The 60,948-nt window shown below is 35.7% G+C and overlaps 2 protein-coding genes across 8 annotated transcripts; both read left to right on the forward strand.

Annotated features, from left to right (window-relative positions):
• The first annotated feature begins 25,506 nt into the window (after nt 1-25,506).
• On the forward strand, nt 25,507-48,151 carry LOC110660277 (amidase 1). Of its 6 annotated transcripts, none has more exons than XM_058153856.1 (10): nt 25,507-25,659; nt 25,920-26,072; nt 26,725-26,849; nt 26,943-27,068; nt 27,521-27,703; nt 28,005-28,152; nt 28,292-28,460; nt 28,971-29,105; nt 29,193-29,380; nt 47,920-48,151. In XM_058153856.1, exons 1-9 carry the CDS (start codon nt 25,550-25,552, stop codon nt 29,331-29,333), a joined length of 1,290 nt encoding a protein of 429 aa, XP_058009839.1. In that variant the 5' UTR covers nt 25,507-25,549; the 3' UTR covers nt 29,334-29,380; nt 47,920-48,151. The 6 variants fall into 6 exon arrangements, with proteins under 6 accessions (XP_058009839.1, XP_058009838.1, XP_058009837.1 ...); XM_058153855.1 differs by lacking the exon at nt 47,920-48,151 and adding an exon at nt 32,326-32,545; XM_058153858.1 differs by lacking the exon at nt 47,920-48,151 and having other exon boundaries at nt 25,523-25,594; nt 25,631-25,659; nt 25,889-26,072; nt 29,193-29,508.
• On the forward strand, nt 41,002-48,151 carry LOC110643069 (amidase 1). Of its 2 annotated transcripts, XM_058153860.1 has the most exons (10): nt 41,002-41,206; nt 41,467-41,619; nt 42,276-42,400; nt 42,494-42,619; nt 43,072-43,254; nt 43,556-43,703; nt 43,843-44,011; nt 44,526-44,660; nt 44,744-44,931; nt 47,920-48,151. In XM_058153860.1, the coding sequence occupies exons 1-9, from the start codon at nt 41,097-41,099 to the stop codon at nt 44,882-44,884; spliced, it is 1,290 nt and encodes a 429-aa protein (XP_058009843.1). In that variant the 5' UTR covers nt 41,002-41,096; the 3' UTR covers nt 44,885-44,931; nt 47,920-48,151. The 2 variants fall into 2 exon arrangements, with proteins under 2 accessions (XP_058009843.1, XP_058009844.1); XM_058153861.1 differs by lacking the exon at nt 47,920-48,151 and having other exon boundaries at nt 41,005-41,206; nt 44,744-45,058.
• Nucleotides 48,152-60,948: the final 12,797 nt, after the last annotated feature.

A 60,948-nucleotide genomic window follows, 5' to 3' on the forward strand; every position in this document is an offset into this window, starting at 1 on the left:
CCAAATGAATGAAAATGAGCAATGTAGAAGAAATAAAGGAATGAATATACAAATACATGACAAACAAAACATGCACATGCAATACATATTTATATCTGCTATTTTCTTTTATTTTATTATTGCACCACTAAGCATTATTGCTTAGCGCGTTGCTTTGCCACGCGTAGTACTGGAGATCCCGATCGCGAGCCAGTAGACCACGCATCGGGTGAGTCCATCGCGATTCTGCTCAGTGTCCGTGTCTCCTCTTCACCTTCAGTGCATTGGTAGGACACTAGATGTTATTTTTTCATTTTGTAATTAAATTTTTATTTCTCATATGTATTTGGGATTTATGTAATGTATTTTGAGCTTATTGTAAATAATAAAGATTTATGGTCATGTATGGTATTAATTTGAGTATTTAATGGTTGATTATATATGAGAACCCTGAGAAAGGGATGTTTTGAGCAATGAAAAGGTTGTTGAGACCTGAAATTGAAAAATTGTTGATATCTTGATATTGAGTTTTGTAATGATATTGGAGTTGAGAATGAATGAAATTGTATATTAGAAGTGTTTTTAACAGTTCAGAAGAGCAGTTTTCTCCATTTTTAGCGGTACTCATGGATTTTCTTTAAAATTTTGGAACCTTTAATGAATGATACTTTTGATGAATGGTTTAAATAAATTGTATTTCATAAATTATATGCAAAAGCATTGTCTAAATTAATTGAGGAATATTAGAGTGTGCCTTGGTACACGGTGGCATTACTTACTGGGTATCTTGTACACGGGTAAGGGTGTCACATTTAGTGGTATCGAGCACGGTTTAGGCGTTCTGGGCCTAGATTGAGTCCATACCATGCATTGCATTTGTAAGAGTCGAGGTGACACTACGCAGATCTATTTATCTTTCTTATTACGAATAGGATATGGACCGTCATCTCGGAGCCGTCGAGGAGGAAGTGGAGAGTCATGCTCCACTGCGGCGGTGAGGCCCGGGGGCATGAGAGAATCTGCTCACTTGACTCAAGCGAGAACACCTTTCGGCCTCCACGAGCCATGTTTCAACAAATGGCCGATTTCTTTAGACAAATGGCGAGTAATGCCGGCACCACCACCACCACCACCGGCTCCACAGTAAATCACACTTGGAGAGGTTAAGAAAATTTGGGGCGGTGGATTTTTATGGCAAGAGAGAAGATGACTGCATTGCGGTAGGAATTGGTTGAGCAGGCAGGCGAGTCTTAAAACAACTCCACTGCACCCAGGCGAGAACTTAGAAAGCCTATATCCTTGTTACAAGGCGATGCCTACGGATGGTGGGACAACGTGTCGATGAAGTGCGGCCGAAGGCGTAACTAGGACTTCTTCCTCTCTGAGTTCAAGAAGAAATATGTAGATCTTGTATACCGGAAGAGAGAAGAAGGGAATTCATTAACTTGAGGCGACGGTTGTCGGTGGTAGAGTATGAGAAGGAGTTTGTTCGGTTAAGCCGCTATGGAAGGAAATAGTCCCTAACGAAGGTGAAAGGTGCAAGAGATTTGAAGAGGGACTGAATGACAATATCAAGATACTGACTCAACTGCCTTGGGAATCACGAGAATTTAGCAAGCTAGTGGAAGGCTGCAATAAGAGTTGAAAAAGTGAGAATTAGTGAGTGGACTAGAAGAGAGAGACGAGAAGAGGACCGGGTCGGTCGAGTTCGACTCTGGATCGGGGAAGAAGTTCAAGGGTCCTCCTGCACGAGTTCGGCTCGACCACGGGGCGAGTCGATCTCGGGGCCCGGGCCACGATTCACCCTAGGAGAGGTCGGTCCACACCATCGGTGGGCGGCTCTCCGAGGATGGGGTTCGAGGACCAGCCCCAACATCTTACGCATGTCCACCTTGTCAAAGATGGCATAAGAAGTGTTGGAGAGTGGCGGTGCTGCTTGAGGTGTGGGTCAGCGAGCATTAGTTGAGGAACCGCCCCTGCAGAACTACTACAAGTGCTCAGACACAAGTAGACGGACACTGCTCTGCACCACCAAGGGGTAGAAGGTGCAGTAAATCAGCTGTGGGACCATCTCGGAGGCCTACATGCGAGCGGCGAGAGGCCAGATAACAGACCACCTGCCAGAAATAATGCCTTGAGAGCTCAGGAGGAACAAGATGCCCGGGCGTCATCGAGTGCGTTCTCCTCTACAATACTCCTGTGCATGCATTGGTGGATCCGGGATCCACTCATTCTTACATTTGCATCAACCTACCCGTAGAAAGGGGATATTGGTAGGGAGAGTGACCAAGACATTACGATCACTAATCCATTGGGCCACGGTGTGGTAGTGAACAAAGTATACAAGGGTTGCGTTGAGGATTGAGGTATGAATTCTTGGCGGACCTAATTGAGTTGCCCTTCCATGAGTTTGGCGTGATATTGGGAATGGACTGGTTGTCACGTCATCGGGCAATAGTTGATTGCAAATTGAAGAGAATTTCTCTAAAAACTTGAGAGGGTAATGAGATCACGATTGTGGGGAAAGGGCGATTTCTTGTCAATGTCATCTCGACCACGATTGCAAGAAGAATGATGAGAAAAATGTGAAGCCTACCTAGCACATGTGGTGGATACTAGGCGAGCTAAGCTAAACACGAGTGACATACCCACAATAAGAGACTTCCCAGGTATTTCTGAAGAATTGCACAGTTTGCCACGAGAAAGGAAGTTGAATTTGCTATTGAGACAACTGGGTACAACACCCATTTCCATTGCTCCTTATAGGATGGCACCATTGAATTGAAGGAGTTGAAAACTTCGGTTGCAAGTTGCTTGATAAAGGGTTCATACGCCTGATGTGTCACCATGGGGAGCTCGGTCTTTGTTCGTGAAAAAGAAGGATGGGACTTTGAGACTTTGTATTGATTCTGGCGATTGAATAAAGTGGTATGAAGAACAAATATCCGTTGCCTAGAATTGATGATCTGTTTGATCGGTTGAAGGAAGCGGAGTATTTTCTAAGATTGATCTCGGATCGAGGTATCATCGGTGAGGTGAAGGATGTAGATGTGCCCAAGGCGCATTCGGGACCGGTATGGGCATTATGAGTTTCGGTGATGCCCTTTGGCTTAACAAATGCACCAGTATTCATGGACCTTATGAACCGTATCTTCCATCCATACCTAGATCGGTTCGTAGTGGTCTTTATTGATGATATTTTGGTGTATTCCAAGACTAGGGAAGAACATGATGAGCATTTGAGGATTATTCTGCAAACCCTGAGAGAAAAGAAGCTGTATGCTAAGTTGTCCAAGTGTGACTTTTGGCTGGATGAGATTGCATTCCTTGGACACATAGTGTCAGGTGATGGGATTAGGGTGGATCCCAAGAAAATAGAAGCAGTGATGGAATGGAAGCCTCCCAGGAATACAAGCGAGGTCGAGAAGCTTCTTGGGGCTAGCTGGGTATTACAGAAGATTTGTGAAGGGATTTTCCCTAATAGCTGCTCCAATGACTAAGTTGTTACACAAGAATGTCAGATTTGACTGGAATGACAAGTGTCAAACCAGTTTTAAGAAGTTGAAGGCTATGTTAACAGAGGCACCAGTGTTAACACGGCCAGTGTCAGGGAAGGACTTTGTGGTCTACAGTGATGCCTCACATAATGGGCTGGGGTGTGTATTGATGCAAGAGGGGAAGGTGGTCGCCTATGCTTCCGAGCGATTAAGGCCACATGAGCAGAACTACCCTACCCAAGATCTAGAGCTTGCGGCAATTATCTTTGCCCAAGATATGGAGGCACTACTTGTATGGGGAAAAGTGCTACATTTACACAGACCACAAAAGCACGAAATATTTGCCAACCCGGAAGGAGCTCAACCTTAGAGCGAGGCGATGGATTGAGTTCTGAAGGATATATTTGTGTAATTGATTACCATCACAGGAAGGCAAATGTAGTTGTTGATGCTTTGAGCAGAAAATCCATGACGACTCTGAGATCTTTGAATGCCCGTCTATCCTTGGTTCGAGATGGAGCTATTTTGGTGAGTTGCAAGTGAGGCCAAACACACTCTGGCAGAGATACTAGATGGGCAAAAGACAGATGAAAAGTTAATGGCTATTATGAGCAAGATCTCGAGAGGAAAAGCAAGCGACTATGGGGTGAAAGCGGATGGGTGTTTGTATTACAAAGGAAGGCGTGTGTACGGATGATGGGGAATTGAAGGCGATATTCTAAAAGAGGCACACACGGTGTATATGCTATGCACCCGGGAAGTACAAAGATGTATCATGACACGAAGCTTGATATTGGTGGCACAGTATGAAGAAAGACATAGTGACTATGTGACTAAATGCTTGACATGTCGACAAGTCAAGCGAGAACATCAAGTTCCATCGGGTTTGCTACTGACCTATCGCATACGAATGGAAATGGGATCGGGTCACCATGGATTTTGTAAGTGGTCTACCTCTCACCCGGAAGAAACATGATGCGGCATGGGTGATAGTTGATAGATTGACAAAGTCGACACACTTTACGCCGATTAGGGTGACTACTCACTTTGGAGAAGTTAAGCGGAATTGTATATCGGTGAGATAGTTAGGCGCATGGAATCCCACTTTCCATCATATCGATCGAGACCCAAGGTTTACATCGAGATTACGGAAGAAGTTGCATGAATCCTTGGGTACACAACTCCATTTTAGCACACTTTCCATCCTCGACGGATGGGCAATCGAAAGAGTAATCGGGTAAACAATTGAAACCCATGAAATTGATACAAATATTGAATTGAAATGATAACAATAACGTGAAATACTTGTCAGTCCTTGAGGATATCTTTGAGAGTTGTGTCATTGAGTTTGAGGAAAGTGGGATAGATACCTCCCAGCGGAATTTGCATACAACAATAGCTACCAAGCTAGTATTCAAATGGCCGTATGAAGCAACGTATGGGAGAAAATGTAGAACTCGGTGTCTTTGGACTGAATTAGGCGAAGACAAAGGGTAGGGCGGACACAGTGAAAGCAGTGAGGAGAAGGTGAAATCAATCAAAGCCAACTTGAAGGTTGCCTCGCATGCAGAGAAATCTTATGCCGACCAAGAGAAAAGAAATAGAATATGTGGTTGGCGACAAAGTGTTCCTCAAGGTGTCACCGTGGAAGAAAGTGTTGAGGTTTGGAAGAAAAGGTAAGTTGAGCCCTAGGTTTATTGGCCCATATGAAGTTATTGAACGTGTGGGACCAGTAGCCTCTGAGCTAGCTTTACCACAGTGGACAAGATCCATAATGTGTTCCACGTGTCCATGCTCAGAAGATACCGCTCAGATCCTTCACATGTCATCTCCAGGGAAGAAATTGAAATACAACCGGATTTGACATATGAAGAAGAACCTCTACGAATCCTGGCTCGGGAAGTAAAAGAGTTGAGGAACAAGCAAATTCCATTGGTGAAAGTGCTTTGGAGGCACCACAACACCGAGGAGGCAACTTGGGAAAGTGAAGAGACGATGAGGCAACAGTTCCCTCAACTGTTTGCATCAGGTAAATTTCGAGGATGAAATTTAAATTAGAGGGGAAGAGTTGTAACACCCTCCCGGTAACCACTCTGTACATCCTACTGTTCCGGTGACCGGTGTCGGTCCGGACAGCTAGAATGTCCGGAAAAATATTCAAACTAAAGTCAGGAACCATAATTAACTCAAATATTAACAAGAAAAATTTAGTAAAAATTTTAGAAATAAAATACAATCAAGTTAAGCAGTAGTGCCTAGCGATGGGTAGCAGGAGGGAAGTTGCGTTCTACAACGAGGAGCCCTAGACCCGGGGGAAAAATTATAAAATAATTTTTGGGACTCCAGAGAAGGGTAATTGAGGTTCCCATGGCATTAGAATGCCAAGAAAATACCTAGAAAAATTTTTCAATCGGTACAGACAATTTTGACCCGTTAAGCCAAACGGAGGGCATTTTGGTCATTTCGCCTTCCGAGGTGATTTTTGGCCGACTTGCCCAGTTGAGTAAATAATTAATATGACATAAAATATGAAGAAATATTGCTAGAAATTGAATTGAAAATGAGTAGTGGAGGAAAGAAAAGAAATTGAGGAAAAATGGCTATTAATGACATCATTTAAAATTTTCCAACCAATCAAATTTAAGCAAGTCCATAAAAAGGAAATAAAAGTGGGTAATGAGGCAGAATTTTAAAAACCCAAAACCAGCTCCCTCTCCTCTTCTTCACGTCACTCACTCACCCTTATCCATTCCACCATTAACAACCTTTCATCCTTCATTTTTCTTAGTTTTCTTCCACTAAAAACCCTAACTACCAACACAAAAATTCATTCTATCATCTTAGTGATTATTGTGGGAGCAAAAAGAAAAGGAAACCAAGACTTTGAGGAAGGGAAAAAATCTGCCCTAAGTGAGGTTAGTGCTACAATCTCATTTTCCTTCTTTTAAATTCTAGTTAGAACATTTTTGAGCTAAGAAATCTTAAGGAATTGAAGTAAATTACATGTGTTAAGGGTACCTTCAATTTTCAGCAGCCCTATGGAAGATTGAGTTTGATTGTTTAACAAACTTAGAGTGGTTGGAAATCATGGTTAAGGCATTAAAATGCATGAAGATTGAACTAAGTATGTTAGACAAGGTTTATGAGTAAATTTAGTTGAACATTAGGGTTTGGGAAGGTGAAATGGTGACTTAGCTTTGGAAATGGTTAGAGGACTTTTTAATGGTCAATTAGTGACCATTTTAGGTAGGTTGACCCTAACTAGAACTGAAAAATGGGATGGTAAAGTGAAAGTATAAACTGCCCTATGGACATGACATAGGACTGAAATTTCAGTCCCTTTGCACTGCCATAACTTGGGCTGTGCTTGTCCAATTGATGTTTGGCCAATTGGACATGAAACTAGGCTTATAATGGCACATTTTTGCTGAAGAAACCATGCCCAAAAGACCAAAGCAAAAGGGTCAAAACTCAGCCACAATCCGGAACCCTGAAACTGCCTCTGCAGAATTTGACCAAATGAACAGTAACTGTTCATTTGGCCATAAGTCACTGTAGATTTGGTCAATTGGTCTGAAATTTTTACAGCAACAAGTTAAGACATAGACAAACAACTTTCATGAAGGAACCTACCCCAAATTATGGCCAGAACCCATTCAACCAAGTGACTCAAGTCACTGTTCATGCACTGTAGATATGGTAAATTTCTGCAAACTGCATATCCGGACAGCTTGGGTTTTTGAGCCATATCTGGAGCTACAAAACTCCAAATGGAGTTATTCAAAAAAGGAAATTCAACTAGACAAAATAAGGAACAACTTTCATGTTTTACATTTCTTCAAATTCCAACAGTAACAGTGTCCAATGGAACAGTGAATTTATGGTACAAAATCTGAAAAAATCTGCTCCTTTGGTTTAATGCTTAGAAATGGTAAAAACACTTAATGCCAACAAGTTTTAAACACCAAATGTGGTATGTTGGGAGTGCAAAAGTCAATGTACACCTTTTTATTCTAAAAGTCAACATTTTTGTTGACCAATGATGAATAGTGACACCAAAAAAGTTGAAATTCACAAATTGACAAATTTAAGAGTTTCGAATGCCCTAGTATACCTAACAAGATTGGTTTGGATAGTTTGGCATGCCAATAGGGTTCAGTTAGCAGTACTGCACATGGCAAAAATGCCATTCTGTGATTTCATGGCTTTTAGCCATTCTGACTTTGCATTGAGACTTGGCCTTGTGCACGATATTATTCTGACTTGTTAGCTGCTGCACACCGGGAGATGCATATGTGACCGATGGTGTGACGGCCCGAGGTACTAGGTACCCAGTGCCAGTTTACCCGTTATCCAGTCCAGTCGTCTAGTGTAGGTTACTTGGGCAACCAAATGAATGAAAATGAGCAATGTAGAAGAAATAAAGGAATGAATATACAAATACATGACAAACAAAACATGCACATGCAATACATATTTATATCTGCTATTTTCTTTTATTTTATTATTGCACCACTAAGCATTATTGCTTAGCGCGTTGCTTTGCCACGCGTAGGTACCGGAGATCCCGATCGCGAGCCCAGAGACCACATCGGGTGAGTCCATCCGGCAGTTCTGCTCAGTGTCCGTGTCACCTCGTCACCTGCAGTGCATTGGTAGGACACTAGATGTCATTTTGTCATTTTGTAATTAAATTTTTATTTCTCATATGTATTTGGGATTTATGTAATGTATTTTGAGCTTATTGTAAATAATAAAGATTTATGGTCATGTATGGTATTAATTTGAGTATTTAATGGTTGTTTATATATGAGAACCCTGAGAAAGGGATGTTTTGAGCAATGAAAAGGTTGTTGAGACCTGAAATTGAAAAATTGTTGATATCTTGATATTGAGTTTTGTAATGATATTGGAGTTGAGAATGAATGAAATTGTATATTGGAAATGTTTTTAACAGGTTCCGAAGAACGGTTTTCTCCATTTTTAGCCAGATTCACTCGGATTTTCTTTAAAATTTTCGGAACCTTAAATGAATGATACTTTTGATGAATGGTTTAAATAAATTGTATTTCATAAATTATATGCAAAAGCATTGTCTAAATTAATTGAGGAATATTAGAGTGTGCCGGTACACCAGGTGGCATTACTTACTCGGGTATACTGTACACGGGTAAGGGGTGTCACAACTGTTATGGGTGAAAGGACAGATTTCCTATCCAATGTTACATCAGAATTTCTCTGAATTGATCTCACAGGCCTTGGAATTGGAAAGGATAGAATCATAAGGGGCAGGGAAGAAGGGTACACAAGAGAAAGAGAATACTGAAAAGACTATTGGACAAGCACCTGAAAGTAGTTCTGGGAAGAGAAACAGTCTGGGGGATCTAGCTCTCGTAGATCTGGCAGAGGCAGATTCTCTGGCCAAAGACCACCCCGGTCTGGTCAGCAGACCCAGCAAGCACCCCGAGGAGCTCTATCAGTACGGCAGTGTAAAACTTGTGGTAGAACACATGGTGGGGTTTGTTTCAAGGCCACCGGTGCATGTTTTAACTGTGAAGGGAGCGGACATTTCTCTAAGGATTGTACTAGTCCGTGCTGGTCTAGACTTTCTGCTACATTTGAAGGATCAGCCCAAGTCTCTGCACCTAGAGGATCACAGCCAGCTGGTAGAGATAGAGGCAGAGGTAGGGGTCCTGGTAACACTCCTAGAAGTCAAAGCACTGTTAACTAGCCAGTATCAAGTGGCGCACCAGTCAGAGTGTATACCATGCGTCAGAGGGAGGAGGCTGAAACATCAGACGTAGTAGCTGGTATTTTCTCCATCCTTGACCAAGATTTACATGTGTTATTTGATCCTGGCTCCACACATTCGTATGTTAGTGCTAGTGTGATGTGTTCTACTGCTATTCAGTATGTACCAATGGACTATGATGTGCTAGTAACTAGTCCATTAGGCCAGGAGGTCAGGGTAAATAAGGTATATAGGGACTAGCCTTTGGTGATCCAAGGACACACTTTTTTGTCTGATTTGATTGAAATGCCCTTTAGAGATTATGACATTATCTTGGGCATGGATTGGTTAGCTAGGCATCATGCGATGATTGACTGTAGATTGAAGACGGTCACTTTTGGTCTCCCTTTGTACAGTGATGTGGTAATACATGGGGAGAGACAGTTATTGCCTTCAAACATCATTTCAGCTGCACTGGCCAGAAGGATGATCAGAAAGGGGTGTGAAGCATATTTGGCACATGTGATAGATACCCAAGTGGGGAGTCCAGCACTAAGGGACATCCCTACGGTATGTGACTTTCCGGATGTGTTTCCTGATGAATTGTCAGGATTACTTCCAGAAAGAGAAGTGCAGTTTGAAATTGATGTTATGCTTGGTGTGGACCCAATCTCCATAATACCATACAGAATGGCACCCGCAGAACTAAAAGAGTTGAAAGTGCAGTTGCAAGAACTGCTTGACAAGGGCTTTATCCGCCCCAGTGTGTCACCTTGGGGAGCGCCAGTGTTATTTGTAAAGAAGAAGGATGGCACTCTCCGCTTGTGTATTGATTATCGGCAGTTGAATAAGGTGACAATAAAGAATAGATTCCCATTGCCCCGCATTGATGACTTATTTGATCAGTTGAGGGGTGCAACTATGTTCTCCAAAATTGACTTGAGATCAGGTTATTATCAGCTGAAAGTATAAGAGCAGAGTATTTCTAAAACTGCCTTCAGAACCCGCTATGGCCATTATGAGTTCTTGGTTATGCCATTCGGGTTAACTAATGCTCCGGTTGCTTTTATGGATCTGATGAACACTATCTTCAGACCATACCTCGGCCAGTTTGTTGTGGTATTCATAGATGATATATTGGTCTATTCGAGGAATGCAGAAGAGCATGATAGACATCTGCGGATTGTACTGCAGACTTTGAGGGAGAAACAGCTATATGCCAAATTGTCGAAGTGTGAATTTTGGCAGAAGGAAATATCTTTCTTAGGTCATGTAGTATCAGAAGAGGGCATCAAGGTAGATCCAAGTAAGATTGAAGCTGTCCTTAATTGGAGGCCACCCAGAAATGTCACAGAGATTCGCAGTTTTCTGAGTTTAGCTGGATACCACCGTCGATTTGTGAAGGGATTCTCCATGTTGGCATCTCCATTGACTAAGCTGCTTAGAAAAGATGTGAAATTTCAGTGGACGGATAAATGCCAACAGAGTTTTGATGAATTGAAGAGATGTTTGATTGAGGCTCCAGTCCTGACTTTACCTACACCGGGTAAAGAATATACAGTTTACAGCGATGCTTCTCACAATGGGTTAGGTTGTGTGTTGATGCAAGATCAGAATGTCATTGCCTATGTATCACGCCAGCTGAAACCGCATGAGAGGAATTATCCGACACATGATTTGGAGCTTGTAGCTATTGTGTTTGCTCTTAAGATCCGGAGACACTATTTGTATGGGGAGAAATGTTACATCTACACAGATCATAAGAGTTTGAAGTATTTGGGCACTCAGAAAGAGTTGAATTTGAGACAGAGAAGATGGTTAGAATTGATAAAAGACTATAATTGTCTGATAGACTATCAGCCAGGCAAAGCTAATATTGTGGCTGACGCCTTAAGTCGCAAGACTATGGCAAGTCTACGGGTTACTCCTTTGTCTTTGGTGCATGAGTTAAGATCATTGCATGCCAGCTTAGAGATTAATGATGATGGGCAGACAGCAGTTGCATGGCATGTACAGCCAGTGTTGATTGATCAGATCAGAATGGCTGCTCAGAATGATGAAAGGTATCAGAAGTTATTAGAAGAAGTTTGGCAGGGCAAGAAACCAGAATTCTCAATTAGAGATGACGGTCTATTGCTACACCAGGGCAGAATATGTGTTCCTAATGATGTTAATTTGAGGCAGATCATTTTGAAGGAAGCACATGAGTCTCCTTTTGCCATGCACCCTGGTGGTACAAAAATGTATAGAGGGCTAAAGGAGCATTACTAGTGGATGGGTATGAAAAGAGATGTGGCAGAGTTTGTTTCCAAATGCCTAACTTGTCAGCAAGTGAAGGCAGAATACCAAGTACCAACTGTGTTATTACATCCACTACCAGTGCCAGAATGGAAATGGGAGAGAATAACTATGGATTTTGTGATGGGACTTCCGAGGACACAGAAGAGTCATGATGCAGTATGGGTCATTGTTGACAGACTGACCAAGTCTGCTCATTTTCTGCCAGTCCGGATGGACTACAGTTTAGAAAGATTTGCCAAGTTGTACATTGATGAGATTATGAGACTGCATGGAGTGCCAGTATCCATTGTATCAGACAGAGATCCTAGGTTCACTTCTAGATTCTGGGGTAGTCTTCAGAGAGCCCTAGGAACTAGATTGAACTTCAGTACTGCATTCCACCCACAGACAGATGGCCAGTTTGAGAGGGTAATTCAGATCTTGGAGGACATGCTATGGGCTTGTGTGATTGAATTTGAGAGCAGTTGGGACACACACTTGCCTTTGATTGAGTTTGCTTACAACAACAGCTACCAATCAAGCATTGGGATGCCTCCATATGAAGCTTTGTATGGCAGAAAATGTAGAACCCCATTGTGTTGGGATGACATGGGTGAAAGAAAAATGATTGGACCCGAAATTGTTCAGCAAACTGAGGAGAAAATCAGGGTGATCAGAGATTGACTTAAGACTACATCAGACCGTCAGAAGTCCTATGTTGATCTGAAGAGAAGGGATATTGAATATGCAGTGGGTGACAAAGTATTCCTCAAGGTTTCCCCTTAGAAGAGAATTATGAGATTCGGCAGGAAGGGGAAACTGAGTCCTTGTTTCATTGGGCCATATGAGGTTCTGGAAAGAGTGGGTCCTTTGGCATATCGGTTGGCACTACCTCCAGAGTTGGAAAAGATACATAATGTCTTCCATGTGTCCATGTTGAGGAGGTATTGATCAGACCCATCTCATGTACTACAAGTGGAAGAAATTGAAGTGAATCCAGACCTCACATATGAGGAAGAACCCATAGAGATTCTGGCTTATGAGGTGAAGTAGCTACGGAACAAGCAAATACCGTTAGTGAAAGTGCTGTGGAACCATTATTCGGGCCAAGAAGCTACTTGGGAATGAGAGGAGGACATGAGGAGACAGCACCCATAGCTGTTCAGAGATTGATACCAGGTAAAATTTCGAGACGAAATTTATTTTAAGGGGGGGAGAATTGTAACACCCCTATTTACATAGCCTGGTATATTTCACTATTCCGGTGACCGGAGTCGGTCCGGATAATTAAGGGGATTAGAACCACACTTAAGACTACTAGATAAGCCATAAACACAAATAATTAGTAATTGTCAATTAGTTGAGTATAAATAAGAAAAACAGAACATATGAAGTTAAACGAGCCGAGAGTCACAGCGATGGGTGACCTTCTCGGGAAGGACTGCGAAGTCGATTTAAACTCAAATTTTGAACCGTAAAATGTGACGCCGCGGTCCTTAGGACTATTACGAACACAGTGGAAAAGAGAAAATCATGAAAAAGAACTGTTAAGCCAGTCAAATAATTAGGTCAGGAAGTCGGAAGAAATATTGAATTATTTGCAAACCGGGTTGAACCGGCGAGGGGCAATTTGGTCAATTGACCCCGAGAGCTGACTCTTGACCTAACTGTCAAATAAAATCGGAGAAAGGAAAATTTCAGAATTGAAAATTAAATTAAAGAACTAATAAAAAAAATAAAAAAAAGAAGAAAATGAAAAAGGTGTAGGAAGATGACATCATGCATGACATCATGCATGATGCCATAAAGAATATAATTAATATATTTAATTATTTAGATATTTTGGTCTTCCATAAGACAAAATACATAAAAAGAAAAGAAAAGAAAAAAAAAATTATTGGTCTTCTTCCTTTCTCCTTTGCCGCCCTCACTCTCCCTCTCATCTCCATGAATTTTCCTCCATTAAAGCTTGCACTCAAGCTTTGAAATCCTTACTAAACCTCAACTTCTCCCATAATTGCTTCATAAGAACTTGTTCTAGTCACTTGAAAAGGAGATTGATCATCAAAGAAAGAAGAAAAGAAGAGAGAAATTAGAGAATTCAAATTCAAGTGAGGTAAGTACACCAATTTGAAAATTTGAGATTTATTAGTTGTGTTTGTAGCTTAAAGTAACTTAGAAGTTAAAGAAATGAAATGAAATTAATTGTTAGCGGACCAAACTTAAATTTCGGCCAGCATGGTGGGGAGTGTGATTTGCATGGTTTGATTGATTTGGATGGGAATATGAACATCTAGGAGTTAAGTGATTATAGTTAAAGGCTTTGAATTAGTTAAATGCAAAGAAATTGTGAACTAGGGTTTGGACACTTAGGGTTTAGAGACAAAAATGTGAAAAATTGATGAATGATGTCTTTGATCTAGTTTGAAGTGAGAAATGGTCAATTGTAACCAAATGAAGTGTGTTAGAAGTGTTTGAACCAAAAGCAAATTCGGATTCAATGTGGTCATGTTGCTGGCAGCAGGACCAAGGTCCCTTTGAGGGACCAAAATTGAAAATTTATAAGTCCAATTGGTATGAGACCAATTGGGAATGAAAATAGACACTAAATGACACAATTTTCATTTCGGAACCATGCCCAAAAAGTGACCAAAACCTAGTGAATAAATTGACCAAATCTGGAAAATCTCAGTCTGCTCTGTACAAAATGACCAAATGAACAGTGTGTTTGTTCGTTTGGCCATAACTTGAGCTAGGCAGGTCTAAATGACCTGAAATTTTACCAGTGGACAGATGAGATATAGACCTAAAACTTTCATGAGGAACACAAACCCAAATTATGTCATTAACCAAGACATTTGGCCACCCAAAGTTGGTGACCTAAAACTGCCAAAACCAAAATTTGCTCAGAAATCTGGGTTAAGTCCAATCCGGCAGCCATGGTTCAAATGGCTATAACTTGAGCTACAAAACTCTAATTGGAGTGATTCAAAAAGGAGAATAAACTTAAGACATTAGGGAACATTTTCTATGAAGGAAGTTTTGCCAAATTCTAACAGAAAAACGACCAATAGAACAGTGCAACCTAAGACACTAAAACTGAAAATTGGCAATTTTGCCTAAAAGACTTAAGTTTTGAGAAAATGACCAAAACCAACAAGTTTAGTAACCAAAATGTGGTATGTGGGTGAAGTTGGAGTTCCCATACCTATTAAGCCTTAGAAAGTCAACAAATTGATTTGAATAGTGTAGTGAATAGTAACTCCGAAACACAAATTTTAAAAAAAACGTCAAGTTTAGCAGATATAAGCTAGATAAAAGTGAATTTGAATTTATTTTTGGATTTATGCTAAGTTATGGTACTGAAACACTGTGAAACTGTGTGTTTCAGCTGAAAAAGACTTGGAAGGTCTGAGAGACTGAGTCAAGGCCTAGAGGCGACTTATGTCAGGTTTGTGCACAATAAACCTTACTTGAACATTTTGTCGTTGAAAAAAAATTGATTTGGTATGATTTATGAAAATTTGGTGTTAATTATGAATCGTGTTGCCACTTTGTGTATGAAACTATGACTTTAGAAATCTATCAGATTTCTCATGAATTATTTGAATAAAATGTTTGAAATAGATTTTTTATTCACACTTAGCATGACAGTGCCTTATTATTCCTCCTCCATTCATGGGGTGAGATCGATTATTTTTCCTCCCTCTCTGGTTTACCACTTGAGGTTGTAGATCGGATGAGTACTCATTAGCTAGCTAGCCACCTCCCTCATTGATTTCGATTAGTGGGGTTGTAGATTGCTTTGTCGTGGTGTACAACACGGCATTGATCAGAAATTTTATGTCATGGCTTAAGTTGTGTATGAATTGGCAACACTGTGTTTATTAATTTATTTGAACCAAACAAAAAATTTTGCTATAATGAGCTTTGATAAATTGTGAAATTTAATTGTGCAACATTTAAATTGTGTTTTGTCAATGAATGATTTATGTATTGTATTTCAAATTTTTATTGTGCACCACTGAGTATTTTTATAGTCAGCGATAGCTTATTTTCTTTATCATGAGATAAGAGCAAGGAGAAAGCGTGAGTGAGTACTCACGATATTGAGGACTACATCGATATTTTTATGCACGGGTATTATTTTATACCCTTGTAGTTATTTTGATGTAAATATTGCAATGTTTTATGTATCAATGTAAAGTTGAGCAGTTGTATAATAAATTGTAATAATATTATTTTTGAAACTTCTTTTTGTAAATTAAGATTTGTATTTGTGAATTTCATACTTTATGCACTGTGAATGAAGTTATGAAAAATTTTGAGATGATAAACTTTGATTGGATTGTGGAATTATTTTGAAGTGGATTGAATTGAGTTGACTTGAGATTATTTGGAGGTTGGGAGTTGTGAAAATTTTATTGGAAGTGTTTTTCTCAGGTATTTGAAGAACTATTTTCTCAAAATACAAACGGAATTCTGTCAAAATTTTTATAAAATTTGTGGCAAAATTAAAATGGATAAAAATTTTTACTAATATTTAAGCTTTGAATAAATAATTTTAATTCTTACTAAAATGCTCACCACTTCTAAAATGTAAGAAAATTATTTTAAAATCCCTAGTAGGGTACTTAATGAGTTATCGGTAGGTGAAGTTCGGTAGTTCATTAGGTAGTCTACGGGATCATGTTATGCCTTACAGAGGGGTAAGGTGTGACAACAATCAAGTTAAATGAGCCGGTGCCCTAGCGATGGGTAACCTAGTGAGAAGTTGCGGTTCTAGCAACTAGGAGCCCTAAACCCGGGGAAAAAATTATAAAATAATTATTGGGACTCCAGAGAAGGGTTATGGAGGTTCTTATGGCATTAGAATGCTAAGAAAATACTTAAAAAAATTTTTCAATCGGTACAGACAATTTTGGCCCGTTAAGCCAAACGGAGGGCATTTTGGTTATTTCGTCTTCAGAGATAATTTTTGGCCAACTTGTCCAGTTAAATAAATAATTTATATAACATAAAATATGACTAAATGTTGTTAAAAATTTAATTGAAATTAATTAGACAAGAAATGGAGAAGAAATGAAAGAAAATAGTATTATGACATTAAAATGAGGTCATTAAAGTTCTCCCACCCAATCTAACATTGACACATGACATAAACTTGTTTAAAAGAGACCAAATGGGCTGGAAAATAAAAGAAAATCAGAATTCTTCTTCCTCACTTCTTCCTTCCCGTAAACCTATCCACCATTGCTAACCATAGCAAGCTTTTTCAAAGCTTGATTTTCTTAGCTCTCACACCACTAAACCCTATACTCCCAACACAAAAAAGTGTCCTTACCCCTTGGTGATTCTTTTGGGAGCAAAAAAAAGAAGAAAACAAGAGTTTTAGCAAGTGAAAAAAATCTCACTCTATAGAGGTTAGTGACTTAAACTTGAATTTCACTTTAAATTCATGTTTAATAATTATGAATGAGTGCAAATGACAAGGAAATTAATGGAATACCATTTGTATATAAACCCTAAGTTTTGACAACCATTTGTGTTGAGTTTAATAAAGTTAAAAGGCTATTATGGCTGCCCACAATATGTATCTACTAAGTGGATTGATGAAATGAAGTACAAATGTATGTGTGGTAATTTTTGAGTTAGGGTTTGGGGTGGAGAAATGGGACTTTGACCATGTGATGATGAAAATAGGCATTAATGGTCAATTAGTGACCATTTAGTTCTATTTAAATAAAAAATGAAGTGAGTTGAGTGATGGGATTTGGGTTTGGTGTGGCTGCCCTAGATGACCTGCAGAATTGGACATGAGTCCAGCACATTTGGACAGCCATAACTTGAATTGTAGAGGTTCAATTGGTGCAAGGCCAATTGGACATGAAACTAGACACATAATGGGACAACTTTGGTGAAGAAACCATGCCCATAAAACTAAACCAAGTAGACCAAAAGCTTGCCCTAATCCGGTTGACCTGCAGTCTGCCTGGGCAAAATGACCAAATGAACAGTGTTTAGTTATTTGGCCATAAATCAGCGTAGAAATGTCCAATTGACCTAATAGTTTACCAGCAATAAGCTGAGATATAGACCAACAACTTTCATGAAGAAACCTAACCCAAATTATGACCAGAACCTATTCAAAAGGTGAGTTGCAGTCACTATTCATTGCACTGTAGATATGGTCAGTCCAGAAATTCTGGACAAAATTTCAATCCGGCCAAATGTAGTTTTTGGACCATAACTTGAGCTACAAAACTCCAAATAGAGTGATTAAAAAATGGAAATGCAACTAGACAAAATAAAGAACAACTTTCATGTTGATCAGTTTGCCAAATTCTCACTGCAAAATTAACCAATGGAATAGTAAAACAAGGCATAAAAAGTGAAAATTCTGCCCAACTAATATTAAGCTTAGAAATGCTATTGGCAACCAATACCAACAAATTTTGAATGTAAAATGTGGTATGTTGATGATATTAAAACCAATGTACCTATTGCCTATGCAAAAGTCAACATTTTTGTTGACCAATGAATGGAATAGTAACACTAAAACTTAAATTCCAAAAATTGTGAAACTTAAAAGTGTGAAATGCCTTAGTATACCTAACAAGATTGGTTTGGATAGCTTGGCATGCCAATAGGGTTACATTAGCGATCGCATATGGCTTCATGCCATTCTGTGTTTCATGGCTTCCCATGCCATTCTGTGACATAATAGCCTTTGGCTATGTTATTTGAATTATTACACTTGGGTTTTAACCCCGATAATTATTACAGCTTATTAGCTGTTCTGTTGCACACCGGGAGACACAATGTGACCGATGGTGTGATGGTCCGAGGTACTTAGTACCCAGTGCCAGTTTACCCGTTTATCCAATCCAGTCAATTAGTATGGGTTACTCGGGCAATGATAATAAACTTTACAGAATTTTAAATGGATAAAACTGCAATTAATAGCAGAAATTAAGTCTACCCAAAAATGTAAACATACATTCCGCATATTTATTTTTATTTCATTTTATTTTATTTTATATTATCACCACTAAGCAGAATTGCTTAGCGCGTCGCTTTTGCCACGTGCAGGTACTGGAGACCTAGCTGGGGAGCCCAGCAGACATCAGATAGGTGAGCATTCAGAGCTGCATCCGGAGTCCAAAGTCAACTCACATCTGCACTGCATATGGTAGGACATTAGGATTTTGGGTAGCATTTTATATTTTGCATTTTGTATTAGCTTTGGGTTGTAACTATAAACTCTTGTAATTATGTAATGATATAAATATATGAAATTTCATATTATTGGAATTTTCTGTATATTATGTTGAGAAATATTTATGAATGTACTTCCAGCAATGAAGTGCAAAGAAATATTTCTGAAAATAGTGTTGTGATTTGAGATTGAAATTTTGAGATTGACTTGAATGTATATAATGGAGTTTGGATTTGGAAATTATATTGGAAGTGTTTTTAAACAGGTTCAGAAGAACTGTTTTTCTAATTTACAGCTGGCACTCTGCCGGATTTTCTATAAAATTTGCGAAAAAATTCAGATTTATAAAAAAAATTATAAATAAATAAATTAAAAGGGATAAATTGTAATTAGAAATATAAATTGGTGCTCCGGCACACTGAGTGGCATAACTTGCTCGGCTACACTACAGACGGGTAAGAGGTGTCACAAAGGTTTAGCTGTAAGCCCTTGCCTTTTTACATTAGTTTTAGATGAATTAACGAAACATATATAAGAGAGCATCTCTTGGTGCATGATATTTGCGGATGATATAGTTCTGATAGATGAGATGCAAAAAGGAGTTAATAGAAAGTTAGAGCTTTGGAGAAGTACTCTAGAGTTAATGTGACACCCCTTACCCGTCCACAGTGTAGCCGAGCAAAATATGCCACACAGTGTACCGGAACACCCTATTTTAATTCAATCATTTTTATTCTTCCTAATTTTTTTTTTCATAGTTATGGAGTACAATTTGTGAAATATAATTCATTTCATTCATTTATTGAAATCATAAATTTATTGAGGTTCCGCAAATTTTATAGAAAATCCGGCAGAGTACCGGCTAAAAATGGATAAAACAGTTCTTCGGAACCTGTGAAAAACACTTCCAATAATCATTTGCAATCATTCTCAAACTCCAATAATCATCAAAATCTCAATATTTTTCAACAACATTTCCATTTCTCAATCATTCATTTCTCATGGTATTCATATATAAGCAATAAATAAATACTTAATTTTCCATTCATAAACACAATTTTCACTATTTACATTAATACCAAAATACATTACATAAGTTTCAATTACATATGAGAAAATAAAAGTTAATTACAAAATACCCAAAATGAAACCTAGTGTCCTACCAATGCACTAACATCGGTGAGGTGACACGGACACTATGCAGAGCTGCAGAAGGTCTCACCTAGTCTGTGGTCTACTGGGCTCTCGGTCGGTCTCTCCAGAACCTACGCGTGGCAAAAGCAACGCGCTAAGCAATAATGCTTAGTGGTGCCAATAATAAAATAAAAAGAAATAACAGAAAATAAATATGCAGTGAATGTATTGATGTCTCATTGCAAATAAATTTTCGATGAGTATTTGTAGTCGTACTTATTTTGTACTGGTTATATTCATTATTTCATTAAATTTATCCACTTTCATTTTTAGTTGCCCAAGTAACCTATACTGGACAACTGGACTGGATAAACGGGTAAACTGGCACTGGGTATCAAGTACCTCGGGCCGTCACACCATCGGTCACATATATGTCTCCCGGTGTGCAACATAACAGCTAATAAGCTGTAATAACATTAGGCACAAGGCCAAGTATCAACATAATGTCAGAATGGCTAAAAGCCATGAAATCATAAAATGGCATAATGCCATGTGCAGTACTGCTAACTGAACCCTATTGGCATGCCAACATATCCAAACCAATCACATTAGGCCTACTAGGGCATTTTGCACTTTTAAGTTTCACAATTTTTGAATTTCAACTTTGAATGTTACTATTCATTTCATTAGTCAACTAAAATATTGACTTTTGCATAGACAATAGGTACATTGGTTTTAATACTCACAACATACCACATTTTGCATTCAAAATTTGTTGGTATTGGTTGCCAATACCATTTCTAAGCTTAATGTTAATTGGACAAAATTTTCAGTTTTCATGCTTTGTCTTTACTGTTCCATTAGTCATTTTTTCAGTGAGAATTTGGCAAAATGATCAACATGAAAGTTGTTTCTTATTTTGTCTAGTTGAATTTCCTTTTTTGAATCACTCCATTTGGAGTTTCGTAACTCAAGTTATGGTCCAAAAACCACAACTGGCCGGATTGAAATTTTTCTGGACTGACCATATCTACAGTGCAGTGAACAGTGATTGCAACTCACTTGTTGGATAGGTTCTGGTCATAATTTAGGTTAGGTTTCTTCATGGAAGTTGTTGGTCTATATCTCAGCTTATTGCTGGTAAAATTTCAGGTCAAGTGGACCATTCTACACTGAGTTATGGCCAAATGATCAAACACTATTCATTTGGCCATTCTGCAGAAATAGACTGCAGGTCACCCGGATTGGGGTAAGCTTTTAGTCCACTTGCTTTGGTCTTATGGGCATGGTTTCTTCACCAAAGTTGTGCCATTATGTGTCTAGTTTCATGTCCAATTGGCCTTGCACCAATTGAACCTCTACAATTCAAGTTATGGCTGCCCAAACCTGCTGGACTCATGTCCAATTTTGCAGGTCACCTAGGGCAGCCACACTAAACCCAAATCCCATCACTAAACACACTTCATTTCTTGTTTACCCATAACTAAATGGTCACTAATTGACCATTAAAACTCACTTTCATCATTACATGATCAAAGTCTCAATTTCATGCTCAAACCCTAACTCCAATTTCCAATTCATTGCATACACATACCAAACTCATACCAAATCACTTTATCCATCATCTATACTCATTAATAACATAATTAAGCCACTTAATTTCATCAAAAACCAACAATCCTTAAACTTTCTCATGGCTGCCAAATTTAGAGATTTCATTTACTCAAGTTTTTCTTTTAATTTCACACAATTTCTACTTGATTTAGCATGCTTACAAAATTAAAGAAAGAAAAGAAATTGTTTAGTGCACTAACCTTTTTGAGCTTCACTTAACCTTGATTAAACCTCCCTAATCTCTTCTTCTTTGGCTGCCAATAGCTTTTTCTAGGTGAAAGATCAAATTTTTGTGAAGGGACTTGGCAATTTTGGTGAACAAATGGAGAGGAAATTCAAGCTTTTAAGCTTGAAAATGGTGGAACCTCTTCTCTCTCTCTCTCTCAACGTTTTTGGCTGCCCAAAGGTTGAAGATGCATATTGGTTTTTCAATTTTTTGGTCTCTTTTATCTCTTTTAATGAGTTTAACAAATTGTGATTGGTGGAGGAAATTTAAATGACATCATATGATGTCATAATTAGCATTTTCTTTCATTTTCTTTTCTTCTCTTCTCTACTCATTTTCAATTCAATTTTTAGCAATATTTATTTATATTTTAGATCATAATAATTATTTGCTTAACTGGACAAGTCGGCCAAAAATCATCTCTGAAGACGAAATGACCAAAATGCCCTCCGTTTGGCTTAACAGGCCAAAATTGTCTGTACCGATTGAAAAATTTTTCTAAGCATTTCCTTGGCATTCTAATGCCATAGAAACCTCAATGACCCTTATCTGGAGTCTCAAAAATTATTTTATGAATTTTTCCCCGGGTTTAGCGCTCCTAGTTGCGAGAACCGCAACTTCCTACTAGGTTACTCATCGCTTGGGCACCGGCTCATTTAACTTGGTTGTATTTTATTTCTAAAATTTTTCCTAAATTTTTCTTATTAATATTTGAGTTAATTATGGTTCCTCACTTTAGTTTAAATATTTTTCCGGACATTCTAGCTGTCCGGTCCGACACTGGTCACCGGAACAGTAGAATGTACGGAGTTGCTATAGGGAGGGTGTTACAGTTAAAGGGCTTTAAGTTAAGTAGAATGAAGACAGAAAACATGCATTGCAAGTTCAGTAAAAGCCAAACTAGTAATAGGGAAGGAGTTAGTTTGGGTGGAGTGATATTGTCCCAAAGTAATCACTTTAAATATCTCATCTCAGTCCTTCAAGTAGATGGGGGATGTGAGGAGGATGTTAGTCATAGGATTAAAGCCGGATGTTGAAGTGGAGACGTGCCATGAGAGTTTTATGTGATCGCAAGATTCCCAATAAGTTGTAAGGAAAATTTTACCGTACAGCTATACGACCGACCATGTTATATGGTAGTGAGTGTTGAGCACTGAAAGAGTCGTATGTGTCTAAGATAAGAGTTGCGGAGATGAGAATGTTAAGGTGGATGAGTGGCCATATTAGACTAGATAAAGTCCATAATGAGAGCATTAGAGAAAAGGTAGGAGTGGTACCAATTGAGAATAAGTTGAGAGAAGGGAGATTGAGGTGATTTGGTCACGTGAAGCGTTGACATATGGAGACTCAAGTTAGACAAGTAGAGCACATTAGGGTAGAGGATAGAAGAAAAGAAGGGTAGACCTAAATTGACTTGGAGGAGAGTAGTACAATATGACCTAGAAGCATTACATATTTCCGAGGATTTAACCCAAAATCGTTTAGAGTGGAGAAAGAGAATCCGTATAGCCGACCCCAAATTTTTAAAATAAAGGCTTAGTTAAGTTGAGTTGAGTTGAGTTGAGTAGAGTTTGAAAGGCATTATTCTCTTCCAACTCTTTCATGTGCTACTTTGGCACTGATTCAAACTTTATGGATGTGGATAAATATTTAAAGTTTTGGTTTGGCGTATTTTTCGATGTATACAGGAAATAGAAGAATGTTTATGGCTTTATGCATATAAATAGAAGAATGTTTATGGCTTTATGCATATAATAGTAATGCTGTTTACAAAAAACCTTGCACTGTTTTTTGTTTTGGATTTTCTTTTTTTTTTATTGGTTCATAATTTAGGATATTAATTTAATGTCCATAGCTATCTTCTAGCTCTGGTTGGCTATCATTCACAAACTTTCATCTTCTGACATGCTTGCATGCAGGAAGAGGATAATGAAATTATTGTACACCATATATTTGGTGTGGTTGATTCATTCTTGAGAAGGTATTTTCTTTACTTATCCCACCTTTTGTTTATTCATGCGCAACTTAACGATGAAAATGAACTCTAGATTGTAACAATTGGATTCCTCATTCTTTAAGTTCTTTTGATGAGTATGAAAGTTTGGCACATAACTCTAATTATTTTACATATCTCTATTATTTTACATATCTCTTTCTCAAAAGCTTGCTTTCCTTTTTGCCAGGGGTGATCAATCTCATCAAATGAGAACACCTGAAACAAAACAAGGAGAGTTCAAGAATCTAGTCTCTGATGCATCAAGGCCTTTTCTAACAGCAAGAACCGAACGATTCGTGAATGAGTTGGAATTGTTTTTTGCTTCAGGTTTCAACATTGAAGCCTATGATTAAGCATACATGCAGCAGTTGGGTTGGAACACTCCTAGATTGACTGGTGAGGCTGCAGATGTAGAACATAGTGAACACACACCAATAGTCCCATACTTGTATATTTTTTACGACGACTCTGATGAAACTGATTGAGGCTGCAGAAGGAGAACCTAGTGAATTCACGCCCACCTAGAATCCCGTATTTCTGTCTTTGATGACGACTCTGATGTCTTTGATGACGACTCTGATGAAGCTGATTAAAAGTTTCATTCCTAATGTGGAACAACAAAGTTTGAATTATGCTTGATTAAAAAATATACCTTTAGTTATCAATAAGCCTTAACTCACTAGTTCTAGAGTTGTCTCTAATGATAAGAGATTGAGTTCGAGTTTTATTCGAAACTTAATGAACTGAAAAAGAAACCTTTAGCTAATCTTGACTACTTTGACAACGTGGTTTTAATTTCAGTATCCTATCGATTTAATTTCGATCAATTGAAAGGCTAATGTTTTAATAAAATTTTTGAAAGGGAAAAAACTTAGATATGATTCAAAATCAGATGATTTGGATCGGTTAGTTTAATATTAATTTTGATTTAATTCTAGTCACAGGTTAGATTCGTTCTAATGGCTATATCTATGTTTGGATTATGGCCTAAATTTTTGTTTTAATTTTTAGTTGAATTTTTTATTTTTTACTTTCATTAAAGTTGGAGGTATCGTTAATGGGAAAAGAATATATAGGTAAAAATAAAAAATAAGAGTTAAAAAAAAAAACCATAAAGTTAACAGAGACTCAGACTAGAATCTAATGAAACCTAACTCATAAAACATACAACCCACGAATTAAAACAAAAGCTCCTCAATCCAGCATACAAGTCCAACCCAGAGATCCAAAGTAAGAGCTACAACACAAGTAAGAGCAATGAGACATTCAGGACGGGAGCGACACAAAGTTCCATGTCTTTAAAAGTGGATAAAGACTTCTAAAGTGCTATTTACCAAAGTAGACCTCCAAGAACTTAACAACAAAAAAACTTTCCATCAAATACACCAAAATCAATATTATAGAGCCAATGCTGGAGATCGTCAACATAGCACAGTTAACGTGAAAAACTCTCTCTAATGAGTCCTTACGTGTATTCAGAGAAAAACTAATAAAATCATATATACAACCCACTCGGAAGTGAGGAGAAAGATACCGCTCTCCCAGTAATTAAAGATGTCATCCTCACCTAGATGAGGTCGGAGACAACCGACTACTTTGGTAGGAATGAAGGACTAAGCCTTGAAAGAAAAAGTTTTATTTCATGTTATTTTTCTATCCAATCAAACTTCCGCTGAAGGATTAACTGATTAATAAGGAATGGACAAATAGAACGGAAATAATGAAATTCCCTCGTTGCCCTCCATAAAGCCAACTAAAGCACCCAAATTAGACGGCCAAAAAGGTCATCAGCATACAGTTATCTGATTTATGGGGCCAATATCCTTTTTCGGTTTGATTTATGGGGCCACAATCACACTGAGCAGTAACAAACATGGAAAGAAGCTCGGATTATGGAGCTTTCATGGAGAAATTCGTGCTCAAACCGAGTTCTTCATCTCATGAACTTCCCTTAAATGGTCTTACCTTTGCGGTTAAAGATATGTCAGTCTCTTCAATTCAATTATTTTTCTTGGTTTCTTTTTCGTTTCCTTCAATATTCGTCTCTTATTTTATAGTGAATTCATGAATATTTTCAATTACGATGCTCGTTTCATGCCTGTTTTGGGCTCATCTTCCAGTTCTTGATGATACTGGGTTTGGTTCGAATTGGAATTGGAATAAAAATTTTGCTTTCCTTTTTATCTGCATCTTATTGTGTTTTAATGTTTAGTTTACCTTTGTGGGTTGAACTTTTGGATTAGTTTCGATGTGAATGGATTTGTGACTGGGTTTGGCAATCCGGACTGGGCAAGGACCCATTCAGCTGCTACATCTACTGCTCCGGCTGTTTTGGCTATCTTGAGAGGAGGAGCCACATGTGTTGGTAAAACTGTCATGGATGAAATGGCATATAGGTGAGAATGTGAAACAGGTCCGGCTCTTTTTTAATTTCAATTTTTATTTTTATTGATTTTCTTCCAACCTTTTGGAACTCTAGATCTCATAAGTGTAGGCACCATTGCTACTAAGCTAAAGTTCATTGGTAAACAAGTGTTGTTCTTAAATACTCAGAGGCAGAGGGTTTATTTATTTATTTATTTTTTAATTGTGAACCATTTCTCAGATAAATTGAATAAGAGCAGTGAGTAGAGTAAAAATTTCATGAGACCTTAAAGTTCTTTCATTTGTTAGCTATTGTCTTACTTGTAATTAAACAAATGTCATGAACTAAAATCAGTTTGCGCCCTTGTTTTTAGTTCTTTTATTATTTGTTGTGCTAAGATTCTGCATGCAATGTACTTCAGTAAATGAGCATGTGAAGTGATGACATCTCTTTCTGGGTGATTCTTGAATCAAAATTGCATTGCAAGCCCGTGAAAATGTTGAATATATATATAAATGTTGTGACATTAGTTTAATTTGATATCAAATCTGATGTGCCATTTAAATTCTAATTATTCATCGTACATTTTTTCAAGGTGTTTCATCTTTTGCATGATAAAACTTCCCTGAACATTCACGTCATACTTGTTTCTCATATAACTGAATAATTGTGTTTTGAGGCAGTCTAGATGGGGATAATAAACATTATGGCACACCTACAAATCTTTGTGCTCCAGATCGTGTACCTGGAGGATCTTCCAGTGGGTCTGCTGTTGCAGTAGGTGCAAAGCTTGTAGACTTCTCCTTGGGTGAATATTCTACTCTAGATTGATTTTATTGATTTTTCATATGCCTTGGTTTATCATAACTCAATCAAAGTAAAAAGATTATTTTGGCTGCAGGAACTGACACTGGAGGAAGTGTAAGAGTTCCAGCATCATATTGCAGCATTTTGGGGTTTCGACCTTCACATGATGCTGTTTCTACTGCTGGAGTTATTCCCATGGCACAGAGTTTTGATACTGTGGGTAAGGAACCAGCATTGTTATGGTTTCATTTTGAATGAATTTATTGGACCAAATAAACCAACTGGTGGTCAAATTATTGTGTGGGTTTCTGATATTAGAATGTTTCACCAAAAATATTATTTCTTTGTATCTTTATTCATTCTACATTCACGTTCAAAGCAGCATCTGCAACTTCTGAATTATGGGTGAACAGGACACTTGAGTATTTTTATATATCATTGAATCTGAAATTTTTATTTATTCCCTGATCAATAGCATCATTTCTTCAATATTCACAACAATGCACCAACACGCTACTAATCTCTGTTGCTTTATTTAATGATATTGGGACAGTTTGTCTGTTCAATTTCTTTATTCTACCAATCAACTGGATAGAGTTGCAGGAGAATTAAATAATTCTCTGAGTGCTTTAACTTGGTGATTCATTCTTTTGGCATCGATTCTTCATCCAGGATGGTTTGCTAGGGATCCAGTGATTTTGAATCGAGTTGGTCGCATTCTACTTCAATTGCCTGATGTGGATCTGGTTAGACCAAGGCAGATATTTATTGCAGAAGACTGTTTTCAGCTTTCAAGCATTCCGAATAATCGAGTTAGTCAAGTTCTTGTTAAATCAGTGGAGAAGTTATTTGGGGGTCAGTTTTCTTTTATCTTTCAAGTTCTAACGCAGGAATTTAGAAATTGCATCCTGATTCCATAGTATATGAAGGATACTTTTATTGTCTGTAATAGACCGAATGGGAAATAGTAGCATCAAGATAAATATGGTAGTTGTTTGGACATTTCTCAGTTAGAACATACAACAGGAAGATGCAACTGGGCTTGATGGAAATGTTTCCTAGTACTGTTTCATTCTTTTTGGTGTCCTATCATAATGCATTATCGCATCTGCATCAGTTTGTTCATATGTATCGCTTCTTACATTTGATATTGCAGGTGATGTTGTGAAGCATTTAATCCTTGGGGACTATGTTGAGAACAAAGTTCCAAGTTTGAGTCATTTTATTAGTAAAGAAATCAAAAAGCAAGACTATGGTATAGCATCCTTGGCAGCCCTCTCAAGTGCCATGCGTTTGCTTCAAAGGTGTAAAACATTTCCTAATTTTTTCTGAATTGATTTATCTATGAACCTGAATGATAATTATCATTTTCCTTATGGTTGTGCCAGACAAGAGAATGTATCTGCTAGATCTGATTGGATTTATTTTCTATTTGAAGCGTAGGTATGAATTCAAGAATAACCATGGTGAATGGGTTACTACTGTCAAACCTGATTTGGGTCCAGGAATATCAGAACGAGTGTGGGAAGCTATTCAAACAACAGGAGAAAGCATTGATATTTGTTACTCTGTGAAGGCAGAAATAATTGCCACCCTTACAACTCTTCTTGAGGTACTCTCTCTTGCAGCTACTCCACAATCCAAAAATTCTTCATCAAAAGAATAAGGCCTTAAGCTTATCTTTAGGTTACAAAAATTATGCTTGTGGAAGTTGATTAATCTTCTATATCTGGATTTTGCATTGCTTTTGATATGATAAAGAAAATCTGCCTATAAGGGCTTAGGCAGTTAAGACACTTGAAGCATAACACTTGTGCAAAGAAGAAAATAGTTTTTATTTGCGGATTGACATATATGTATATATATGTATATATATATATATATATATATATATATATATATATATAGATATGCTAACGTGAACTTTGCTCAAACCAATTTCAACTCAGAATGGGATTAATAAGGTTTTAGTTGTGTAGTATCAGTGTCGTATGGGCTCACCGTTGTCAAATATAAAAATCTATAAACCTGCTAAGTAAAATGTAGGCAGAACATCTGTGTCATACTTGGTTGATTCATTATTTTTAATGTGCTTGTCTAATATCTAACAATATAAGAGCAGGATTTTGGTATCCTGGCTATCCCTACAGTACCAGGACGTCCACCAAAACTAAACACAGATCCAACTACTCTGGAAATTTTTCGTGCGGAGGCTTCTAGCTTGCTCTCCATTGCTGGATTATCAGGATTCTGCCAGGTTCTCTCTTGCTCTTTAATGTGAATAAAAAAAAAAAGAAAAAACAATTTCCTTGGATTTTATAAAATATATCATATCGAACTACAGGTGAGCATACCGCTAGGCATGTACAATGATGTACCTGTAGCTATTTCATTATTGGCGAAACATGGTTCAGATGGCTTCCTGCTCAATGTTGTTGAAACTCTTTATGACACTCTCCAAGAACAGATTGCAATTTCAGAATGATAGCTTGCTGAATCCAGAGGTCCTCCTCATCTTGCCTCAAAAAAATGGTCAGAGATTCAATCTCAGTTAACTCTTTCATGCCACTTACATTTTCTGTTCAACAAAAAGTACTGATATGTAATTCAACTATCATACTTTCTCTTATCGCATTAATTGACTAAACAATTCAGAACCATACTCTCTCTCTCTCTCTCTCTCTCTCTCTCTCTCTCTCTCCTCATCTTGTGGTTAGTGGAATGAAAAAATAGGCAATGAGACGTCCACTGTTGGGAATTGAAAGTGGGGTGGGCCCACGGCTTGCTTTTGTCAACGATTTTGTTGGTTAATGGGATTAGATTAGACCCACATTTACAGGAGAAATTATATAGTATTTTGATTATTTCATGTAAGTATATAATATAAAATGATAAATTAACTATGAATAATCATTGTATTATTATTTTTTACTTAAATAATTGTAATTATTATTTTTTTAAATAGTTGATGTAGTATATAATTTTCTCATCTAAAGAGCGGGATCCAATCACAAGTTCACAATCAGCATAGATCTCTCCGTGTCAATGGATAAAATTTATTTCATGTTTTCTACGAAGAATAATTATTTCACATTTTAAAAACTAAATTTAATTATGTAATTTAAACTGAATAAATACTAATTCGGATCATAAATAAATGTGTATTGCACATTTTTGGTATAAAATATATATTAATTAATAATATATATTTAAATAACTAGGTCGCTTTATATATATATATATATATATATATATATATATATATATGGTTTACCATTTAATGTACAATTTCTTTTAAATAATTTAATTCTCAAAATATGATAAAATCACAAATTAGTATTTCTTTAAAAAAAAAATAAATTAATTTTTGAGACATTTTTATTAAAATTTATTATTAATCAACTATAAATTAAACCGTAAACTTAAATTAAAAAAAATAAAATTTTATAAATATAAAATTATGTAAACAAAATTTTTGGAAAAATATTATGAATTAAATTATCGTAATTTTTAATTAACAAATATTGAATTTTAATAGAATAAATATTATACTAATAGTAATATATTTTATAAAGTAAATTATTATTTTAAAAATAAAATTATAAAATATAATTTTTATCATATATTCAATAATAATTTACAAGTTCTCCTTAAAAATAGCATTTACCTACCGTAAGAAAGTGCACCCTAGATCACACAATCCCTCCACAGTCCAAGTTTAATAATATGTCCCACAAGCCACACTATTTGACTAGCCATGGGCCACCAAGACAGAGATTGCGCGTGGTGATCTTCCACTTGCTTGTAGTGTGAAAAACAACAGAAAAGAGAATATCTATTTATTTCGGTTCGGTTTTCTGATTTCTCTGCCAAAGAGTGCTCATTTCTTCCCAATCATGAGTTCCCAATTAACGGATCCATAAATCTCAGAGAGCACTTAACTTCCTGACTTAAATAACCCGAAGATCTCTCGAGGAAATTGGGATTTTCAGAACTACTGAAAACAATGGAAGTTAAAGCAAGAGCTCCCGGGAAAATCATGCTGTCCGGTGAATAAGCAGTGGTGCGCGGATCCACTGCAGTCGCTGCATCCATTAATCTCTACACCTATGTCACCCTTTCTTTTGCTACTGCTGGCAAATTAATGCATATATGCTCTTTAATGGCTTCTCATTTTTATTTTGTTGGTTGGTTGTGGTTGTTGACATTTTGGTTCTGACAAGTTGAATATGTATATATGTGAAGGTTTTTTTTCAGCTTATTTTGAGTTGGGATTGTTTGCAATGTTGATTGAAAGATACCTTTTTGAGATTATGTGAATATGTGTATCGTACTTAGCATATTTTACTTTCATTGTGTTCTAAACCCGCAAAGGCCAAGTTTTTTTTTTTTTTGGTTGTTTTATCTGGGGATTGTTGAAATGTTGATTGGATAATACCCCTTTGGGTTATTTGCTGTGTAGAAACCTTTGAGGTCAAGTGAAATTGTCTTCCATTTTCTGCAGGATTATTGATTGGAATTTATCTATTTTTTGGAGCTAAATTTGTAGTCACGGAACAGATAGAGTTCCTTTGAGTTTTTCTTTAAATATGATCAATGAAAAAAAAAAAAAAATCTGATAAGCCCTATTCTCTTCCCTTATTCGCAAAATTTTCTCTTGTACTGGGATTGGTTTGGTTCAATTGTTGTCATTGGACTACAACTTTGCAAAAGCTAATATTTTTCATGTGGCTGGGTTTCGGGTTATCTGAAACTAATGATCTAAAGGAGCCACTGAGAATTTAATTGGTGTTTAAGTTTGATGTGTTGCCAACCTTGAGCATGAATTTATAATGATTAAATATGTTAATGGTTTGTAAACACTTTTGTAAATATAAATTGTTTTTAATATGATTTAAAATCACAGTTGACATGGCAATATATTTTGTATTCTCATTAGCTTGTTTTAGTGAGATATCTCCACCACTAGATGGGGTGAGTTCCTTCCTCTCTGGCTTGCCAATTGGGGAAGAGTTTGGATGAGTACTCATATATACTAGCTAGTCTTTGTTCCTCCCTTTTAGCCTCGGTTATTGGGAGAGTTTGAATTGTCGTGGTGTACAACACGGCATTGATTATGAAATTTTATGTCATGGGTTCAATAGTATTAATTGTTGGCAACGCCCTTTAAATTATGCATAATTTGATAAATTGTGGTCGAAATAAATAATTTGTCAGTGATTCAAAAATATTGTATTGTTTCATGATTAAAAAGAATTGTTGATAAATAGTTACTAATTGATCAAAATGTTATTCAAATGAATAATTTGCATGATTGAAAATATTGATTTTTGGATGTCATGAATTTTGAAGAATTTAGAAATTTTAAATTTTTATTTGTTATGAGTTGTCAAAGCATAACTTGTACTAAGTTTTAAATTATTAGTTTGTGCACCACTGAGTTCACCACTCAGCGATAGCTTTATATGTTGTCACAGGTGAAAGAAAATATAGAGCAGCGGAGTGAGATTACTTGAAGACACAGTGAGACTATCTTCGGGTATATCATAGGTGTACCCTTGTACATTAGATTTTGATGTAATTCTGTAATTATATGCATGCAATTTCATTCGAGCAGTTATATCAACTCTTTTGTAATATATTTTTGGAATGTAATCAAATACAAATTATTGTAATATTATCTTGAGATTTTATGTACTTATATAATTTTATACTACTAAATTTGTAATACTCCCATGAATATAACTATTAATTTTATTACCTTAATGAGATGTTTCAATGTTTGATTTAATTCAAACTGTGTATTGAGTTGCTTGTGTTGATTTGTGAAACGAAATCGAATAATGGAATTGGGATTTAAATGTATATTGGAAGTGTTTTTCACAGGTTTTTGAAGAACTGTTTTCTCAAATTACAGTTGACACTCTGCCGAAATTTTTGTAAAAATTGCGGAGATTTTAAATATCTAAAAATTTGATTTATGTTTGGACTTCAAATAAAGGTTTTTAATATCTGAAAAAAATTACCCACCAATTTAAAAATGAACAGAAATCGTTTTAAAATCCCTTGTAGTATATTTAATGGGTTACCGGTAGGCAAAATTCGGTAGTTTATTAGGTGTATTTCGGGATCATATTATGCCTTACGGAACGGTAAGGTGTGGATTGAGTTCCGAAAGGACTATAATTGTGTGATAGATTATCTTCCTGGGAAGGCAAATATAGTTGCTGATGCCTTGAGCAGAAAGTCCATCACAGCTATAAGATCACTAAATGCCTATCTGTCCTTAGCTCAAGATGGAGCTATTTTGGCTGAGTTACAAGTGAGGCCAACCCTGCTGCAGCAGATACAAGATGGGCAGAGGGCAGATGAAAAATTAATGGCCATTGTGGGTAAAATTCCAGAGGGAAAGGAAACTGAATATGAGGTGAAAGTAGATGGGTGTCTGTACTACAGAGAAAGAGTGTGTGTACCAGATAATGGGGAACTGAAGACGAGTATTCTGAAAGAAGCACACACTAGTGTTTATGCTATGCACCCGGGAAGCACGAAAATGTATAATAATTTGAAGCCTCATTATTGGTGGCTGGTATGAAGAGGGATATAGCTGACTATGTAACTAAGTTTTTGACATGTCAGCAAGTTAAAGCAGAACATCAAGTTCCATCAGGATTGCTACAGCTTATAAGCATACCTGAATGGAAATGGGACTGGGTCACTATGGATTTTGTTAGTGGTCTACCTCTCACCCAAAGGAAGCATGATGTAGTGTGGGTGATAGTGGATAGATTAACGAAGTCAGCACATTTTCTGCCCGTTAGGACTGACTACTCACTGGAGAAGCTAGCAGAATTGTATATTAGTGAGATAGTTAGACTGCATGGAATCCCACTTTCCATTATATCTGACCGAGACCCAAGGTTTACATCGAGATTTTGGAAAAAGTTGCAAGAAGCCTTGGGCACACAACTCCGCTTTAGCACGGCTTTTCATCCCCAGACGGATGGACAGTCAGAACGAGTAATCCAGGTAAACCCAAGAACTAATTGAATTTTCGCAATTAATAAATTGAAATGATAGTAACAATGTGAATTATGTGATAGATCCTGGAGGATATGCTAAGGAGTTGTGTCGTTGAGTTTGAGGGGAGCTAGGATAGATACCTCCCACTGGCAGAATTCGCATATAACAATAGCTACCAAGCAAGCATTCAAATGGCTCCGTATGAGGCACTGTATGGGAGGAAATGTAGAACCCCAGTGTGTTGGACTGAATTGGGCGAAGATAAGTTGGTAGGACCAGACCTGGTGAAACAGACTGAGGAGAAAGTGAAAATAATCAAAGCTAACCTGAAGGTTGCCTCAGATAGACAGAAATCTTATGCCGACTTAAAGAGAAAAGAGATAGAGTATGCAGTTGGTAATAAAGTGTTTCTCAAAGTCTCACCATGGAAGAAAGTACTGAGGTTTGGGAGAAAGGGTAAGTTAAGCCCTAGGTTCATTGGCCCATATGAAGTCATTGAACGTGTGGGACCAGTGGCCTATCGACTAGCTTTACCACCAAAACTGGATAAAATTCACAATGTATTCCATGTTTCTATGCTGAGAAGATATCGCTCAGACCCTTCACATGTCATTTCCATGGAAGAGATTGAAATCCAACCTGACTTGACATATACAGAAGAACCTATACAGATCCTAGCTCGGGAAGTGAAGGAACTGAGAATTAAACAAATTCCACTAGTGAAAGTGATTTGGAGGCACCACAACACTGAAGAGGCAACTTGGAAAAGTGAAGAGACGATGAGGCAATAGTTCCCTCAACTGTTTGCACCAAGTAAATTTCGGGGACGAAATTTTTCTTAGAGGGGAAGAGTTGTAACATCCTCACTTTAGCTAGTCCGTACAGTCTACTGTTCCAGTGATCAATGTCGGTCTGGACAACTAGAATGTCCGGAAAAATATTTAAACTAAAGTGAGGAACTATAAATAACTCAAATATTAATAAGAAAAATTTAGGAAAAATTTTAGAAATAAAATACAATCAAGTTAAATGAGCCGGTGCCTTAGCGATGGGTAACCTAGTGAGAAGTTGCGGTTCTAGCAACTAGGAGCCCTAGACCCAGGGGGAAAGTTATAAAATAATTATTGGGACTCCAGAGAAGGGTTATTGAGGTTCTTATGGCATTAGAATGCCAAGAAAATACTTAGAAAAATTTTTCAATCGGTGCAGACAATTTTGGCCCGTTAAGCCAAACGGACAGCATTTTGGTCATTTCGTCTTCAGAGATGATTTTTGACCAACTTGTCCAGTTAAATAAATAATTTATATAACATAAAATATGACTAAATGCTGTTAAAAATTTAATTGAAATTAATTAGACAAGAAATGGAGAAGAAATGCAAGAAAATAGCATTATGACATCATAATGATGTCATTAAAGTTCTCCCACCCAATCTAACACTGACACATGGCATAAACTTATTTAAAAGAGACCAAATGGGCTGGAAAACAAAAGAAAATCAGAATTCTTCTTCCTCATTTCTTCCTTGCCGTAAACCTATCCACCATTGCCAACCATAGCAAGCTTTTTCAAAGCTTGATTTCCTTAGCTCTCACCCCATTAAACCCTATACTCCCAACACAAAAAAGTGTCCTTACCCCTTGGTGATTCTTTTGGGAGCAAAAAGAAGAAGAAAACAAGAGTTTTAGCAAGTGGAAAAAATCTCACTCCATAGAGGTTAGTGACTTAAACTTGAATTTCACTTTAAATTCATGTTTAATAATTATGAATGAGTGCAAATGACAAGGAAATTGATGGAATACCATTTGTATGTAAACCCTAAGTTTTGGCAGCCATGGTTAGGGTTTGATTGTGTTGAGTTTAATGAAGTTAAAAGGCTATTATGGCTGCCCACAATATGTATCTACTAAGTGGATTGATGAAATGAAGTGAAAATGCATGTGCGGTAATGTTTGAGTTAGGGTTTGGGTTGGAGAAATGGGACTTTGACCATGTGATGATGAAAATAGGCATTAATGGTCAATTAGTGACCATTTAGTTCTGTTTAAATAAAAAATGAAGTGAGTTGAGTGATGGGATTTGGGTTTGGTGTGGCTGCCCTAGATGACCTACAGAATTGGACATGAGTCCAGTAGGTTTGGACAGCCATAACTTGAATTGTAGAGGTTCAATTGGTGCAAGGCTAATTGGACATGAAACTAGACACATAATGGCACAACTTTGGTGAAGAAACTATGCCCATAAAACCAAAACAAGTGGACCAAAAGCTTACCCTAATCCGGGTGACCTGCAGTCTGCCTGGGCAAAATGACCAAATGAACACTGTTTGGTCATTGGCCATAAATCAGTGTAGAAAGGTCCAATTGACCTGAAATTTTTCCAGCAACAAGCTGAGATACAGACCAACAACTTTCATGAAGAAACCTAACCCAAATTATGACCAGAACCTATTCAAAAGGTGAGTTGCAGTTACTGTTCATTGCACTGTAGATATGGTCAGTCCAGAAATTCTGGACAAAATTTCAATCCGGCCAGTTGTGGTTTTTGGACCATAACTTGAGCTACAAAACTCCAAATGGAGTGATTTAAAAAAGGAAATACAACTAGACAAAATAAGGAATAACTTTCATGTTGATCAGTTTGCCAAATTCTCACTGCAAAATTAACCAATGGAACAGTAAAAACAAGGCATAAAAAGTGAAAATTCTGCCCAACTAACATTAAGCATAGAAATGGTATTGGCAACCAATACCAACAAATTTTGAATGCAAAATGTGGTATGTTGATGATATTAAAACCAATGTACCTATTGCCTATGCAAAAGTTAATATTTTTGTTGACCAATGAATGGAATAGTAACACTAAAACTCAAATTCCAAAAATTGTGAAATTTAAAAGTGTGAAATGCCCTAATATACCTAACAAGATTGGTTTGGATATCTTGGCATGCTAATAGGGTTATGTTAGCAGTACTGCATATGGCTTCATGCCATTCTGTGTTTCATGGCTTCCCATGCCATTCCATGGCATAATAGCCTTTGGCTATGTTATTTGAATTATTACACTTGGGTTTTAACCCCGATAATTATTACAGTTTATTAGCTGTTCTGTTGTACACCGGGAGACACAATGTGACCGATGGTGTGATGGTCCGAGGTACCTAGTACCCAGTGCCAGTTTACCTGTTTATCCAGTCCAGTCAATTAGTATGGGTTACTCGGGCAATGATAATAAACTTTACAGAATTTTAAATGGATGATACTGCAATTAATAGCAGAAATTAAGTCTACCCAAAAATGTAAACATACATTCTGCATATTTATTTTTATTTCATTTTATTTTATTTTATATTGTCACCACTAAGCAGAATTGCTTAGCGCGTCGCTTTTGCCACGCGCAGGTATTGGAGACCTAGCTGGGGAGCCCAGCAGACATCAGACAGGGTGAGCATTCAGAGCTGCATCCGGAGTCCAGAGTCACCTCACATCTGCAGTGCATAAGGTAGGACATTAGGATTTTGGGTAGCATTTTATATTTTGCATTTTGTATTAGCTTCGGGTTGTAACTATAAACTCTTGCAATTATGTAATGATGTAAATATATGAAATTTCATATTATTGGAATTTTCTGTATATTATGTTGAGAAATATTTATGAATGTACTTCCAGCAATGAAGTACAAAGAAATATTTCTGAAAATAGTATTGTGTTTTGAGATTGAGATTTTGAGATTGACTTGAATGTGTATAATGGAGTTTGGATTTGGAAATTATATTGGAAGTGTTTTTAAACAGGTTCAGAAGAACTGTTTTTCCAATTTACAGCCGGCACTCTACCGGATTTTCTATAAAATTTGCGGAAAAATTTAGATTTATAAAAAAAATTATAAATAAATAAATTAAAAGGTATAAATTGTAATTAGAAATATAAATTGGTACTCTGGCACACTGAGTGACATAACTTGCTCGGCTACACTGTAGACGGATAAGAGGTGTCACAAAGGTTCAATTGTAAGCCCTTACCTTTTTACATTAGTTTTAGATGAATTAATGAAACATATACTAGAGAGTATCCCTTGGTGCATGATATTTGCGGATGATATAGTTCTGATAGATGAGATGCAAAAAGGAGTTAATAGAAAGTTAGAGCTTTGGAGAAGTACTCTAGAGTTAAAGGGCTTTAAGTTAAGTAGAACGAAGACAGAAGACATGCATTGCAAGTTCAGTAAAAGCCGAACTGGTGATAGGGAAGGAGTTAGTTTGGATGGAGTGATATTGTCTCAAAGTAATCACTTTAAATATCTCATCTCAGTCCTTCAAGTAGATGGGGGATGTGAGGAGGATATTAGTCATAGGATTAAAGCCGGATGATTGAAGTGGAGACGTGCCATGAGAGTTTTATGTGATGGCAAGATTCCCAATAAGTTGTAAGGAAAATTTTACTGTACAGCCATACGACCAGCCATGTTATATGGTAGTGAGTGTTGGGCACTGAAAGAGTCGTATGTGTCTAAGATAAGAGTTGCGGAGATGAGAATGTTAAGGTGGATGAGTGGCCATATTAGACTAGATAAAGTCCATAATGAGAGTATTAGAGAAAAGGTAGGAGTGGTACCAATTGAGAATAAGTGGAGAGAAGGGAGATTGAGGTGATTTGGTCATGTGAAGCGTTGACATACGGAGACTCCAGTTAGACAAGTAGAGCACATTAGGGCAGAGGATAGAAGAAAAGAAGGGTAGACCTAAATTGACTTGGAGGAGAGTAGTACAATATGACCTAGAAGCATTACACATTTCCGAGGATTTAACCCAAAATCGTTTAGAGTGGAGAAAGAGAATCCATATAGCCGACCTCAAATTTTTAAGATAAAGGCTTAGTTGAGTTGAGTTGAGTAGAGTTTGAAAGGCGTTATTCTCTTCCAACTCTTTCATGTGCTACTTTGGCACTGATTCAAACTTTGTGGATGTGGATAAATATTTAAAGTTTTGGTTTTGCGTATTTTTCGATGTATACAGGAAATAGAAGAATGTTTATCGCTTTATGCATATAAATAGAAGAATGTTTATGGCTTTATGCATATAATAGTAATGTTGTTTACAAAAAACCTTGAACTTTTTTTTGTTTTGGATTTTCTTTTTTTTTTTTTATTGGTTCATAATTAGGGATATTAATTTAATGTCCATAGCTATCTTCTAGCTCTGGTTGGCTATCATTCACAAACTTTCATCTTCTGACATGCTTGCATGCAGGAAGAGGATGTTGAAATTATTGTACACCATATACTTGGTGTGGTTGATTCATTCTTGAGAAGGTATTTTCTTTACTTATCCCACCTTTTGTTTATTCATGTGCAACTTAACGATGAAAATGAACTCTAGATTGTAACAATTGGATTCCTCATTCTTTAAGTTCTTTTAATGAGTATGAAAGTTTGGCACATAACTCTAATTATTTTACATATCTCTATTATTTTACATATCTCTTTCTCAAAAGCTTGCTTTCCTTTTTGCCAGGGGTGATCAATCTCATCAAATGAGAACACCTGAAACAAAACAAGGAGAGTTCAAGAATCTAGTCTCTGATGTAGCAAGGCCTTTTCTAGCAGCAAGAACCGAACGATTCGTGAATGAGTTGGAATTGTTTCTTGCTTCAGGTTTCAACATTGAAGCCTATGATTAAGCATACGTGCAGCAGTTGGGTTGGAACACTCCTAGATTGACCGGTGAGGTTGCAGATGTAGAACATAGTGAACACACACCAATAGTCCCATACTTGTATATTTTTTACGACGACTCTGATGAAACTGATTGAGGCTGCAAAAGGAAAACCTAGTGAATTCACGCCCACCTGGAATCCCGTATTTCTTTCTTTGATGACGACTCTGATGTCTTTGATGACGACTCTGATGAAGCTGATTAAAAGTTTCATTCCTAATGTGGAACAACAAAGTTTGAATTATGCTTGATTAAAAAATATACCTTTAGTTATCAATAAGCCTTAACTCACTAGTTCTAGAGTTGTCACTAATGATAAGGGATTGAGTTCGAGTTTTATTCGAAACTTAATGAACTGAAAAAGAAACCTTTAGCTAATCTTGACTACTTTGACAACGTGGTTTTAATTTCAGTATCCTATCGATTTAATTTTGATCAATTGAATGGCTAATGTTTTACTAAAATTTTTGAAAGGGAAAAAACTTAGATATGATTCAAAATCAGATGATTTGGATCGGTTAGTTTAATATCAATTTTGATTTAATTCAAGTCACAGGTTAGATTCGTTCTAATGGCTATATCTATGTTTGGATTATGGCCTAAATTTTTGTTTTAATTTTTAGTTGAATTTTTGATTTTTTACTTTCATTAAAGTTGGAGGTATCGTTAATGGGAAAAGAATATATAGGTAAAAATCAAGAATAAGAGTTAAAAAAAAAAAAACTATAAAGTTAACAGAAACTCAGACTAGAGACATAGAATCTAATGAAACCTAACTCATAAAACATACAACCCACGAATTAAAACAAAAGCTCCTCAATCCAGCATACAAGTCTAACCCAGAGATCCAAAGTAAAAGCTACAACACAAGTAAGAGCAATGAGGCATTCAGGACGGCAGCGACACAAAGTTCCATGTCTTTAGAAGTGGGTAAAGACTTCTAAAGTGCTATTTACCAAAGTAGACCTCCAAGAACTTAACAATCAAAAAACTTTCCATCAAATACACTAAAATCAATATTATAGAGCCAATGTTGGGAGATCGTCAACATAGCACAGTTGACATGAAAAACTCTCTCTATTGAGTCCTTACCTGTATTCAGAGAAAAACCAACAAAACTATATATAGAACCCACTCGAAAGTAAGGAGAGAGATACCGCTCTCCTGGTAAGAAAAGATATCGTCCTCATCTAGATGAGGTCGGAGACAACTGACTGCTTTGATAGGAATAAAGGACTAAGCCTTGAAAGAAAAAGTTTTATTTCATGTTATTTTTCTATCCAATCAAACTTCCGCTGAAGGATTAACTGATTAATAAGGAATGGACAAATAGAATGGAAATATTGAAATTCCCTCGTTGCCCTCCATAAAGCCAACTAAAGCACCCAAATTAGACGGCCAAAAAGGTCATCAGCATACAGTTATCTGATTTATGGGGCCAATATCCTTTTTCGGTTTGAGAACGTTGGGACTTGGGTTAGAGACCACAATCACACTGAGCAGTAACAAACATGGAAAGAAGCTCGGATTATGGAGCTTTCATGGAGAAATTCGTGCTCAAACCGAGTTCTTCATCTCATGAACTTCCCTTAAGTGGTCTTACCTTTGCGGTTAAAGATATGTCAGTCTCTTCAATTCAAATATTTTTCTTGGTTTCTTTTTCGTTTCCTTCAATATTCGTCTCTTATTTTATAGTGAATTCATGAATATTTTCAATTACGATGCTCGTTTCATGCCTGTTTTGGGCTCATCTTCCAGTTCTTGATGATACTGGGTTTGGTTCGAATTTAAATTGGAATAAAAATTTTGCTTTCCTTTTTATCTGCATCTTATTGTGTTTTAATGTTTAGTTTACCTTTGTGGGTTGAACTTTTGGATTAGTTTCGATGTGAATGGATTTGTGACTGGGTTTGGCAATCCGGACTGGGCAAGGACCCATTCAGCTGCTACATCTACTGCTCCGGCTGTTTTGGCTATCTTGAGAGGAGGAGCCACATGTGTTGGTAAAACTGTCATGGATGAAATGGCATATAGGTGAGAATGTGAAACAGGTCCGGCTCTTTTTTAATTTCAATTTTTATTTTTATTGATTTTCTTCCAACCTTTTGGAACTCTAGATCTCATAAGTGTAGGCACTATTGCTACTAAGCTAAAGTTCATTGGTAAACAAGTGTTGTTCTTAAATACTCAGAGGCAGAGGGTTTATTTATTTATTTATTTATTTTTTAATTGTGAACCATTTCTCAGATAAATTGAATAAGAGCAGTGAGTAGAGTAAAAATTTCATGAGACCTTAAAGTTCTTTCATTTGTTAGCTATTGTCTTACTTGTAATTAAACAAATGTCATGAACTAAAATCAGTTTGCGCCCTTGTTTTTAGTTGTTTTATTATTTGTTGTGCTAAGATTCTGCATGCAATGTACTTCAGTAAATGAGCATGTGAAGTGATGACATCTCTTTCTGAGTGATTCTTGAATCAAAATTGCATTGCAAGCCCGTGAAAATGTTTAATATATATATAAATGTTGTGACATTAGTTTAATTTGATATCAAATCTGATGTGCCATTTAAATTCTAATTATTCATCGTACATTTTTTCAAGGTGTTTCATCTTTTGCATGATAAAACTTCCCTGAACATTCACGTCATACTTGTTTCTTATATAACTGAATAATTGTGTTTTGAGGCAGTCTAGATGGGGATAATAAACATTATGGCACACCTACAAATCCTTGTGCCCCAGATCGTGTACCTGGAGGATCTTCCAGTGGGTCTGCTGTTGCAGTAGGTGCAAAGCTTGTAGACTTCTCCTTGGGTGAATATTCTACTCTAGATTGATTTTATTGATTTTTCATATGCCTTGGTTTATCATAACTCAATCAAAGTAAAAAGATTATTTTGGCTGCAGGAACTGACACTGGAGGAAGTGTAAGAGTTCCAGCATCATATTGCAGCATTTTGGGGTTTCGACCTTCACATGATGCTGTTTCTACTGCTGGAGTTATTCCCATGGCACAAAGTTTTGATACTGTGGGTAAGGAACCAGCATTGTCATGGTTTCATTTTGAATGAATTTATTGGACCAAATAAACCAACTGGTGGTCAAATTATTGTGTGGGTTTCTGATATTAGAATGTTTCACCAAAAATATTATTTCTTTGTATCTTTATTCATTCTACATTCACGTTCAAAGCAGCATCTGCAACTTCTGAATTATGGGTGAACAGGACACTTGAGTATTTTTATATATCATTGAATCTGAAATTTTTATTTATTCCCTGATCAATAGCATCATTTCTTCAATATTCACAACAATGCACCAACACGCTACTAATCTCTGTTGCTTTATTTAATGATATTGGGACAGTTTGTCTGTTCAATTTCTTTATTCTACCAATCAACTGGATAGAGTTGCAGGAGAATTAAATAATTCTCTGAGTGCTTTAACTTGGTGATTCATTCTTTTGGCATCGATTCTTCATCCAGGATGGTTTGCTAGGGATCCAGTGATTTTGAATCGAGTTGGTCGCATTCTACTTCAATTGCCTGATGTGGATCTGGTTAGACCAAGGCAGATATTTATTGCAGAAGACTGTTTTCAGCTTTCAAGCATTCCGAATAATCGAGTTAGTCAAGTTCTTGTTAAATCAGTGGAGAAGTTATTTGGGGGTCAGTTTTCTTTTATCTTTCAAGTTCTAACGCAGGAATTTAGAAATTGCATCCTGATTCCATAGTATATGAAGGATACTTTTATTCTCTGTAATAGACCGAATGGGAAATAGTAGCATCAAGATAAATATGGTTGTTGTTTGGACATTTCTCAGTTAGAACATACAACAGGAAGATGCAACTGGGCTTGATGTAAATGTTTCCTAGTACTGTTTCATTCTTTTTGGTGTCCTATCATAATGCATTATCGCATCTGCATCAGTTTGTTCATATGTATCGCTTCTTACATTTGATATTGCAGGTGATGTTGTGAAGCATTTAATCCTTGGGGACTATGTTGAGAACAAAGTTCCAAGTTTGAGTCATTTTATTAGTAAAGAAATAAAAAAGCAAGACTATGGTATAGCATCCTTGGCAGCCCTCTCAAGTGCCATGCGTTTGCTTCAAAGGTGTAAAACATTTCCTAATTTTTTCTGAATTGATTTATCTATGAACCTGAATGATAATTATCATTTTCCTTATGGTTGTGCCAGACAAGAGAATGTATCGGCTAGATCTGATTGGATTTATTTTCTATTTGAAGCGTAGGTATGAATTCAAGAATAACCATGGTGAATGGGTTACTACTGTCAAACCTGATTTGGGTCCAGGAATATCAGAACGAGTGTGGGAAGCTATTCAAACAACGGGAGAAAGCATTGATATTTGTTACTCTGTGAAGGCGGAAATAATTGCCACCCTTACAACTCTTCTTGAGGTACTCTCTCTTGCAGCTACTCCACAATCCAAAAATTCTTCATCAAAAGAATAAGGCCTTAAGCTTATCTTTAGGTTACAAAAGTTATGCTTGTGGAAGTTGATTAATCTTCTATATCTGGATTTTGCATTGCTTTTGATATGATAAAGAAAATCTGCCTATAAGGGCTTAGGCAGTTAAGACACTTGAAGCATAACACTTGTGCAAAGAAGAAAATAGTTTTTATTTGCGGATTGACATATATATATATATATATATATATATATATATATATATATATATATATATATATATATATATATATGCTAACGTGAACTTTGCTCGAACCAATTTCAATTCAGAATGGGATTAATAAGGTTTTAGTTGTGTAGTATCAGTGTCGTATGGGCTCACCGTTGTCAAATATAAAAATCTATAAACCTGCCAAGTAAAATGTAGGCAGAACATCTGTGTCATACTTGGTTGATTCATTATTTTTAATGTGCTTGTCTAATATCTAACAATATAAGAGCAGGATTTTGGTATCCTGGCTATCCCTACAGTACCAGGACGTCCACCAAAACTAAACACAGATCCAACTACTCTGGAAGTTTTTCGTGCCGAGGCTTCTAGCTTGCTCTCCATTGCTGGATTATCAGGATTCTGCCAGGTTCTCTCTTGCTCTTTAATGTGAATAAAAAAAAAAAAAACAATTTCCTTGGATTTTATAAAATATATCATATCGAACTACAGGTGAGCATACCGCTAGGCATGTGCAATGATGTACCTGTAGCTATTTCATTATTGGCGAAACATGGTTCAGATGGCTTCCTTCTCAATGTTGTTGAAACTCTTTATGACACTCTCCAAGAACAGATTGCAATTTCAGAATGATAGCTTGCTGAATCCAGAGGTCCTCCTAATCTTGCCTCAAAAAAATGGTCAGAGATTCAATCTCAGTTAACTCTTTCATGCACTTACATTTTCTGTTCAACAAAAAGTACTGATATGTAATTCAACTATCATACTTTCTCTTATCGCATTAATTGACTAAACAATTCAGAACCATACTCTCTCTCTCTCTCTCTCTCTCTCTCTCTCTCTCTCCTCATCTTGTGGTTAGTGGAATGAAAAAATAGGCAATGAGACGTCCACTGTTGGGAATTGAAAGTGGGGTGGGCCCACGGCTTGCTTTTGTCAACGATTTTGTTGGTTAATGGGATTAGATTAGACCCACATTTACAGGAGAAATTATATAGTATTTTGATTATTTCATGTAAGTATATAATATAAAATGATAAATCAACTATGAATAATCATTGTATTATTATTTTTTACTTAAATAATTGTAATTATTATTTTTTTAAATCTTTGATGTAGTATATAATTTTCTCATCTAAAGAGCGGGATCCAATCACAAGTTCACAATCAGCATAGATCTCTCCGTGTCAGTGGATAAAATTTATTTCATGTTTTCTACGAAGAATAATTATTTCACATTTAAAAAATAAATTTAATTATGTAATTTAAACTGAATTAATACTAATTCGGATTATAAATAAATGTGTATTGCACATTTTTGGTATAAAATATATATTAATTAATAATATATATTTAAATAACTAGGTCGCTTTATATATATATATATATATATATATATATATATATATATATATATATATATATGAGGGGAATTATATGGTTTACCATTTAATGTACAATTTCTTTTAAATAATTTAATTCTCAAAATATGATAAAATCACAAATTAGTATTTCTATTTAAAAAAAAAAATTAATTTTTGAGACATTTTTATTAAAATTTATTATTAATCAACTATAAATTAAACAGTAAACTTAAATTAAAAAAAATTAAATTTTTATAAATATTAAAATTATATAAACAAAATTTTTAGAAAAATATTATGAATTAAATTATCGTAATTTTTAAATCACAAATATTGAATTTTAATAGAATAAATATTATACTAATAGTAATATATTTTATAAAGTAAATTATTATTTTAAAAATAAAATTATAAATTATAATTTTTATCATATATCCAATAATAATTTACAAGTTCTCCTTAAAAATAGCATTTACCTACCGTAAGAAAGTGCACTCTAGATCACACAATCCCTCCACAGTCCAAGTTTAATAATAGGTCCCACAAGCCACACTATTTGACCAGCCACGGGCCACCAAGACAGAGACTGCGCGTGGTGATCTTCCACTTGCTTGTAGTGTGAAAAACAACAGAAAAGAGAATATCTATTTATTTCGGTTCGGTTTTCTGATTTCTCCGCCAAAGAGTGCTCATTTCTTCCTAATAATGAGTTTCCCAATTAACGGATCCATAAATCTCAGAGAGCACTGAACTTCCTGACTTAAATAACCCGAAGATCTCTCGAGGAAATTGGGATTTTCAGAGCTACTGAAAACGATGGAAGTTAAAGCAAGAGCTCTCAGGAAAATCATGCTGTCCGGTGAACACGCAGTGGTGCGCGGATCCACTACAGTCGCTGCATCCATTAATCTCTACACCTATGTCACCCTTTCTTTTGCTACTGCTGGCAAATTAATGCATATATGCTCTTTAATGGCTTCTCATTTTTATTTTGTTGGTTGGTTGTGGTTGTTGACATTTTGGTTCTGACAAGTTGAATATGTATATATGTGACGGTTTTTTTTTCAGCTTATTTTGAGTTGGGATTGTTTGCAATGTTGATTGAAAGATACCTTTTTGAGATCATGTGAATATGTGTATCTTACTTAGCATATTTTACTTTCATTGTGTTCTAAACCCGCAAAGGCCAAGTTTTTTTTTTTTCTTTTTTTTTTGGGTTGTTTTATCTGGGGATAGTTGAAATGTTGATTGGATAATACCCCTTTGGGTTATTTGCTGTGTAGAAACCTTTGAGGTCAAGTGAAATTGTCTTCCATTTTCTACAGGATTATTGATTGGAATTTGTCTTTTTTTTGGAGCTAAATTTGTAGTCATGGGTTTTATTCAGATAGAGTTCCTTTGAGTTTTTCTTTAAATATGATCAATGAAAAAAAAAAAAAAATCTGATAAGCCCTGTTCTCTTCCCTTATTCGCAAAATTTTCTCTTGTACTGGGATTGGTTTGGTTCAATTGTTGTCATTGGACTACAACTTTGCAAAAGCTAATATTTTTCATGTGGCTGGGTTTCGGGTTATCTGAAACTAATGATCTAAAGGAGCCACTGAGAATTTTTAATTGGTGTTTAAGTTTGATGTGTTGCCAACCTTGAGCATGAATTTATAATGATTAAATATGTTAATGGTTTGTAAACACTTTTGTAAATAGAAATTGTTTTGAATATGATTTAAAATCACAGTTGACATGGCAATATATTTTGTATTCTCATTAGCTTGTCTACTGAGATATCTCCTCCACTGGATAGGGTGAGTTCCTTCCTCTTTGGCTTGCTAGTTGGGGAAGAGTTTGGATGAGTACTCATATATACTAGCTAGTCTTTGTTCCTCCCTTTTAGCCTCGGTTATTGGGAGAGTTTGAATTGTCGTGGTGTACAACACGGCATTGATTATGAAATTTATGTCATGGGTCCAACTGTGTGAATTGTTGGCAACGCCTTTTAAATTATGCATAATTTGATAAATTGTGGTCGAAATAAATAATTTGTCAGTGATTCAAAAATATTGTATTGTTTCATGATTAAAAAGAAATGTTGATAAATAGTTACTAATTGATCAAAATGTTATTCAAATGAATAATTTGCATGATTGAAAATATTGATTTTTGGATGTCATGAATTTTGAAGGATTTAGATATTTTAAATTTTTATTTGTTATAAGTTGTCAAAGTATAACTTGTACTAAGTTTTAAATTATTAGTTTGTGCACCACTGAGTTCACCACTCAGCGATAGCTTTATATGTTGTCACAGGTGAAAGAAAATATAGAGATTACTTGAAGACACAGTGAGACTATCTTCGGGTATATCATAGGTGTACCCTTCTACATTAGATTTTGATGTAATTCTGTAATTATATGTATGCAATTTCATTCGAGCAGTTATATCAACTCTTTTGTAATATATTTTTGGAATGTAATCAAATACAAATTATTGTAATATTATCTTGAGATTTTATGTACTTATAAAATTTTATACTACTAAATTTGTAATACTCCCATGAATGTAACTATTAATTTTGTTACCTTAATGAGATGTTTCAATGTTTGATTTAATTCAAACTGTGTATTGAGTTGCTTGTGCTGATTTGCGAAATGAAATCGAATAATGGAGTTGGGATTTAAATGTATATTGGAAGTGTTTTTCACAGGTTTTTGAAGAACTGTTTTCTCAAATTACTGTTGGCACTCTGCCGAAATTTTTGTAAAAATTGCGGAGATTTTAAATATCTAAAAATTTGATTTATGTTTGGACTTCAAATAAAAGTTTTTAATATCTGAAAAAAATTACCCACCAATTTAAAAATGAACGGAAATCGTTTTAAAATCCCTTGTAGTATATTTAATGGGTCATCGGTAGGTAAAGTTCGGTAGTTTATTAGGTGTATTACGGGATCATATTATGCCTTACGGAAGGGTAAGGTGTGACAGATAGTATAAACCCTCACTGGTGTACTAGAACCTCCTTGTTGATCAATGGTGACTGATAGGGATGCCTGTGAATTGCCCCCTCTACCCCTCCTTGGTCCATGAGTGGTAGGAGTCTATGGTCTCCTTATGGATCCTTCTGTCTGAACTGGGGCCATAGTAGGTCTGAAATTTGGGCACTCTCTAGCAAAATGGCCCATCTGACCACATAAGTAACATTCCCCAATAACACTCTTACAGACCTCTCTATGAAGTCTTCCACAGATATTGCATGTGGAAATATGGAGGGGTCTACTCTAGTTAGTAGCAGCAGAACTAGCATTATAGTAGATAAGCCAGCTAAATTGTCTCTGTGGTGGTGGAGGTCTAAAACTCCTTGACCTTTGATAGCCTGGAACTTCCCTTTCTTACTGGATGAACCACCATGCTCAAAAGTGGTCTGCTTTTGTGCCCCTTGCCTTGATTCCTTATGATCATCCATCCTGTTATTAATCTCCTCCAATTCCTTTGCATGGTTCACCATCTCAACAAAGGTAGCATTCCTTCCTATAGCTACCCATTTCTGAAACTCCTTAGCTAGCCCATATCTTAACCTCTTCATGTGCTTCTCTTCTGTGTCAATTAGACTCTCTCCATATCTGCTCAATCTAAGAAAGTCCTGCTCATACTCAATCACAGTGCATCCCCTTAGCTTCGTGTTAATGAACTCTTTCAGCTTAACAGTAATATACACTGAAGACACATACTTTTCATTGAATGCATTGAGGAAATGATTCCATGTGAGGATTGGTGATCTTACACTGTTGTTGGGAAGCATCTTTCACCAGTCGTATGCATCCCTCTGAAGCAAATATACAACAAAATCAAACTTTTGCCTGTCATCATAATGCATGATGTCAAACACCCTCTCTAATCTCTCAAGCCACCGCTCAGCCTCCTGGGGATCTATCATGCCATGAAATTCTGGCACCTTATACTACTTAAACCCCTTATAATCCCTCCTATTGCGATTCTGAATCTGAGTAGGAACCCTCATCAGAAGCTCTAAAACTAGATCAGCCAAAACTTCTTGTTGGCCCTGGTTGCTACGCTTAAGATACTGAGGTGCGACACTCCCCACCTCATTGTCTATCTCATTCTGATTATTAGTGGCCATCACGTTTGCTCAAGTACCTTTATCAAGAGAAGATCACACTCATTAGGTTCATTTAACCATGGATGAGTAAACGTGGATGCAAACAAGTCTTTCAATTCCAATATCAAATATTCAAATAGTTTTACAAGTATATAATTCGATATTAGTAATTACAACCAAATCAATTCACAAGACATCTCCACATATCTTGCCCTAGGACTCTTTAACCTAAGCTCTGATACCATTTTAGCATGTAACACTCAAACCCTATCTGCAGCTAGAATAGTGTGTACATGCCCCTGAGACACTCCCAAGAGCATATCTCAAGGGTTAACAATCACTTTGACAAATCTTGATTTCCTTATTTCTAAATTTTCTTCATATTAGGGAAAACCAGCGGAAGATTTAACAATTTCAAATTTATTTAAGTCATAAGAAAACTAAATTTATAAGTTTCCCATCTATTTGGAATTTCTCAAATAATGAAATTTAGTTTCAAATTCAAGGCAGAAATTCGACAAAATTTTCCTTAAAATTTTGAGTAACCTGTTAAAATACCTATCAACATTTATTATAATATTCCAAGACACATATGAAACCTATGTGGTTTCATACACAACCCATCTCACAATAACCATAATTTACACTACCATCCCATCAATTAAGATAAATTTACATTCTTAAAAATTTACAATATATGTATGAAAGTGTTTACAAAATACAAGACTTGTTCCAATATCCATGTAGTTTGTAGAATTTAAATAGTTACACATTAAAGGATTACATTTCATAACATAATTGCCTAATACAATGTGATATCCTAATGTGTACAAAATAATATGGTGTCTTCTCAAATCTTGAGCAAAACATCACCCATTCGCCTTCACTCCCGTGCTGGCTCTTTATTCTTACTTTTATTACCTACGAAAAGTTCAAACAACTTTTCGCTAAGCGAATTTGCTTAGTGGTGCTATGACTTAATGATATTACATATATGAGCAAATCATGCATAATCTCATGAAATATGTTTCTAACAATTTCATTTCATTAGTATAATGTGCAATCCCACAAAAATTTTATCATGACATGATATAGCTTTTAATTACATAAATTTTTGTAACATTCAAATTAATAACAGTTACAATCAAGGTGCATAGCATTTCATGAATAACCTTTTTCATATATCCCTTTGCATTTATTTCCTTAGCCCAAGTACAATGTCTAGACAACTCAAGTGACAAGTATCTTAATGGTTTATGTAGCCAAGTATCATCCTCATGGCATTTAAAGCCAAGCATAATACTTATGGCAATAAACAAAGCATAAACCTCATGGCATAGAGCCAAGCATCGTCCTCATGGCATAAAGCCAAGTATCCTCATGATGGCTTAAGCCAAGTATCCTCATCATAGCATAAGCCAAGTTATTGTGCACAATTTCAGTTATTGACTAGTCAATTTCCTCATGCCACCTATTTCTAGACTCATAATGGGTATACACACTATCAATATTACATATAATTTATTCAATCAAGATATGCTTATCAATTTCCCTTTTCTTTTTTTTCACAACTCATTCATAATCAATATCATTAATATCACACAATTGCACTTTCTCATCAATTTGGGTAAACAGGTGCACTAAATTTAAAATTCTACCAAAAATCATAGAAATAGGGTTTTATTGCCATCTTTTTCAGAATTCAACTTTCATATGTATATTTCAATCTCTAATTTGAATCATATCAAAATCAGGTCTACATTTCAAGTTATGGACAAAATTGTGCAACTTGTTCTAGACTTCAATTACATTTAGAGTAGTAATAGGAAATGTAAAAATATCACTGTGCAGCCAGCAAAATCAATTCTCGACCATAACTATAAAGTTTTAGGGCATGCATTAAGCTTTCCAACGATTAAAAAATCACCTTATTTCAAGTTCTATAGCATAAGATATGAATTTTTAAATTTAATTGCCCTGTTTCTATAAATCATCAGGTCAGTTTCCATATTTAAACAATAAAAAGTTTTGCCTTCAAACACTATCTTAACAAGGGAATTAGGTTTGGTATGAAACTACAAAACTTTAAGACATTCATTAAAGTTACCATAGACATAATGATCACAACAAACCAACATTCTTAGTTCAAGTTATGAATTTTTAAATGTGACTGATCTTGTAGCCTACTGGCAGCTCCAAACTTCTAACACACAGACAAGCTATCAATTTCATTACTTTGTATTTCTTCCTTATCCTTAGTGAAGTCCCTACTCAAACATGATAAAAAAATATAGGTTATAGCACTAACCTTATTTGAGTACTAGCTGTTGTCCCTCTTCCTTCAAGTCTCCACCAATCCCTTCAAGAAATTAGGTTTCTTCAAGCTTGAGTCACCAAGTCTTCTTGCACCCTTTGCTTAGGCCTCTAAAAAGGGTATGATCTAGGGTTTTTGCTTGGTATCTCTTCTTCTAATTTGAGAGAATTTTTCTGTTGAAAGAAAAAAGAAAGGAGGAAGAAAATGGAATAAGTGGTCGGCTCCATGGAGAGAAAGATAAAGTGATTTTTATTAGTTCTTACCCATTGGTCCTTCACCCTTTACCCATTAGTCCATGATGTGCTTTCTATTTCCTATTGGTTATTCTTTTTTTTTTTTGGTATTATCATCGTTTCTAAATTTTGCCCTCAACTTATTAATTACTTTAAGTTAGTCCTCCAATCTCTTGCTTGCTACTTAACTTATCAATTAATTAAATTTTGTCTTCTAACCCTTAGTGGCGGAATTCTAGGTATGAATAGAGGCAATTTTATACACAATTAATTTTGTAATTTATATAAATACCTTTTAGGGTAAAATGTGGATGTTACATTCGTATTTGATGAATAATACATGTGGTAAATTTGACTTGTTGGGTATCCATTAATCGAATCTATTTATATAAATAATAATTAAATATAATATATATATATATATATTATTGAATTATGAAATTTTTAAAATATAAATTATTAATTAAAAATATTTTTTATATAAATTATTAATTAAAATATATAAAAATTAAACAGGTTCAGGTATTATTTATGTAATAATAATTGAGTTTGGGACGGATACGGATAGCTGAGAATAAATTTTAATTGAACTTAGGACGAGTTGGGAAAATGTGAATAATAATCGGTTCAAGTTTGGGTAGGAGGTTTTTGCGAGTACCCTACTCATTACCATATCTAATAATAACAATCGGATTTGAAATAGATTCGAATAATTTGAATTAAATTTTAATCGAGTTTGAAATGAGTTTAAGTATCGAAAATAATAATGAAATTTGGATAAAATGATTTGGGTAAATTATTCTTTAGTCCTTGAGTTATATCACAATTAAAACTTGTGTTAATCTATTTTTAAAACTCAATTGTTTCAGCCCTGAATTTTGGATCTATAAAATTCAAGCTCCCTTAGTCCATATTTCTGTTAATTCTCCATTAACTACATAAATACCCTTAAAGTTCAAGGGCTTACAGAACACCTTCATTTCATCATTCATCAACCAATATTCAATTAAAATCTTCGATAATCAACATTTTATTCAAAGTAAAACAAAACCCATTTGTTTAATGATGAACATATTATAATCCACGAACAAAACCTAGAACAGAATCAACAAACAAAACCCAAAGTAGAATAGCATGAACCTAGAAGCCATGAACCCATGAGCTAAAGAACAATGAATCATAGAAGGGATGCTAAAAGCCATGAACCCATGAACCAAGAACCATGAATTACAAAAGGCAGAAGAGAATCACAGAACCAATGAACCCATCTATTTTCTCAGTAAGATCAAGTGCCCAAAATGCAAAGCCTAACTTCTACCTATGCCAATTTTTACACCAAGGGATGGATCATTTACTTCTGGGCTTGTCTCAGCTCTTGTTCTTCGAATGGTCAAATCTTTCCATGGAAGCTCTTTTGGTCTATGCCTTCCTCTTTAAACCAAAGAAGTGAAATTATACAAGGCAATCAATAAATAGATCATAGAAGGGATGCTAAAAGCCATGAACACATAATGAAGGGCATCGCATATCCAAATGCTCTCTCTCTCCCCTTCTTTGCTTCTTAGAACTGATCCTTTGTCTCACCTACACTCGATACCACTGACATCTCATTGATTCAGTGGTTGCTTGTTTCAAAAATGAAGTTGGTTCCCAACCTTGCACTAGAGCACACAGTTTTTCTTGAAGCCTCCCTTAGAATGCCTAAATCATCTACCTCACTTTGACCCATAGACCACATCCTTTTGCATGGCCTTACCATTCCCAACACCATCGGGGGCCTTCCCTGTTGAATGAATTTGCATCTATTAGAATACTAAAACCAAGATCTAAGTGCATAAACATGCATAAAAACATAACCTCACTTGTATCACATAGCCACATATATAATCACATCATTATAGATGAGCTATATATATAGATTTTATAATCTAAAATACCTTTTACAGTAGTGAATCCCTAAGAACTGAAGAGATAAGGAATGAAGAGCACCACTTACACACCCATTTCTTTTTTTACACCCACTTCTTTTTTTACGTAAAAGCAAAATGCTACCTTTTTTTTTTGCCACTCTTTACCTATTACGTATTGTAATCAATGGCCTTATAATCACTAAGATTTTTTAGCTTGTCATTTTTCAGTTATGGAAAGAATCTCTTAATACCATAATCAATGGCTTTATTTTAATTATTATAACCTATGCAATAATTATAATTGATTCTGACATTACACCATATCAATAATCTTTTGAATTTTAAGCACAGAAATAAGTGTTAAGTTAATGGGTTAATGGGCTTATATTTTAAGTCTATCATTAGACTTTAAAATATAGACTTGGACCTATCATGGGTGGACTTTATTCTTCATCTCCCACTCAAACATGATAAGATTAGCTTTTCTTTTTTAGTCACTACTATATTCATACTTAACAAATAGATCGTATGGCCAGTGCATATTTTCGAGAGTTCAATGCTACATGTATGTTAGGATAATAGAGTTAGTATGAAGTATCCCAAATCATTTATCATCACATTGATATCTCTATCGATCTCAAAAGAATATCTTGAGTTCATAATTATGTTCTTAAACATAATTGACTAGTTAAATAACACAGACTAATATGATAATTCACAATGACCTTCCTCTTTTCATGATTCCCTTAATCCCAATTAAACTCGCTTTTCCAAAAATGCCCCATTAGACTGAATCTTACATGGTCTTTTAGGAACACCTTAAGATAGTGATCATTAAACTAAGCTTCAAGAAACGGATAGGAGTCGTAAGGGTACAGATTGAGAAAAAACTACTCTTAGTCTTGAAGGTCTCACACATTTACAAGTAGAGATCACAACTTGCATTTCCTTTATTGGTCACTAGCACATGTGGTATGAATCACATGCTTTGATATTTTTCTCCTTTCTCATGAAGCATATGTCAAAATATCGTATAGATTATAGTTCAAGCACTATCAATGCTTAACTTTAAGTTCTTTTACTTTACTCTTAATTTTATTGGAACTCACATATGGAATCTTTAAACAGATAACATGACTTAATCATGTACAGTTAATGCATTTAATTGCAATGACACTATTCCTCATTTTCTAAGTTGACATTCTTTGTTATAAGTTTAAGCTCTTCAACATTATTACTCAAATAATGTAACTTATAACTGTCTCATCTCTACATACCACTTGCTAATAAAGGTGATTATCTGTGTAAGAAGACCAATCCTTTTATCTGTTTAACATATTTAACTTTCAATTTATGTACTTAACATATATATAGAGAGATGTGTATTTCCACAACTAATGTAATAAGGAATCAAATAACATTAATTGTAATAAAGTCATATAAGTGAATATCTTTTATGAAACTCTTAATAAAAGTAAGCACATTAAATTCTACACAAACTTAATAACTAGACGTGCCTATAAAAAAATTCTTTAGAATAAGCTTGATAAATGGATCTAATACCATTTCTTGTGTAGAAATGTACTTAGTATTCACTTCCTTTCGTGTAACTATGTCTCTAACAAAATTATATTTTATATCTATGTGTTTGGTTTTTTCCATGATACTTAGAATCTTTAGTGTAGGCTATTGCTGCTTGACGATCACAATATACTATCATAGGCTCAACAATAATATTTAACACCCCCAAGTGAATGAGGAATTGTTTTAATCAAATAGTTTCTTATACAGTAGCAGAGAATGCTACAAACTATGCTTCAATAGTAGACAGAGCTATACAAGATTGCTTTTACTACTCCATGATATAAAAACATCATTTAGTAAGAAAATAAATCCTGAGGTAGATTTCCTCTCATCTAAACCTCCTCCCCAATTAGCATCGACATAGCCTTTAAATTGCAAACTTTTTCCTCGATAACATAATGAGTAATCAATCGTGCCCTTGAGATACCTCAGTATCCTCTTCACTGCTTTCCAATGTGCTTGTCTAGGGTCAGACTGATATCTACTTACTATGCCAATTCCATAGCAAATTTCTAGCCTTGTACACATCATTGCATACATAATGTAATGCCCTCACTTTAGGTAGTCCGTACATTCTACTGTTCTGACGACTAACGTCAGTTCAGACAGCCAGGATGTCTGGAACTATACTCAAACTAGAGTGAGGAAACATAAATTGACTGAATAAAGACTAAGTAAAATTAAAGAAAAGTAAAAGAAGCGAAATACAACTCGGTTAAATGAGCCGGGGTCACGACGATGGGTGACTGTACGGGGAAGCGACTGTGAAGACAGTTGCTAATCCCAGACCCTCGAGAAACCCTAGGAAATAATTTTTGAGAATTAATTAAAGGTTTATTGAGGACTAAATGACGTTAAAAATGTCAAATAAAATTCAAAAAAATTAGTTGATCGGTATAGACCAAAAATAACCCGATAAGCATAGTGAAGGGCATTTTGGTCATTTCAACCCCATAGTTGAATTTTGACCTAAATGTCAATTAAAATGAGAGGTATTAAAACACATAAAATAAATTAAATCATGAAAAATGTAATTGAAATGGGAAAAGAAAGAAAAGGAAATTAAAATGGGATTTATGACATAAGAATGACTTCATGCTCATCTCATGCTAACTTAAGCATTATGTAAATATTACATCATAAAACTTTAATACATTAAGCATAGGATAAATATAGAAAGAAGAGACAAAATTTAATAAATTAAAAAGCTTTCTTCTTCTTTCCTCTTAGCCATGGCTGAACCACCTTAGTATGCCCTCCTCCATTTTTGGTTCTCAAGAGCTTAAATTCTCCCTTTTCTTCCCTCAAAACCCTAAATCATCTTCACAAAAATTCATCCCTACAACATAAGGAAGCTCTAGGCTGCAACAAGAAGTAGAAAATTTGGAGTTTTGGGAAGCTTGAAGTTAGGTCATAAAAGGTTAATGCCTAAACAAGTTGCTTTCTTCTTTAACTAGCTTAGGCATGTTAACTTAAATGTAAATTTTATGAAATTAAAAGAAAACTTGGAGTATATAGAAACTTGATTTTCGGCTGCCATGAGGATTATATGAAATTAATGATTTTAATGGTTTTGAAATGGTTAGTGATGACATGTGATGAGGTTTTATGTGCTAGAAATCAAATTGGATGGGAATTGCATGGGTTGAGAACTTTGAATTAGGGTTTGTGATCTTGAATTAGGGTTTTTTGTGTAATTGTTTGAAATTGACCTAATTGAGATGAATTGTTGACTGTTAGAAGTGCTATGAATGTGAAATGAAGTTTGGGAGTTGGGAGGATTTGAAATTAGGAGCGTTGATTTTTCTGTGCAGGAAATTGAACCTTAAGTCCAGTGTGGTTTTTAAGCCATAAGTTGAATTGTGTTGCTCCAATTGGTGTGAGGCTAATTGGAGATGATACCTAGGACAATTTGTCACATTTTTCATGAAGAAATCATGCCAAAAAACTATCCCTAACCTAGCCTAAAATTGGCTTGAATCTGGATAACCCTAATCTAGATATGAAAAAATGACCAAATGAATAGTAAATATTCAAATGGCCATAACTCACACTAGGAAGGTCAGAATGACTTGATTCTTGAACCATTGGAAAGGGTAAACATAGGAGCATATATATATATATATATATATTTTTTATGAAGAACATAGAACCCAGATCTGCCTCTAACCAAGTTAAATTGTTATCACAAATTAGGTCAATAAAACTGTCCAGAACCGATATGCCCAGAATTTATTGGACATAGGCTTATCCGACCAGTTTTAGAAAAAAGGCCATAACTTAGTCTACAAAATTGCAAAAGCGATGAAACTAGTGCCAAACATTTTTATAAGACATAGATCTACAACATTGGTGTTTTGACCAAAACCCAGAACCCAAGGGAACTAGGCCAAATTGCTAGAACAATTCAGCACATCAAAACCTAGAATTTGACTAAACCACTACTTGACCCCAGAATAGTCTTTATAGCATATGTCCAACTAGGAAATCCCAAATGGTATTAGCTAAATTGTTCTGGAAACCTAAGAGATAGAGCTTCAACTTTGATTTTGAAACTTTTCTCAAAATTTGAGTGTAAGAACCCTAAAATGGGAGTCAAAGCCACTGACCTGAACCTGGAATCTTGTAGACACAGGGTACCTGAGTCCAGGCTAGTTAATTTGCTATAATTAATTCTACAAGACCTAAAAAATTGTAATTCAAATTTTTGAGTAATGATAAGACATACGGTAACAACTTCTATGAAGAACATTAGACTTAAAAGTGGCTGTAACATGTCCAATTAATTAGACAAAAATAGACTTTAGAATTTGCTTAAATCTAGACCCAGAAAGAGACCAGGAACCAATTGTGGTTATTTGATCATAACTTGAGTTCTAAAATTTCAAATGACATGAATAAAAAAGGAAAACAAAGAAAAGACATAAAGGAACAACTTCCATGAAGGAAATATGGCCAAACAGTGGCCACACCTTGACCAATTTGTTAGGTGAACTTAAGACAACAAATCTAGACCTTGAGAAAGGTTCCTAAAATGACTTGTTATATGATATAAAGTTAATCAAAATGAATTGTTAAACATAAATGTGACATGGATATACATTGGGGACTTATGTTTCCCATCATAAGTAACATGAAAATGTTATTAAATACAACTAGCATATAATATGAAATTGTAAATACTTAATAATTCTATTTTGCCTAAAGTACACCTAGACTTATTTATATAGCATGGATCGATTGGTATACCGATTAGAGACTACAGATTGTAGTACTACCTATAGGAATAATCATTGATAGACAATATATGTCTAAGATGGTTGTTCTACTGGCTTTATGTCTGCTCGTTGGCCATTGTGCCTGATTTTATTTCTGGCTTTATGCCTGCCTGTTGGTCTTGTGCTTGACATGACAGATGTATACATGTTAGACATACGAATGTTTAACTAGTATACTCCTGTGTATCCAGTCTTTCTAGTCTGTCATAGGTTACTTGGGCACAGATATGTGTAATATATTTTAAGTTTAAATAAATACATGAAGAAAGTACTAATATGGGTATAATAAGATTGAATATGTAATATATGAATAAAAAGATCTCGATAAATTGCTTGCTCCCAAAGTTTCATAAATATGTAATTAATTCAAAAATTTAGTAAATTTTATATGGAATAATTATTTCAATTATTGGTTCTTTTTATTTCAATTATTGCACCACTAAGCAAAAATGCTTAGCGCTATGGATTGTTTCCTCGCGTAGGTACAGGAGACTACCACCAGCTGTTGCAGCAGCAGCAGTAGACTCTAGCTAGGATCTTGACCAGATCTACTATAGTATCAGTATCACCTCAGTAGTCCATTTTGGTAGGGCTCATATATATTTAGGTTTTTGTATTTTGGTTATTGTATGTAAGTAAACTAAGTACATCATTTTGTGAATGTAAATAAATTATAAATTATTGTATAAAAATTTTATATGAATGTATGAAGTTTATATGAATGAAATCAAATTTATTTTCTTGAAATTTTATATGAGCTATGATATGATATAATGCATGGAAATTGATATGAGCAACGAGATGATGTATGAAAATGTAAAATAGATATAAAATATTTTTAACAGGTAACAGTGGAATCCACCATACACTGAATAAAATAAAAGAGACTCTGTCTGGGTCTTCATAAAAATGAAATGGAATAAAAAAATTAAAAAAAAAATTCTACATGTAAGATAATATAATTGAATTAATATTATATATGACAAGACAGGATAGGGTGCTCCGACACCAAATGTAGCACGTCTTGCTCGGTTACACTATAGACGGGTGAGGGGTGTTACACATAAGACTTCTAACTGCATTCCCATAAGAACATTCCTTATTTTCTCACTTTCTTATGGAGTCTTAGGACATAACCTAAAACTTAAATCCTTGCCTTTTGAAATGGGAGTATCTATTGGGTTACAATCTTGCATATGAAATCGCTCAAGAATTTTCATGATGTGTGATTCTTGAGAAAGTGATAGTAACCTCTTAGAGTAATCCTTTAAAATCTTAAGTCTAAGGATATATGCAACCTCACCCATATCTTTCATCTCAAAATTAGATGACAACAATCCTTTGATGGAATTAATATCTTCCTTATCATTTTCGACTTTCTGGGCCTAGATTAAGTCCATACCATGCATTGCATTTGTAAGAGTCTAGGTGACACTAATGTAGATCTGTTTGTCTTTGTTATTTTGATTAGGATATGGACCCCACATCTCAGAGGGCAGTTGAGGAGGAAGTGGAGAGCCATGCTCCACTGCGATGGCGAGGCGGGGGTCGGGGAGAACCTGCTCCACCAGCTCCATCAGAGCCTGCTCAACCTCCAAAGGCCGTGTTCCAGCAAATGGCCGAATTCTTCAAACAAATGGCTGGGGTAATGCCACCACCACCACCACCTCCACAACCGAAATCACACCTGGAAAGATTGAGAAAATTTGGAGCAGTGGACTTCTTTGGCAAGAGAGAAGATGATTCTGTTGCAGCCGAAAATTGGTTGAACAGAACAGGCAGAGTTTTAAAACAACTCCACTGCACTCCAGAGCAAAACCTAGAAGCTGCCATATCTCTGTTACAAGACGATGCATATGAATGGTGGGATACGGTGTCTAGTGAAGTGTAACCAGAATTAA

The sequence above is a fragment of the Hevea brasiliensis genome, chromosome 9 (genome assembly GCF_030052815.1).
Source record: "Hevea brasiliensis isolate MT/VB/25A 57/8 chromosome 9, ASM3005281v1, whole genome shotgun sequence".
NCBI lineage: Eukaryota > Viridiplantae > Streptophyta > Magnoliopsida > Malpighiales > Euphorbiaceae > Hevea > Hevea brasiliensis.

What these genes read in the sequence shown, in the direction of transcription:
- LOC110660277 (XM_058153856.1), top strand. Translation starts at nt 25,550, where the DNA reads ATGGAAAGAAGCTCGGATTATGGAGCTTTCATGGAGAAATTCGTGCTC. An exon ending in ACAGAGTTTTGATACTGTGG is followed by an intron (nt 27,069 to 27,520) that starts GTAAGGAACCAG and finishes TTCTTCATCCAG; the next exon opens with GATGGTTTGCTAGGGATCCA. An exon ending in GCCATGCGTTTGCTTCAAAG is followed by an intron (nt 28,153 to 28,291) that starts GTGTAAAACATT and finishes TTTGAAGCGTAG; the next exon opens with GTATGAATTCAAGAATAACC.
- LOC110643069 (XM_058153860.1), top strand. Translation starts at nt 41,097, where the DNA reads ATGGAAAGAAGCTCGGATTATGGAGCTTTCATGGAGAAATTCGTGCTC. An exon ending in ATGGATGAAATGGCATATAG is followed by an intron (nt 41,620 to 42,275) that starts GTGAGAATGTGA and finishes GTTTTGAGGCAG; the next exon opens with TCTAGATGGGGATAATAAAC. An exon ending in GCTTGTAGACTTCTCCTTGG is followed by an intron (nt 42,401 to 42,493) that starts GTGAATATTCTA and finishes TTTTGGCTGCAG; the next exon opens with GAACTGACACTGGAGGAAGT.